General features: G+C 54.0%; 4 protein-coding genes and 1 non-coding gene across 7 annotated transcripts; 3 read left to right on the top strand and 2 right to left on the bottom strand.

Annotated features, from left to right (window-relative positions):
• The first annotated feature begins 3218 nt into the window (after positions 1-3218).
• On the top strand, positions 3219-11624 carry PURB (purine rich element binding protein B). The gene has a single exon (XM_054571398.1). It carries the CDS (start codon positions 3264-3266, stop codon positions 4188-4190), a length of 927 nt encoding a protein of 308 aa, XP_054427373.1. The 5' UTR covers positions 3219-3263; the 3' UTR covers positions 4191-11624.
• An 8930-nt stretch (positions 11625-20554) lies between these two features.
• Positions 20555-30457, top strand: LOC129068930 (histone H2A.V). Of its 2 annotated transcripts, XM_054571400.1 has the most exons (5): positions 20555-20680; positions 24441-24518; positions 26708-26821; positions 29116-29245; positions 30131-30457. In XM_054571400.1, the coding sequence occupies exons 1-5, from the start codon at positions 20678-20680 to the stop codon at positions 30190-30192; spliced, it is 387 nt and encodes a 128-aa protein (XP_054427375.1). In that variant the 5' UTR covers positions 20555-20677; the 3' UTR covers positions 30193-30457. The 2 variants fall into 2 exon arrangements, with proteins under 2 accessions (XP_054427375.1, XP_054427376.1); XM_054571401.1 differs by lacking the exon at positions 24441-24518.
• A 4745-nt stretch (positions 30458-35202) lies between these two features.
• LOC129068948 (U6 spliceosomal RNA) lies at positions 35203-35311 on the top strand. Its single transcript, XR_008528972.1, has one exon. It is a non-coding gene; the product is annotated as a U6 spliceosomal RNA (small nuclear RNA).
• Positions 35312-40906: 5595 nt separating this feature from the next.
• PPIA (peptidylprolyl isomerase A) lies at positions 40907-43898 on the bottom strand. Its single transcript, XM_054571291.1, has 5 exons — positions 43782-43898; positions 42315-42345; positions 42120-42208; positions 41747-41919; positions 40907-41247 (listed from the first exon to the last, which is right to left on the bottom strand). The coding sequence occupies exons 1-5, from the start codon at positions 43848-43850 to the stop codon at positions 41115-41117; spliced, it is 495 nt and encodes a 164-aa protein (XP_054427266.1). The 5' UTR covers positions 43851-43898; the 3' UTR covers positions 40907-41114.
• A 5061-nt stretch (positions 43899-48959) lies between these two features.
• Positions 48960-60477, bottom strand: ZMIZ2 (zinc finger MIZ-type containing 2). Of its 2 annotated transcripts, XM_054571292.1 has the most exons (19): positions 60429-60477; positions 56860-56982; positions 56630-56744; positions 56164-56366; positions 55748-55940; positions 55271-55528; positions 54970-55116; positions 54543-54620; positions 54201-54360; positions 53517-53661; positions 53237-53447; positions 52650-52755; positions 52329-52486; positions 51482-51549; positions 51173-51241; positions 50677-50921; positions 50107-50270; positions 49786-50025; positions 48960-49337 (listed from the first exon to the last, which is right to left on the bottom strand). In XM_054571292.1, the coding sequence occupies exons 2-19, from the start codon at positions 56907-56909 to the stop codon at positions 49230-49232; spliced, it is 2718 nt and encodes a 905-aa protein (XP_054427267.1). In that variant the 5' UTR covers positions 56910-56982; positions 60429-60477; the 3' UTR covers positions 48960-49229. The 2 variants fall into 2 exon arrangements, with proteins under 2 accessions (XP_054427267.1, XP_054427268.1); XM_054571293.1 differs by lacking the exon at positions 54543-54620.
• Positions 60478-61945: the final 1468 nt, after the last annotated feature.

A 61945-nucleotide genomic window follows, 5' to 3' on the forward strand; every position in this document is an offset into this window, starting at 1 on the left:
CTCCCAAACCTGTGCCTCCCTTGCTGCCCCTGCCCTCGACTCCGCATGTCTGGGTCCCACAGCTGCTTGGACATGTCCCCTTGGGCATCCAGCCAGCTCCTCCAATTTAACATGCCAGCACTTAGAGCCCCTCTCATTCATGCTGGATTTGCCAAAAGGCAGTCACGACAGGTGCTTAAAGCCACTGAGAGGTAATAGACTTCCGGGGGAAATTTTTGGTATTCCAAAAATGCATCAAACCAGCTCGCCCTGGACAGGGCGAGGAGCCCCCCGACACCTCCAGCATCAGGCCCTCGGGGTCTGTCCGTGCTCCCATTGCCTCCCACGAGAGCTCACCCCTCCCTGAGCGCGCCGGGCACCTGCCGCTGAGGGCATCCTCTCTAAAATCGCCCTCTGGTTCTCGCTCACCCCCATATTCTCCTTCCCTCTGCACCAGCCGTGCCCCATCCTGCTGGCTTGGGTCTGCACCACCTCCTGAGCCCGTGCTGGCTACTCTCTGCCGTGCATGACCCCCCCAAGGCAGACCAGAGGCACCACACTCCCAGTTACACAGCTCCGGGGGCGTCCCCTTGACTCCAGTCCGAGCTCCTGCCTAGAAGCTGCCTCCCACTCTGTTGTTCCTCACCCCCTCCTCACAGATCCTGGGCTCCAGCCAAACTAGACTTCTAGCCATCTGGGAACAAATGTTCCCACTGCCCAAAATAACCTACATCCATTCCCACCTGTTGAGATCTGTCCTTGGAGGGTTATTCAATAAATAGTACTGGGACAATTGGTCATTCGAAAGAAATGTTTTAGATTCTTTACTTCATACCACAGCAACATATATTCCAGCTAGAGTTAAATACAAAATATAAATATATGCTCTAATCACATATACTTTAAAAACCAAACTAAAAAGTCGGTAAAATATGTGATTATTGAATATTAAGATGGGGTATTAGATCCTAAGCTTAAAGGAATGAAATGTCAAAGGAAACAAAGCAATTGGTGACCTTAAACAAATAGCCAACTATTTCTCCAGCAAAATGGGTTTCTTGGGGAGTAACAAAGCATTGCAATTTGGACATTCAGCCTCCTGGCAGGTGAGGCAGGGTAAGGCCAGAGAATGAAGGAGAGGAACAGTCTGCAACAGAGGCAAGGGGGGCGGGCGGAGGGGCTGCTGTAAACAGAGATCCCTCGGAGGAAACTGGGGTTCAGAGAGCAGCAGCTTTCACGGGCTGAGTTGTAACTGCCTCTCATTGGCTGAGTGGTTGCTGGGCAGATCTTCCTTCCTGCTGGACTAGCAGGGTCAGAAATACCTTCCTGTTGGAGATGGAAAGTCGGTATCTCCCAATTTGGGTAAGTGATGAACGGTAGGGTATGAGAGCTCCCCCCAAAGACCCTCCCCGTTCCAATTTAAATGAGGTTTCTGTTTATTAATCTCCACACAATAAATCTCACTCTAAAATAGACCGTGACAAGTGCTTCTGGGCCTTTTGGCTGAGATGAAGAGTAAACCAGACCGGCCGTAATGAACAGGTGTGGCGGACCCCTCCGTGCTCGGTCCGCGCAGGGGAGGGATCTGTGAGCAGGAGGCCGGAGGAGCCGCTGCAGGGACAGCTCTCAGGAAGGCCGGCCCAGACTTGCGGGCGCACTCCTTCCCCCAGGCATCCCGGATGCCCAGATCTTCTCCAAGACTGCACTGTCCAAGGCCCGAAATTTCACGTCTGCCCCTGGATCCTCCTGCGTTTGGCTGACAGCTATTATTCTTATTGTGTTTGAATGGTGGTTTGTTTCCACGGGAGACGGGTAACACGCCAATGTCATCACAAGACTTGAGGGAGGCGCCCCTCCCACAATCATCACGCTCCTGAACCAGGAAAGCACCTGTTGGGGCCTTTCTGTATGAAACAGGGGTCGGGGTGAACAATACTTAGAGCTTCCTGTGTGTCGGGCCAGGTGTTTTATATGCTTTCCCTCCTCTATTGATTATAAAGCAAAAATCGAGTAGGTATCCCGTCACCAAAAAGAACTTACTTGAGAAAAAGGACTGCACCCCAGTCCGTGCGCCCCGGAGGGCCACGCGGGAGAAGTGGAAATGGAAGGAAGCCCCTTTCGCAGGGGGAAGAGGAAGCCCAGGGGCGGGCGCGCCCCGGGCGGGCCGCCGCCACAGCCCCTCCCCCGGGCCGTCCCGAGGCGGTGCCGGTTACCCTCTTTGCCGTACATTGCCTCACATTTAAGTCTTTTAACAACCCCGGGAGGCAAGTACTCTTGTTCCCATTTAACAAGGAGGGAAAGAGACTTACTCAACTGCCTGAGGTCACGGGCTAGTGTGGGGGTCAGACCCAGGACGCGTGGCTGTCCTCCCACAGCCAGCCAGCCTTTTAATTCTTTAATCCATTCCTGTTTCTGCACGTGTCACACGAACAATGGGTTCTTCTGGGTTAACACGGAAAATGGTTGTGTCTGTGCATCGGGTGTCGATGAAAGCGCCGCCCTTCCCTGAGCTCTGCGTCCTCGGCACGTCCTGCTCCAGCCTTCGCCGCTGTTTTCCTGCGTGGTGATGACGGCATGACGTTTCCACGTAGGTGCCAGGCATTCTGCGAGGTATCCTGCGAGCCGCCGCTGAGTCCACGTTTATGGCGCACTCACCAGACCTCAGGGACTCCGCTAACCATTCCCCCTGGAGCATTTCCCGTCAGTCCCCTCAGGCTGGCTTTGTTCTGCTTGAGTTTACAGGACCCCAACATCCCCCTCCTTAAACGCCTCGCTCTTTAAAGTACCCGTACTAACTGCGTGCAGACACAACTCATCTACAATAAGTGCACTTACTCGAAGCGTACATTTCAATGAGTTTTGGCACAGCTAGGGAACCGGTACCACAAACAGGACGCACCGTCCCCACCAACCCCACGCCACCCCGGCCCAGGCGCCCGCTCCCCAGCCCCCGTCCGTCCCCTTTCCGTGACGCCACTTCTCTGCGCCCCGCCGCCGCCGCGCGGGGCAGTTCCGGCCGCGAGGACGTGGTGGGCGTGGCGTGTGGCGTCACGAGAGCGCGCGCCGGAAGCAGCTCGGGCCGGACGGAAGTGGCGGGGCGGGGCGCGGGGGCGATGGGGGGCGGAGGCCGGCGATGAGCGGCCGGAGAGAGTGAGCGGGACGGCGGCGAGGCTGGGGGGCCCCGGAAAGCGAGCCGCAGGGCCGAGGGTAGGGGCGCGAGCGCGGCGGGCGGCGGGCAGCGGCCAGGGCGCGGCGGCGGCGGCCAGGGCGCGGCGGCCGAGAAGATGGCGGACGGCGACAGCGGCAGCGAGCGCGGCGGCGGCGGGCCCGGCAGCTTCCAGCCCGCGTCCCGCGGCGGCGGCGGCGAACAGGAGACGCAAGAGCTGGCCTCGAAGCGGCTGGACATCCAGAACAAGCGCTTCTACCTGGACGTGAAGCAGAACGCCAAGGGCCGCTTCCTCAAAATCGCCGAGGTGGGCGCGGGCGGCTCCAAGAGCCGCCTCACGCTGTCCATGGCCGTGGCCGCCGAGTTCCGCGACTACCTGGGCGACTTCATCGAGCACTACGCGCAGCTGGGCCCCAGCAGCCCCGAGCAGGTGGCGGCGGCCGCGGCGGCCGAGGAGGGCGGAGGGCCGCGGCGCGCGCTCAAGAGCGAGTTCCTAGTGCGCGAGAACCGCAAGTACTACTTGGACCTCAAGGAGAACCAGCGCGGCCGCTTCCTGCGCATCCGCCAGACGGTCACGCGCGGCGGCCCCGCGCCCGGCGGCCTGCAGAGCGGCCAGACCATCGCGCTCCCCGCGCAGGGCCTCATCGAGTTCCGCGACGCGCTGGCCAAGCTCATCGACGACTACGGCGGCGACGACGACGATCTGGCGGGCGGCCCGGGCGGCGGCGCGGGTGGCCCCGGGGGCGGCCTGTACGGGGAGCTGCCGGAGGGCACCTCCATCACGGTGGACTCGAAGCGCTTTTTCTTCGATGTGGGCTGCAACAAGTACGGGGTGTTCCTGCGCGTGAGCGAGGTGAAGCCGTCCTACCGCAACGCCATCACCGTTCCCTTCAAGGCCTGGGGCAAGTTCGGGGGCGCCTTTTGCCGGTATGCGGATGAGATGAAGGAGATCCAGGAGCGGCAGAGGGATAAGCTTTATGAGCGACGCGGCGGGGGCAGCGGCGGCGGGGATGAGTCTGAGGGCGAGGAGGTGGACGAGGATTGAAACACGCAGCTTCCCTACGGGCCTCCCAGCCACCTCGTCCTCTCGTCGAAGAGCTCCCTTTCCTGTTCATCCCCAGTGAGCTAGTGCAGGGAGAGCGAGGGAGGCCCACAGGGAGAAAACAAAATTTTAAATAATGTAGTTAATTACGAGAAATGACCATAAGAGAACAGTCTCAGACAATTAGAAAAAAGCAGTAAAGTTCCAAGGAGCTGACAGCAACCTGCAAAGAGGGCAACAACGTCTCCTCAACCGAGCAAAATAGTCCTAGCTCTTGTGGTTTCCCAGCTGCGGGTCCTAAACCCATCAGGATAACGCTGGTGGGGATGGGTCCTAGCACGTTGTGGGCCAAAGAGCCCTTGCGAGTTACCCAGACCCCTTCATAACAGCTGAATTCGTGTTGTACTTGGGAACCTGGTCTAAAGATCTCTCCAGACCTCACTGTTGCAGTGTCTATCCCTTCACTTCCATTGAAATCAGCATTTTGGATTTGTTTTCATGGAATTCCTGAGAAGGGAGAGGACTTTGCAGTTACCCAGGTCTTAGGGTACAGGTTTCATGAAAAGGAATGCAACTTTAAGTATTCATGGACAGGGCAGAATATGAATTCAGGAAGTCACCGAGGAATATAGAAACAAATTGGATCTACATTGTTTAAAATGGTTTTGCACGATACCTGGACCAAGGCCAGTATCTTTTCCTTTTTTTTTTTTTTTTTTTTTTTTTGGCAGAATTTTTTACAGGAAGCAAATGGATTCAGATGTCAATCCTTGAACTAGAATTGGCTACTAAAATATTTTAAAAGTTGGCAGGTTTTTTTGAAGATGAAAGCAGTTTTACATTGGGGGTTGCTGAGATAGGCACAAGAAAAAAATCAGGCATAAAGCACAAGAAAAAAACTGTTTGAGTGGATTGGTTGCTGCTCACTAAAGTTCTTCCCCTGATCTCTTAAACATGGAGGTCATTACCAAGGAATGGCTTAGGTATGAATGAGAGCCAGATCCCTGTGGCTCCACCATGTGAGCCAGTGAATTGTGTCTAATTCGGCTGTTTCAGCCACTGATTGGCTGGATTTTAAACCATAAAACTTGAAAAAGGAACAGTGTGGCTACAAGCCTAAGCTTTAATGAAATACATGTCTCAGAAAAGTTGGAAATTAACCAAAACTGAAGTCTTCCTCTACCTTCAGTTTAATCTGTGGATTTGTACTAAAGATCCTCAGGTCCAGAATTCCAGCATCATTTATTATTTTTAAATAAATTTTTAAAAACTTGATCCATCGTATCAGTACCTCACAATCAAAGTTGGCAAATGATGGATGTGTGATTCAAGCAAGCAGCGTGCCCTTTGGAAGCTGAAATCCATCTGAATGGAGTCAAAACGAACATGAATATGCTGACTATACCCTGGAAGCATTTTTATACCATCTTGAAATTTCAACAAAAACTGGCTTTTGCTAGTTTATCCAGCTGTCTTTCAAGAATAAAAGTTGGGGTTTTCAAGGATCGCCTCTTCTATATTTTAAATGGATTTTCAGTAGAAATGGTTTTTACTAATCAAGTTAATCCCACCCTATCAAAAGGTATTTCTGGGAATGTCATAGACCTAGGTAACTTTGAATTGAATGGGAGCTATGTTCTTTCCAAAGTTTTTCAGGTAGGCTTGGTGCGACACCTTCTCAACCAGGAGGCAAGTAACCCCACCTCCACAATCTTAGTGTTTGTTTTTGTTTTTTTTTTTAACTGCATGACTGCCCTTTATTTGAGCTGCCTTTTAATTTATTGCGTACCCTTTTTATTATCTTATTTTGGTATTCAATATATACAATCTTTTTGTATTTATTGAGAAATAAGTAATATACAAAAAGGTCGTTTTCATTCATTGTGGCTGAGAGGGAGGGAAATAATCATGTATATAAAATTAGGCTTTTTAAAAAATTAGACTGTGATTCAGAATATTGTTAATCTTAGATTTTAAAAAAAGTGAAAGAGCCACAAACATTGGTGCCCTTTTCAGACAATTTCTCTACTCATCATCCACAGTAGACTTTTTAAACATTTTTTTAAAGCTTTTCTTTTTTAAAAATTTTTCTCCGTTGCAAAGAATGTTTCCTAAATTGTATGGGAGCAATAGTATTTTCGATGTTTTAATGACATCTGTATACTTGTACTGTATTTTGTACTACAAGGCAGCTGTTTTCAATGATGTCCTGCTGTATTTACCTATGTGTTTTGAGTGTTTTATTTCTTTGCTGCGGAGAACAAATCCCTGAATAGTTTTAGTAAAGGAGCTGAGAAACTAGCATTAGGTTTGCAGAAACTGTTTAAGTTTCGAACTCTGAGGCAGCAATGAAAATTAAGGTTGCAGCTATTAGTTGATTGCTGTAACTTTTTCATTTTCAAACCATGTACAATTCCTGTATAGACCAACTTGTTTTCTTGCTTCAGTGGTGGTTCTGTTGCTCAGCTGCAGTGAGCCAGTTCAATTTTGCAAAGGTGCGGTACCTCTCCTTTTTAAGGAGTTGGTTTATTCTTTTTTCTGTTCTTTTTGTTTGGCTGAATTGCAGTAACTAGCCTTGCCTTTCTATTCTGTAGAAATGACAGGGTCTTCACAATCCTCACCAGTGGCTACTAAGCTATAATTAGCTGAATAGAAAGAATGTGGAAGTGGTCTGAGGCATATAGAGTATATGCCAAGAACACTACCATATATGGAATCAGCTTTGGTTACCAGAGAAATTTTCTTAGTCATTAGACCATATAACAGTAATATATCATATGTAAATCTTTAGATATCAATTTGAGAATCCTCCAAAAAAAGGAGCAAAGAATGCATAAGCTATGTGTTGGAAAAGTAATTTATATTAAAATTTTGACCTGCCTATGTAAGATTAAGTGGTAAATGTCATAGTGGTGGGTTTTAAGTCTTAACCAATCTCAAAGGTTTGTTCTCCTGCAGGAGTGGTTGATGGCCTCTCTTCCCACTGCAGGAAGATTACAGAAGGATGTGGATTGATTGTAGCATTTCACTGATCCTCATTCCAGTCTCTAGGGACAATAGAAATCTGCAGAGCACAGAGACTACACTTTCAATGTGTGGTTTGTTAAACAAGGCAGTATTAATGGGCTACCTTTCAGATATTGCTTATTAAAAGAAAGAATCTTTGTTAAATCTAGGCAGAAAATGTTTTCAACCACTGCTAAGAACAGTGATTTAGGGCTTTTTCTGAACTTTGGCAAATATCCCAGCTAATAACATGTTCAAAATCATCCTATTCCTGAGAAGTAGGAAGTAAAATTTATTTTCTGATAATTGGTAGAACATTTGTTTCTTAAACTGCTGCGGTTACAGAAGTGGAAGTCCACAATACTAGGAACAGAATTGAAAGCAGAAAACTTTGACGAGATCCCACAGTTGCCTTCTGGTTTCTATTGTCCCTACCTATCATTAGTGCGGAACCGTAGTTCTAGTCAGCAGAGGATGTTGTCAGTGCATGTGCTGCACAGAACAAAGTGTAAATCTGGATGGCACCAAAAATCAAAGCAAAAACCAAACCAAACCCAGATACCCTATGTTACTATGGGAGGCTTGTAGGTGGTACAAATGACTACAGCTGTGATACAGACACAGCTGTTTGTCAAGTCACTTTCCATAATATTTACTGCAAAGTGATGGAGAGGCCTTCGGTGCAGGCAGCCGTTAACCTGCTTCCTTTGTTACCTCTCGATCACTTTGCAATAAATTGCAGGTCTTTTAAGAGATTCAAGCTTCAGTTTTCTCAAAACAAAACAATTATCCTGTCTTATCTGAAAATGCAGGGTTGTGGGCAGAAGAGGCTGGTTATAATAACGCCCTCATATTGAGTGGTCTATAAATGGCTGCACACTTCAGGCACTCTAGTTGCTGAGGATGCTTTGTGAAATGTGACCTTGACTGGCTCTACGGGGGGGTAGAGTGATATACACAAGGTGTTAAAAAGTGACAATTCACTTACATCTACCTTGCCTTGGGTGGATGAAATTAAGGAGAAGCTTGAGTGTGTAAGCTATGCACATAAGTATTCTTCACTGTAAATTTTGTTTTCATTTTAACCCAGTTATGGTACTTTGTCCAATGCACAACTGATCTCTCAGTAGATATTCATTTGAAAATAGTGTGGCCTTGATCGGTGAGAAGGGGAAGGAGAGAAGTGACTTTTTGCTTATGTAAAAAAATGACTCGTTTTCCAAGAGTCGTTCTGCAGCACTCAGTACCTAATGTGTTTGTTATTGGTCTCTTTTTTTGATTGGGGAAATTTAATGGTTTTGACCCTGGAGTTATTAATTCAGTTGTCTTCTATTTTTAGGAAGTATCAGAATTGCTCTGATAAGTACAAAGTTGACTGCTTTGATGTCCAATCTCAGGTTTTAGAATATATAGTGGTGTAAATCCCGCTGTTAACTCTTAAAAAACAGTTGTATTTAGTACACCCTAAAAGTCACATACATAAGGTCTGTTCAGAGAGCAGAGCCTCCCATCTTTTTGCTCCTTTTCCATTTTGTACTTCACTTGAGAAAGTGTGATTTTACATTGTATATTGCCATTTTAACCCTGGCATATTTTTCAAGATAAAGCACTTTTTGATCATGAAATACATAGAATCTTTGTGTAATGTGGATCATGGTTTCTCAGGCTCCCCTAGATAATCTGCTTATGAATATTATTCTAACTCTGTGTATGAAGAGTAGAAATCTTTGTTAATGTTAGAAAGTTTGTAGTATTGATCAAGAACGCATTTTGCTAGCTTCCAATGGATGAGACAGTGAACAATGCTGCATTCAGTTTATAAGTTACTTTCCCTTGAGCCTTAAGGTAACTTTTTTTGTCAACAACAGCACTGAAGTTAATAGTACATGAATGAGATTCAGTTTTCAGGGTTAGTTTTAGAGTACTGTAAATCAATTACATGTCTTCCTAAACAGTTACTATTCCCACTGAATAAACTGGGTAGTGGGTGTGTGGGTGGGACTGGGGGAGGGAGGAGATAGTTTGTAAAAAAGAAAAAAAAACCACATTTACCTTAAGAAAAACGTAAGACAAAAAAGAAAAAAGTGCATGTCAATGCCCTGTTTGAAATTCCAAATAGAAGGTAGAAATGGCAAGTCACAACTTCATTTCCCATTTTAATCTAGAAAAGCAGTCATTTTCAAATGTTAGACCCTAGAAGTTTCCAGAGATAGAACTGAATGTTGAGTTTTTCCGATTCAGCTAGCTAACTTTGCTGTTTAAAGTCACTGTTCCAGTCCTCGGTCTTAAAACTTAGTTTTGTTACTGATGAATTTAACAGACTCTTGATTTCAACAAATGTCCAGTTGTCAGTACCAGAAATTAAATTTGGAAAATGAATAAATAATACAATTGCATCATGAAGACTTACTACTCAAGGTAATTTCCAATTAGTATCTGTACCTCTGATCCAAGTAAGACCTTTACGAATGTATTTTATATTTCCTAATGAAACAGGGAATGTGTCACCAATGTAAGCACCTTTAGTCACAGTTTTGTACTTTGCATTTGAGAGTGTAACTCATGCCTCTCAAATTAGACATTGCATTTGGGACAGGCAAAGCCCTGATGGGATAGCAGCAGACGCTAAGTGGGTAGTTTCACTGCTCGGTAGGACTCCGATGAAGAGGGGACGGAGCTTTATTTGAGGCCAAAATGTTACCATTTCCCCATAGTAATTCTAACAAACTTTGATAAAAAGTATTACTGTGCTTATAATTAACATGAGAGTTTGAGTCTAGGAGCAAATTTCATTTTCCCCATGTCCTATGTAAAGTATCCCCCGGCCATGGACAGGAGAGGGCTGGTTTCTATCTTTAGTGTGATGAAATGTGGACGCAGTATTAGAGAAGAAATTCATTGTCCACTAGTATATTGTAAGTCACAAGTTTGTCTTTTTTTTGTCCCACCTTCAAAAATTTTAACAGCTCTTTCAAGAAAACGGATCTAAACCACCTGTTACTCCTGACAGGCAGCTTTTGTCCCCCATCTTACCTGGTGTCACAAGATCAGGCTGATTGAAAAAAAATATATTTGGAAATAGCAGTACAATATTTCCCCTTTTAAAATTGCTTTTTCAGGGACCTATAATTACAGGGAGAGTCCTAACAGTTGAAAAAAATTATTTCACTAAGCAATGTGTAGGAGTTTGGGAGTTTCATTTTCAACTCCAGATACGAGACACGCTTTTCTCCCAGCCCACAAGTCCCCTCTGTCTAAAAGCTCTGGATTCACAGAAGTTGAAGGACTGGGCAAGTGCAGAAACATTTTAAGTCAGAGCAGGGCATACTTATAAAGAGTGGTCAGTTCTGCAAATTATGGTAGCAGGCAAGTATGTTTGAGTTTTTTCAATGATTATCAATACTTGCATCATAATACGTATTTGGACCTCTTTTTCCTAAAGTTCTAGGGAAATTAGTAGGGATTCATGCTTGCTTTTGCACCTTCATGCGGGTGTTTTTCCATAATCATTTTTAAAAGTCCATTTGTCTTCTGAGATGTTTCCAGTCATATCTACCAGGGCTTCCTTCGACTAGATTCTTCACTCCACAGTGAGGCTGATGTCCTGCCGGTAGAGAATCTACAGGCATCATTTGAATGAAGTAAAGCCAAATCTTGACAGCAGGAGACAGAGCTTCCTGATCTAAATAGATGTGCAACTAGACTTTAGGTGGGAAGTTACTTTAAAAGGGGTTTGGGGGTGTCTTCAGTCTGTGTAAATACCCACATGCTGTGCATTGTAAACCAAGTGTATGTTCTTATGTGTGAATTCGTAGGACTGACTTATGCTTCAAGAGAAGCCGCACCTTTAATTTTATAAGGTCCCCTCCACCTGTAACCCTATAAATATTTGTAAATAGAACACTAAAATTTGTAGTGATAGGATCAATTTGGGAATATCTGCTGAGAGACCAAAAAGTTCATTTTTTTAAGTACCTTGGTTAAAGAGTAAAGATTATTCCTCTTATTTTTTAAAAGAAGAATGCACTTTAACAAACAGCTGCATGGGCAATTCAAACAAATCCGTGAAGTGCAGTACCCATTCAGAAACCATACTTCCTGGAAACCGTTCAAAAGCAGAGTCTAGTTGGGCTGTTGATCTCACTGCCTGGAGGTTGAAGCTCAGATTGTGGTCAATTTCTACATGAGCAGGGCTGCTTCAAAAGAGTGATGTGAATACAGCCAGAAGCTTCAGACAGGTCTCTAAAATGGCGGGTCCCGTAATTACCACTAACTAGCAAAACTGACAGAAAAACTCATAGAGAAAAATGTTTAAGAATCCTTACTGCTGGTGTGTACTCCTTACAATAGCAGACTTTTGCAAATGGAGTTTTACAGTCTATATTTAAAAAATTGTATGTTTGTAACAAATAAAGTATGCTGAAAAGTGAATGACAGTCTTATGCTGGTGTGTCTGATTTCCTTTTACCCTGGTGACTGGGAGGGAGATGCCACGTTCTATCTGCTGGGGCTTATAAATGGGTCTGGAATTAGGTGAGTTCCCACTGTAAGCGATCTGTGGAGCAAAAGTTGCAAGTGAATTTCATGCTTCGGTTCCTTTCCCAGACAGGCCTCTTGTCACTTCCTCTACTTTCTTCCTTTTATACTGGCTTTTGGGCCTTGTCATTTCCAGCGGGCGTGAAGAAAGTGTTCGCTCATTGTGTATCATCAGAACTGACTTCTTGCAAAGTAGATTAGGCCTGTCTTATGCCAATGTTGGTGGAGAAATAAAATTGTTACATCCATAGATCCCAGCCATGGTTCCCGATGTTCACCTCAGGAGCCCCTTTATACTCAAAATTTACTGAAGAACCCCCAGAGAGCTTTTTCTCTTTCAGGGTTATAATAATGGATACCTAATACATGAGCAATGGAACCTTTTTTTAAAAAATCCACATCCCAGGATATATTTGTTTTTTTGTTTTAGAGAGTGAGAAACATTGATCAGTTGCCTCCCATATATGCCTGGACCAGGGATCAAACCTATCGTCTAGGCATGTGCTCTGACCGAGAATCGATCCTACAGTCTTCTGGTGTACTCCAAAAGTACTCCGTGCTCCAACCAACTGAGCCACCTGGCCAGGGCAGAAATTAAACCATTTTTAAGAAAAAAAATACATGTTCCAGTCACTATCAGCAATGACCATCACATCACTTAGCCTCTGGACAACACTAAACTTGGCAAGATAATGAACATGAACAAGGCCAGGAACAATGTTACGAAAGTAGTTTTGACTTTTGGACTCCCTGAGATCCTTGGGGGGTCTTGGATCGCCCTCTGAGAACCCCTAAAGTAGACTGGGGTATAAAAAGAATGCCTTTCTGAAGATTGGGGATGGAATTGGAGAAAACTAAGCTAATTAATCCTTTAGTTCTCCCCGTGTTTTCTTCATAGTAGGAGCTCTCTAAAATAATTGCTACCACCGCCACTACATGCACACTTATACAGTATGGCAGTGGGCCACAGCATGGCCGGCCGCAGAAGCACTTGGAGAGCCTTTGAATGCTGATGCCCAGGCATTACCCTGACCAGCTGGACCAGAATCTTTGGGACATAGACACAGAATGTTTTGTTTTAGCTTGTTAGGCTCTCCCCTGTGAGTGGGATGAGAGGCTGGGGGATCTCGTGTCAGGAAGAGAAGGGGATGGAGGGCTGGGAATCTGTTAGAGGAAAACAAAAGAAATGCAGGGCCGCAGAGGACTCCAATACATGGCTTTAACCTGTGACTGCTGTGCTGAAATTACCCACAACCATCACTTAAACCCCCAAATAGCTAATTTTGAAAAATGTTTGCAAATGGAATGGTGGAGCATTGTGTCAGCTGTGCTCTCACCAGGGGCCTTACTCGCACACAGAACCCTTTAGCATGTATCGGTCACTTGGAGGGCTTCTTGAATACCAGTTCCTGCACGTCTGGTTCAGCTGGTCTGGGTGGAGCCTGAGAAGCTGCATTTCTAGCAAGTTTGGAGGTGATGTGTTGCTGCTGGCCAAGGACCCACTTTGAGCCTCACTGCAGAAATCACAGAAGTTTGTGGAAATTATCTCAGTGTCACCAACTGACAGGCCTCTCAGGAAGCCTTCACCCTGGTGCACTGGTTCTGCCATAGCTTTGCTGAATTTTTCAGCTTGGTGTGAGTGCTGGATGCAGCCAGGCTGCAGCCTGAAGGGTTCCTTTGAAGCCAACGCCTCGAGGAATAGGGGTATGACTTCCGAGTTTTGTGAGTTAGGTTCTGTCCTGACTTTGTCGTAAACAGCGACTTTGGGCAAGTATCTTTAACACAAAAATCCCTAAGGCCCTGCAACAGTGTTTGGTTTCCTGGAGACGGGATTGGGATTTAGGGAGACAAGAGCCACCTGGTGGTCAGCACTGAAACTTTTAAATAACCCTTTGTGAGGTCAAACCATTCGCAAATTCATTCACTCGGTTCTTTATTGGGTAGCTATGTGCCAGTTAGTATACTAGGTGTGGACTTATGGTCCAGATGGGACTTATCAGTTTAGTGGGTCAGGAGGTAAAGTAATAGAACTAGGAGGCAGTAAAGTACATTGGATTAGAGCATTCTTAGGGATCAAAAATTCTGGTTCATGTTTACCTCGGTATCTAGACTAGGACGGGTTGCAGCTCAAATTTGCTACAGATCTCCCTTCTCAGTAAAACACCTCTGTGAATCTCAAATCCTAAGAAGCCACTCCCCTAAGCCCCAGGGAGGAAGTGGGTGGACAGAGGAAGGAAGGAGTGGGAGAATTCACTAAGCCCAGTCTGTGTTCTTTCCGTTTTCCCTCTGGCATAACTGACCGTAGAGTTAGGATCTGGGAGGGGTGAGGCCCCATAGCTGAGTTTGTTTCTCAAGCTCTTGCAGCTAGTGAGCACTCGTGCTAAACTTTGAACAGGTTCAGCAGGTGTTCCTTCTCCTTGCCCACACTTCCCTTGAGAGAGGTAACAAGCAGGTTCCTAAAGGAACCTGAGTAAACCAGTCTCCCTAGATAATAAGCAGACCTCAATTCAAGCAATAGAGAATTTATTTGGAACCTCATTCCTGACCCCGGCCTTCACTGCTTACAAGAGAAAGCACCACTGAAAATACAAAAAGAGATACTCCCACACTGGCCAGTGTGGCTCGGTTGGAGTGTAGTCCTGTAACTGAAAGGTTGCGGGTTCGATTCTTGGTCGGGGCCCATACTTACGTTGCAGGTTCAATCCCAGTCTGGGTGCATGTGATCCACAGTCCGGGCACTTACAATTTCCCGTCCAGGAGAGTACGGGATGCAACCAATTGATACTTTTCCTCTCTCCCTTCCTCTCTCTCTAAAAACAATGAAAAAAATATCCTCAGGCGAGGATTTTTTTTAAAAAGATACTTCCCATGCAAGATACAACTTCTCAATTTCCATGACACTTCATGTAGACCTCTCAGTGGGCCCAATTCAGGTTTTGTAACTAGTTAATGTAAAGAGTGAACACATATCTGAACCAGTTCTCTGACCTGCTACATGACAGTGCCACAGAAAGGACAACACTCCTATGCTAAGAGCTTCATATGACACAGGACAGATCCACAAAACTCTGCAGAACCTCTGATGGTTTCTGCAGAAAGGCTGTCCTTCAGACTTAGATGAGGGTCACACTCATCAGTGTTTTCAGGATATGATATCTGAGAACAAAATAGAAATATTGCCCCAAAGTTAAAAAAAAAAAGGCTGATATGATTCATTTGTATCAATGACCAAGAAATAAAATTATAGTCTTCTATCAGAATGAACTTCTCGGGATACCCAACCCAATTATAAGTACCTATAGTAAGTACCCTCTGTATGTTACAATCATGTTTTCTCTTGTCAGAACACAAATGGTTCCAAAATCACACTGCAGGAGTGATCTAGAACCACTCAAGACCCAATATGAAATCAGTGACATGGAACTATGAGGACCTGAAAATAGTCCCTTTTATGCTATTTAATATTTTCACTATCCTAGATATCAAATCAAGAAATAGCCAAGTTAGTCCTGGCTGGTGTGGCTCTGAGGAATGATCACCTGCCTGTGAACTAATAGGTCACTGGTTCAATTCCCAGTCAGGGCACATGCCTGGGTTGTGGACCAGGTCCCCGGTTAGGGGTGTGGAGACAACCAACCAATGTTTGTCTCTCACATCAATGTTTCTTGCCCTTTCTCCCTCCCTTCCCTTCTCTCTAAAAATACATAATAACATCTTTAAAAAAGAAATAGCCTAGTTAATAAATGAGCAGTGACCCATTTATTCAACTGTATCAGGATTCCCAGTGGTCATTTACAGAGCATAGGTTGGGAGGATGCACTGAGGCTTACGGGAACAGCACTGGCCCATACCCAACCATCACACATGGTTCCCCCTCTTCTCACTTTCAGGACTCTACCAAAAAGCCCTCCAAGGACCCTTAGACTGCCCCACCCTCAAAATTGTTATGTCCTTTGCCTATTTAACCAGTACCCCTCATAATTGGTGGGAATCTTTACTGGCAGTTATAATCACCAAACTTTCGTTTATTTTAAAAATTAATGCACACTCATTTTCACAAATGTGAACAGTAGAGAATCACCATAAAGAAACAAAATGAATGTGCTCTTTAGCCAAATCCCCTCCTTAAAGGTAACTACTGTTAAACAACCTAGCATCCAGTCTTTTAAAAAGTTTGATAATTGAAAAAAATCTCAGCACTGTTAAGTGGCTGTTGCATTTGTATATTTATTGAAAAATCTGTATTAGCTAAATAGGTTAAATGACAAGGAATTCCTGTTAAGTACATTAATGGCTATTCCCTGAGGGCATTTTCTAATATACATCTCTTATTAACTATGCCGCAAAGTCAACAACTGCTATGCAGAAATTAAATTGAGAAGGAATTTAATCCATTATTTTAGGTTTCATTCATTCAGGCACAGGCACCTACACCTTCTCTAGTTGTAAAACAAAAACTCTTGGGCCTCTGGAGTTGAGAAAAATGTCCTTATTTTATGAGTTCTGATAAATGGAACATTTGCTGTTTATGCTGCATGCATCCGTTTTACTCTGTATTTCCCTTTCAGTAAACAACTTACATTTAAAATTAAGTCATTAAGTGAAGTGAATCTTTGCTGAGAATTTATTCAACTGGGTACAGAAATCCAGGTGCCCTTAGCTTTTATGGTACAAAACTGTTTAGTTTAGGAGTAAGAAAATTTGCTGCCACTGTTTTTTTGATACACTCTATGACCTACAGTGTGTGCTCTTTGTATATAAAAAGAAGATCTGACCCTACCTACATCTAGCTGCTTCTGACTTTGAAGCTTTAGCTTAGAATTCAGAAACAGCCTTTTATGAATATACAACTCGTATATTGTGTCTCCTGTAATGCAAAGTTCAGAACATAAAGGCAGGGTCCCCACCTTTAGCATAAATAATATACAAAGAGAAAGCATGTTAGGTTCTCAGGAAGAATGACAGAAAACCGTCTTCTGAGGTAAGGAAAGTTTTTGTCAGCAATGTGGAATGTTCTAGTCCAGCAGCTGCCAATTTTCCTGCAGGGAAAACCCAGCTGGCGACATCACTCAGGCAAGTGAGTCATCGGGACAGTGGGAACTCATCTGCCTGCTCCTCATCTGGCCCACACCTTTTCTGGGGGGTACTGCAAACTCTTTCGGTTACAACTAATGAACTCTCCCAGACCTTTGTCAGCTCAAGGTTTCTCTTTTGACTTGGGACAGAAACAAGTGTGCAGGAGATTTGGGGTTTTTTTGTTGTTGTTGCAGTGTTTCTACACTGTAACTACCAGTCTTTGAAGGCTTCTGAGGGAGCACTTCAGCAGGTTGATTCATTTCCTGACAATCCATTTTCTATGTAAATGTATAAAAGAAAGCAAATTCTCTTTAAGAAGAAATTCCAGCACCATTTGTCACACTGTGCTTTCCCTGTTGAATTTCACTGTTGAATTTTTCTTTTTAAAAATAATTTTATTTATTACTGTGAGAAAGATGGAAACATTGACTTGTGTTCTACTTAATTATGGATTCATTGGCTGATTCTTGTATGTGTCCTGACCAGGGATCAAACCCACAACCTTGGGTTATAGGGATGACACTCTAACCAACAGAGCTACCCAGCCAGGGCCCTCACTGAATTTTCTTGACATCCTTGTCAAATACCAAATGACCATAGGATTCTAATTTATTCCATTGGTCTATGTCTAGCACACTGTCTTGATTACTGTAACTTTTAGTAAGTTTTGAAATCCCAAAGTATACATCCTCTAATATTATTATTTTTCAAGATTATTTTGGCTATTTTGATTCTCATATATTTCCATATGAATTTTAGGATGGTCTTGTCAATTTCTACAAAGAAGCAAGCTGGGATTCTCCTCAATCTTTAGTTTTTTTCAACAATGTTCAGTCGTTTTCAGAGTATAAGTCTTGTGTTTCTTTTGTGAAACTTGTTCCCAAGTACTTTATTCTTTAAGACGCTCTTGTAAATGGAAATGCTTTCCTTTAGTATTTTGTACGTGTGAATATACTGCTCACTCAAAAGTTGACTTAGGTCAGATTTCCCAGGAAGCAGACTGTAACAGGGATTTGCCTTTAAGTTTACTGTGGAATGTTAGTCTTGAAGAAAATGAAGGAAGCAGGATTAAGTGGAGGGAGGAACTGAACTGTGATGCAGCCTCACACGGGAAAATCTGGAGCTGGAATGGCCCTCCAGAGTTGTCCCAAATTAAGGCAAAGACCCACCAGTCACTGGAGGTGTGCTGCCCCCTGAAAAGGGGTATAACTGTGGACAATGCAGCTCCTTTGGGCCAAGTACAATTTGTGAGCAGAGTATTGACCAATGACCAGTCCACATTCTCAGGAGCTGAGTGATTAAAGCGGCTGGGTTTTGAAATGACCTTTTGAACGACGCACCTCAGCTCGTACACCAGTGGTTCTGATTTTGGTGCCCCTCCAGCCTCTGACTCAGTTGGTGTGGGTTTGGGGCCAAAATCTGCATTTCTAACCAGTTCTGGGTGATGCTGCTGCTGCTGGGCTAGGGGCCACATGTTGAAAATCAGTCGTTAGACTCTATCATACTGGGATAAATCCATCAGTTGAATAATTTGTTCATGTTTGGTAGTTTCTTTTATAAATGCTAATGCTCAAAATTCCCAGTTAGATTGGTTTGCCTTCTGAGCTCGCACCGCCTTCTTTGAAAGTCTTGCTCACTGCAAACTAGCTCGTATTTACTAACACACTTTACTAAGGAGCACTTTCTGTTTACAGCTGCCAGGAAATTTCCGCCCACTTTCCTTCAGTCCGTGGGCCTCAGTCTACTTCTGCCACCTCTAAACAGCATATACACATCAGTGAAGAGGCTATTTTGCGCACGGCGAAAACCAGATTATTTAAACCTAACTCCATTTTCATCAAAATCTGTTAATGACACGGATGCTGAGGGGCGGAGAGTGGAGATCAAATGAAGTTCCTGTCAGGAGTTATTCATTGGACGTTTACCACCTGCTTCGTCCAGGGCTACGGACCCCCTCGCGCATCCCTGGAACCTGTCAGATGGGCGCGGCTTGTTTAAGTTCTACTCCCAGCCCCCGGCCCCAGGTCACACACCCGGCAGTGCAGTGGTCTGGGTGCAAATTCCCGCACCCAGAAGTGTTACTCGTTCCCGTCGTTCCCCAGGAGACATTTCCGGGCATTTGGTTCTGTGTCCGAGGGAGGCCAGTACCCGCGGCACGAGGAGGGCTGGCGGGGGCACGTCCCCGTGTCGCCGGTGAGGAAGGCGGGAAGGCCGCCGGGGGGTGGTTAAGAGACAGCCCGCGAGAGCTGAGATGGGGGTTCGTTTCCAATGAAAGCGAAGGCAAAAGCCAGGAAACGCGCGGAGGCGAGCAGCGGCCAAGCGTGGCCACGCCGCGCTCAGGATTTGCATTTTGACCGAGAGAAGATGAGGTTCAGGCAAAGAGGCTTAGATCGGCATTTAGAACGAGTGGAGGGCGGAGCGAAGGTTAAGAAGGGGCTTCTGACCGGGGAGGGAAAGGCAAAGGCTAAGGGAACGCAGACTCGAGGGAGTGAATACGTGTGATGAGAGGGGTCCAGTCGCGACGACACAAAAAACCGCAGAAGGCGGCGACACCAGCCATCTTTCGGTCCCTGCACGGACACACGGCGCTGCCGCTTCAGGGGCCTAAGCATGGTTCCTCCCGGAGCCCCGCTACCCCGCCCCGCCCCCGCTGCACCCCCGCTGCTTCCGTCTGCCGACACCTGCCCACGAGCGGGACCGCTCCCAGGGACGGTCCCGGCAGGTCGCTCAGACCCCTTCCTAAGGCCACCGGCGCGCCAGGAGGCGCGGGGCGAGCCCGGGCTACGCCGCGGGCGGCCCGTTAACACCTCAGTCTCCCTCCAGATTTCTCCCCACGCCTCCGATTCTCGGACTTCCCTTCTCACCTCAGCCCTCATCTCCTCCAACGCATTACCTTTCCTCCTGTCACTAGGTCTTTCGCACTAGGGGACAGGTCCGCCCACTTGGTGACACTTCTGAACTGTCAGCCTGGAGACCTCCCAGTGGGCGGCGGGCCCCGCCCTGGACCGCCTGGCGCGGCCACGGAAAGGCACCGTGCAAACACGGATCGGCTCACGGCCGCAGCGGGAGAGACACGGCCCGAGAAGCCGGCTCCCGGTCGGCCTGCGGGAACCGTGAGCCGACACGCCCGCCCTCTGTCTCTCAGCGTCGGAGCGGCCGCTTCCGAGCGCCTCTGCTTTTCGCCCAGTGTCCCCACAGCTAATCTAACGCCGGAAGGAAGGCGCTCAGAAGAGCCGCCGGCCAGGCGTCAGCGCCCTCCGCTATACGGGTCCCGCTACACTAACAAGCCTGGAAACCCGCGGGAAGAAGCGTCGCCCACCGCCCCTCTCTTGCAAACAGTTCTGAGAAGCCAGGGAGCAGACGCCGCGAACGCGCGGGAAAATCCTCTACCGCCTCCAGTCTCATCTCATTGGCGAGTCCTGCTGTCGTTCCTGGAGACCCGCCACACTTGTTCACGGGCGATGTTCTCATTGGGTGATTTCCGCCAGCCCTCCGCTCTCACTGGTCCGTCTCACCGTTCATCAGGCTCAGCCGCGGACACAGGCGGAGAGCGGCTCTTGGCCCCGCCCCCTCCCGCGCACAGGCGCGTCCGTGTTGAGGCTGGAGACCCCGCCCCCACGTGCCGTGTGCAAAAACAAACAGCCGTTAGGGAGGCGGTACTGGGGGGCGGGGACTAACTAGAAGGATACGCACGATTGGGCGGCCGCCGGGGTTCAAACTAGCAAGGCGAGCGGCCATTGGCCGGGGGAGCGCGAGGCGGGCCCCGGTTATTGTCCGGCGACGGCGGTGGCGGCAGCGGTGGCGGTCGGTGCTGCGGTAGCAGCGGCGGCAGCGGCGGCTCGGCGGGAGCGAGGGCGGGAGCGGCCGAGACCATGGTGAGCGCGCCGTGGCGGCGGCGGCGGGGCGGGAGGCGGCCGGCGGGCGGGCGGGCCGCGGCCTGGCGGCCCGACCTGCACAGCCCTCGAGAGAGTCCGAGTGCTAAGTGGTGCTTTTTGTGGCCGGGACGCTGCGCTCGGCGGCGACGCGCGGGTCTCTACCTCGTCGTGGGGCCGTGCGGCGCCGGTGCCGAAGCCTTTCCGCGGGCGTGCGAGGCGCCGTCGGTCCGCCCAGCCCCGCCGGTGCGCTCCGTGATCACGCGCGCACTGCGATGTGCTGCAGCCCGGTGTCGCTTTACCGGCAGCTAAAAATACCGGAGGCGCTGAGTTGTCATCCAAGCGCTTAGGGTTTTAAACTCGAGCGGAAGTTAGCCCGGCCCGTTGGAGCCCTGCGCGGGTGTCCGGGATGGAGTGCGCGCCTGCTCTGCCGCAGGTGTGTTTCCCTCCGAACGCCTGACCCGGGTTCGTCCGGACTCGGCGCTTGGAAGGGAAGACGGACGGGTGCTGGTGGCTTCTCGGGCGGTCATCGCGCATATTCGAATTAGTATGCAGAGGTCGAGCGAGTTAGGGAAAGACAGCAGTTGCTGTCGGTATTTGTGATACCACAAAAGTCTGACTTGGTTCAGTGTCAAAAGTGTATCTGGAGTCTCCAAATAGTCCATTTAATGCATTATGGTTTCTGAAAACTGATTTCGCGTCTGCTCTCAGAAAGCAAACAGGTAAAACAAATTTGATGGAGTGAAAGAGTAAGGATAAAATTGCTTAAGAAAACTGGGAAGGCTGCAGTGTTTTTGCAGTTGGTGGCTTTTAATTAAGTGATAGTTCTTAGTTCGTAATTCCTAGAGATACAGTGATTAGAAGCTTAAACTGCAGTAGTTGAGAGGGTTCTAAAGTGTTTTCTACCAGCGCAGACAGCTGAAAGAGGAACAAGTGAGTATTGTTACTTGTCCTGACCTCAGAAATAAAAGTATGCAGAATTTTTTTTTTTTAATATAGAAGTATGGTCAGAAATCATTAAAATATACAAGGCATCCTGGAGAAATCTAAAGATCCTCTGTTCTCGCTGAAAGTGGTAGGAATTAGTTCTTGGGCTTTCTTGCTTCCAATACCTGCCACAGCTTTTGCTTTTTGACGTGTCGTTTTCGGAGATAAACATTAACTGAGACATGCACTTAGGAGGACTGTATGTCGTCGGTTTTATTTTTTTTTAAAATTTTAGAGAGAAAGGAAGGGGGAGAGAGAAACATCAGTTTGCTGCTCCACTCCTCCGTGTCTTCACTGGCTGATCCGCGTGTCCCTCACCCTGACCCTGACCCGGGACCCGGCCCTCCCGCAACCCTGGCCATCAGCCGACTGAGCCACCCGGCCAGGCCCACACAGTTGGTTTTTAACTTAATTTTTTTTTTTTAAGGAAAACATTACAAAGAGGAAATGCCATTCAGTGCTTACCCTCTACTTCAAAAATACAGACCTCAAACAGCCAATCTTGTAAACTCATTTCTTCTTTTAACAGATGTTTTGTTTTGTTTTGTTTGCAGTGAAGAAATAATAAATTTAAATGGTGAACTCAGCCCAAAAGGGAACATTAGTTTCCTTCTCGTCAGATCCTCAGTATTCCCTCCCCGGGGGCAAAAATCCCTTCTCTGCCTTAATGTGCGACCTCGTGGAAGGCACGTGCACGCACACTGTCGTCTACACGAACGAGCTCACTCCACTCACAGACATCTTAGGTTTTTCACAAAGAAATGTTTTCTGGGTTGCTCTTTATCAGCATACATCTGAACTTCATTTGTTGAAAAGGTTCTGCAACTTTAAGCAAAATGTGTAACAAAACCAATACTACCATAGGCTAGTTGATGTAAGTTATTTGATGTGATAACGAGATAATGGTGAACCTAAAGGTGTTGTTCAAGCCCTGGCTGGTGTGGCTCAGTGGGTTGCGTCTCGTTCTGCAGATTGAGAGGTCGCCGGTTCGGTTCCTGGTCAGGGCACAGGCCTGGGTTGCCGGCTGGTTCCCGGGTTGTGGCGCTTGAGAGGCAACCAATTGATGTTTCCCTCACGTGGAAGCTTCTCTCCCTCTCTCTCTGTCCCTTCTCCTCTCTCTAAAAATAAACAAATAAAACCTTTTTCTTAAAAAGGTGTTGTTCAAGGACCTGCTGTATCTCATTGCATTTTATGTACCATGTCCTATTCGAGAAATGTTTCTTCTCTGTCAGTTGAAAGTAGTATTTGTTTAACCCCTGGAGTGTAAGTTTGAAAGTCTTTATTTTAATTGTAAAATACAAATGATATGAAACTTACCACTTTTAGTGTACATTTAGTGACATGAAGTGCATTTCTTGTTGTACACCCATCCCTGCCAGTCACCTCCAGAGCTTCCGCTACCTTCCGAAGCGGAAGAAGCCCTGTGCCCTTCGAGCCGTAACTCCGTCCCCTCCTCCGGCCCTGGCACCACCGCCTGCTTCCGGTCCCAATGATTTTGACTTAGGAACCTCATGCAGGCGGGATCATACGATACTGTCCGTCTCTGGTTGGCGGATTTCATGCAGCAGAATGTCTTCAGGGTTCATCATGCCATAGCCGGTGTAGGAATTTCCGTCCTTTTTACAGCTGAATGCTCATGCACTGTGCGTGTGGGCCGCATTTTGTTTATCTCCGCATCAGCGGACCCTTGGGCTGTTTCCACCTTTCATCTGTTTGAATAATGCTGCTGTGAAAAGGGGTGCACAGTGTCTGCTCGGGTCCCTGCTTTCAGTTTGTTGGGTATATACCTAGACGTGGAGTTGCTGGATCATAGGATAACTCTGTGTTCACCATTTTTAGGGTATTTTTTTACATGCTTCTTTTTTACTCCTAGAAGAGCTAAGTTCTATTTTTGTGGAAATTACATGTTGACATTTTTAAAAATTATTTCATTTGAAACACTTCCAGCATAATAGTTACATTGACAATAAATATTCCTCAGGAAAGACAAATACCATATGATCTCACCTCTAAGTGGAACCTAACCAACAATACAAAGATGCAAGGAAAATAAGACCAGCAACACTGGAAGGAAAAGAAACCAACAGAGACAAGAGGGAAGGGGGGGGCGGGGAAAAGGAAGGGAAGGGGAAAGTCAAGGAACATAGAGCAAGGACTCATGGGCAAAACCAAAGGGGAAGAGCGGAGGGAGGGAGGGAGGGAGGGAGGGAGGGAGGGAGGAAGGGGGCAAGGGAAAGTGGTGGGGGGTTGGCAGAGGCAAATGCATTTGAAAAAGTAAATTAATTAAAAAAAATATTCCTCAGTCTGGAATTTGAAAAAATATGGTCAAATTTTTAGCAAAGTCTTTTTAAACAAGTATTTAAGCTTTTACCTCATTTTTATATAAATTAATAAGTGGTGATAAAATACATGTATATTGCTATGTATATTTTATATATAGTTATATCATTATATAAAATTGAGAATCACCTAGATTTCTTTAAAAGATTTTATTTATTTATATTTAGAGGGAGGGGACGGAGGGAAAAAGAGAGGGAGAGAAACATCGACTGGTTGCTTCTTGTGCCCCCTACTGGGGACCTGGCCTGCAACCCAGGCCTGTGCCCTGACCAAGAATCAAACCAGGGACCTGTTGGTTCACAGGCTGGCACTCAATCCCCTGAGCCACACCAACCAGTGCTAGATGTTTTTAACTAAAGTAAAACTAGAAAGAAAACACTTAGTTTCCGGACTAGTTTTGAAATAGCATCTTCATCTGGAGCCTTTTTTCATGTAGGCTGGAGGCAAAGCTGGAAAGGACAGTGGGAAGGCCAAGGCTAAGGCAGTGTCTCGCTCGCAGAGAGCTGGGCTACAGGTAACGTATCCACGACGCTGTAATTCATTTTAAATAACGTCATTTACTGTTGTGATTTCATGACCAACAGATGTTTCATTAATTACAAAAATGTACTAATGATCATTAATAATGAGATTGATTGGTCAAAAGTTAAATCATGAAGCAGTTATCTTTTAATTTGTATTCTCTGTTTCCAAACAAAGTATGAAGAGGTCTTAATTTGGTAATTTCTCTCTCTTAAACTCTGTTGTTTCTAGATTATAATTATGTTCCTGATTCTTTTATAAATCGTATCACTGAAATGAGCGTTCTGTGGTTTTTCTGTTGAAGAAGGCATTTGTAGTAGTGTGTCAACTTTCAGGATGACATGGAATTTTTGGTAGAATAACGAATTATCTGTTAGTCCTCTGAATATTTCCCCATCAGATTTAGTTTTAAACTGAGTGATAAACTTGAAACACTAAATATTTTCAAACTGCATCTGTTTGAATAATTGCACCTTTAATATGCAAACTAAAACTTTTCTGGATGAGTAAGAATCAGCCTCTATATATGAGACGCTTGGTAAACAGGAGGCGTGAAGGCCGGACTGCGAGGTTCGGGTTCTGTGTCCTTGGCAGCGGTGAGCCGCGGGAGGCGTTCCTGCGAGAGGCCGACGCCGTCTAGGCGCCGCGGACGCGAGGGGTGCAGCGTGAGAACCTCGGCTGGGACCGACCTGCCGTGGGGGTGGGGGTCCGAGGGGGGCTGCTGTGGTGGTTTAGGAGTAGGGTGGTACATGCTTGGATTCAGGGGGACAGGTAGGAAATGGGAGTCACGTGTGTGCTCCCACAAAGTGCGGGGAGAGGGCGTGTTGAGAGGAAAGTCGGAGGCTTCTGTAACCCTTAGAACTAAGGGACACGGGGGCGGGGGGCGGGGGGGGACAAGATTTAAGAATTTAAGTGAGTCGTTTTGAAGTTCCATCAGTACATCCACGTGACAATGTCCGAAAGCTGTAGATTTGAGTCCAGTTTTCCAACAGAGGTGATTGAAAGAATTTAATTTAAAATCAATTCTCTAAAATTGGTAACTCATGCTCTGAGTGTGTTTCCAAGTAAAACATGGAACCGCACACGAGGAGTGTCGTAACCCCCGGGAGACATGCAGCAAAGACTGGGGAGGAGTCAGAGTTTGGAGTTAGTATCAGAATTCTGTAATCGCAACCCAAGAAGAAATGGTTTTTGAGGTCCTACTGTGTGTCAGACAACATGCTGATCGCTGAGGACGCATCGTTGAGTGAGGCATGGATCCTGCTCTTAGGGAGCTCAGAATTACTTAGGGAAGGAAGGTACCGCCTCATAAAAACCCTTTTCTCCTTAAGGATGCCATCTAGAGGCGGCTAATACATTTGGTCGTTAAAATGTCAACGCTGACCTTCAGGAATGGTGTTAATAAAAAAAAACCACCACCACCACAAAACTGCTAATCAGAAGCCATGTTTGGGAGAAAATGGGTGATGAGGAAGTAGTTCCGGATTTGCTTTTCCATTTTGCGTCTCTGAAGGGACCTAGGCTGTAGCTAGAAGCCGAGGGAGAGGAGCGCGAGGAGAGGAGGGATTGGAGCTGTCGGAATGGGGGGCGCGTACAGGGTGAGGAAGGTCCATAGGAATGTCCTAGAGGCTGGCAGGGGCGTAGACCAGGGGGATTAGGGCATTTTGGAGGAGACCCACCTTCGGAAGCAGAGTCAAGATGAGAGAATGGCGGTGCCCCTCGGGTCAGCCCTTGACACCGAGGAAATACAGGCCGGGGCCGGGGCTGGGAGTTGGAGGTTCCAAGTCACACGGGGCTGTTATGTGAAGGAATTAAGCAGATACGAAAACAATCGCGAGGCCACATGGGATGTACAGTTGGCTGTACAGCAGAGTTTCTCTTCATTTTACAGTGACACGCCGTATTACGAAGAAACTAATTCATGAAACCCTGTGGTGGTTCTTGTCCTTTTAACTTGATTCTCTTCTCAGGAGGGCAACGGCAGGCATTAAGCTTTGGGGCTAAATACTAGGACATACACACAGGCCCTTGGAATAGGTAGTTGCCAGGCAGGTTGGGCTTCTAATAGGAGTAACCGAATTTTTTAACTTCATGCTTTATTCATATTATTTGCCTTTGATTACACTCAGTGGTGTGATGCTAAGACTTCAGTGCCTCCCATTCAGACGGTGTCTCTTTCAGTTTCCCGTGGGCCGCATCCACAGACATTTGAAGACTCGCACCACAAGCCACGGAAGGGTCGGCGCCACTGCAGCCGTGTACAGCGCTGCAATCCTGGAGTACCTCACTGCGGAGGTGTGTGGGGGATGTTAAGACCAGGAAGTCCAAAAGTTCTAAAGTGGAAAAGACTGGCACCATGAAATATGTGTTTGAAACTAAAGACACATCTACTCGCTGGCAGTTTTAGACATGCCTTTAATCAGCCTGTTCCTCAGTACCAGTGTCAAAAAGAACCTCGGTGTGCCTCGTTTCTAAAGTTAAGCAACAGTTGGCAATCTTTTTTTCAAGATTTTAAAAATTTATTTTTAGGGGAGGGGAGGGGGAGAGGAGAAAGAGAGACATCCATGTGGGGTTGCATCTGGCACGCCCCCTACTGGGGACCTGGCTGCAACCCAGGCCTGTGTCCTGACTGGGAATTGAACCGGCAACCCTTTGCTTTGCAGTCTGGCGCGCATTCCACTGAGCCCCACCAGCCAGGGCGGCAATCCATATTTCTAAGTGACTGCCAAAGGAGTGTAAAAATGTAAATACTATACTACTGAGTGAACTCTGAAGTATGTATACAATCAATGGAAGTTACAGTACAATCTCTTAAAGATTTGGGGAAGGGGAACTTTGCGAGTGTGATGATACATTTGTTAAAATCGCAAATATATGAACTTTGATAAAAGAACGAATCATTCTGGCTCTGCGCCTGGTTATATGCATCCTATGCTCTATCATGCTGTTTCACTTTTCAGGAAGGTAAGTTACTTAGGCAAGAGTTTTTAATTGCTGGGTCACAGACCACCCCTCCCCCATCCCAGCCTCTCCTAAGGAAGACACGGGCAGCTGTGAAGCTCCGTGAGCTTCGTGGAGCGTGGTCCCAGCAAGCCATGTGTAGGGGTAGCCAGCCCAGCAGAAACAGAAGGAAGGTGGTCACGTGAGAGACTTAGGCTCAGCCTGAATGTTAATGCTCTCTTGCTGTCATTCCATTAGCCTCGCCAGGTCAACTGTGTCCCTTTGGAGACTGAAGATTGAATTACCGGTCGTTGGAGCTCGGCCGTGAACCGGGGGTTCGCTCTGGCAGTGCGGGTCTGGTGGAGAACCTCTCCCCCCCTCCTGCCTTAGCGGCCTCACACCTGTTTTTCTTTAGCTTCAGACTTTTCCGAAAGCTGCACACTTTGCCCACTTGCGGGGACAGTCTTCTGCCTCAGGATGTTTGAGTCCCGTCTAACTCCCATTTTCTGTATTCTTGGAAACTTCGATTATAATGTGTTAGGGTAAGACTAGACAGTAAACCCATAAGCAGTCACCATGTTTTCAGATGTGTACGTTGGGGGTCTTCATCAGTAGAGGTAGAGAAAATGGCTTAGTCATTAGTGGAGGTTATCACTCTTCGCCCTTGGCTTCCCGCCAGGGTCCCTCGGGAGCTTTCAGAAGACACTGGTGCCAGGCCAGGGCGATGCCAGGAGAGCGAGGTGGGTTCTGGAGGATTTTAAAGCGTGCCCGTCGCTTCAGGTGCACGGGGCTCCCCGCTGCTGTTAAGCGTGGAGGTTCTGTGGAGTTACTTGTGTTCCACCACAGGTTTCATGATGCCATTGTAGTCTACGGAGGCAAAATAAAAAACAATTTAGAAGTGCATTTCTGTGGCCAGCTGGGACTCTGGAATTCCTCCAGTTAAAAATCTCCCTTGTAGAATAAAGGGCTTCTGGTTTATTGCGTACAGACTGTAGGGCCCAGGGATGTTAAAGACTCCTGAATAAAAATTTTTTAAATTTACCTTTTCTACTAGTCCTAAGAAATAAATTCGAGCCATTAAGGGCTATACAAAAATAGGCCACAGGAATATATGAAAATATATGACCTTTCTAGATGTTCACACTTAGAACATTGGTTACAGAATAACACCATCCTTTGGCCTTCTTTCTATAGAAATAGCTTTTTGCTCAAGTTTCTGTGCTCTTGCAGGATATGGACATTAATAGGCCAAACGAAATGAGAGCTCTGTAAGAGCATTAGGAAAATAGGAAAAAATGATTTTTGGAATTTATGGGCATTCCTGTGACCTCTCCTCCATGAACGACAAGGGCGCTTAGGAAAGACAGAATCTCTGTTCTCAAGGATCTGATTGTTTTTGACATATATTTGATGGGACTTGTTCATATGTTTATATTCCTGTTCAATGCCAGATCTGTTGTGGAGGAGTATTAATACCCCAGGATTCATAAAAATACGAAAAAGAAAAACGTGCTGTTGGTTTCTCTGCGTTTTTGTGTGTTTCACGCACAGATGCTGTAGTGATCTTTTTAGCTCTAATTGCAAGTGCACAGCAAATCCTGCCGCATTTCACCCTTGGTTGGATGTGCTGTCCCCCTGGTGCTTTGCAGGTGCTGGAGCTGGCAGGCAACGCGTCCAAGGATCTCAAAGTGAAGCGGATCACTCCGCGCCACTTGCAGCTTGCGATCCGTGGTGATGAAGAGTTGGATTCTCTTATCAAGGCCACCATAGCTGGGGGCGGTGCGTATCCCTGTCTCTCTGGTCTAGATTGGTGCCGGCCTTTCTGCCTAATGAATGGTTCCGATCAGTGACCCAGTGCACTTCCTCGGCTAACTAGAAGGCTTACAAATTTGAATTCTAAAGTGTTAAGTCTTATTACAACTCTAGGCTTCTTTTCATTACCATCTGAATAAATATTCCTTCTCCACAGAACAAGTCCTTTATCTAAATTTCATACCTGATACTTAAAGCCTGGTGTTTAACATACCTCCCGTGGCTCATTATCTATGTTTGAAAAATGACCTTGAGGAATTGCTTAATATGATGCCCTTGAAAATCAGCGCTGAGTGAAGGTGAGAGGCGAGTTGGTGTCCCTTAACCCTTTCTGGGTCACCGTTGGAGAACCTCCTGAAAGCTGTGGTTACTCTTCTCCCAAAACGCACATAAAACCAGCCCTGGCCGGTGTGGCTCGGTCGGTTGGAGAGTGGACCCAGCACTGAAAGGCTGCAGCTGCTTCCCCAGCTCAGGTGCCTACGGTCCCAGGTGCTCCCAGGTCCTGGCGTGCGTACAGGAGGCAACCAATCAGTCTTTTGCTTTCACAGCAGTGTTTTCCTCTCTCCTTTCCTTTCTCTCTAAAATCAATGGAAAAATATCCTCAGGTGAGACTAAAAATTTTTTTTAAAGCACACAAAATCACGTCATGTTACATAAAGTCCTAGAGGGGTTCCCAGACCCTGAGGTGGGGGCCCCCCTGTGCGGACACTTAAACACAAATAGTCGTGAGAGGTACTTAGTTAAATTTCATTCTGTGTATAACTGTTCTTTTTGGCTTGAGGCCTCCAAATGGTCAGATGCAGTCAGCTTAACATTCTTTTTGATACTCCGTTTCTTTCTCTCTTACTCCAGGCGTGATCCCTCACATCCACAAGTCTCTGATTGGGAAGAAGGGACAGCAGAAGACAGCTTAGAGAGCTGGTCTCACCACCCCTCCGACTCCCCATCGCTGTACTGTAACTGGGGCCGAAGAAGTAATGGGGAAACGTGGAATTTTAAACACAGTACATGGAAAAGCATAGACAATTACTGTAGACATGGTAAAGGAAACATTTGTACGTTCTTAGAGTTTGATAAAAGTACCTTTTCACGTGTCAGCAGTGGTGTGTTGATTGGCTGGGTTTCTCCCATGGGTTTTATACAAAAATGGAATTGATAAACCATTTTTTACAAAAATAACTTGTCTCAAAACTTCTGTTTGTGATGTGTGGGAAATATTTTGCTCATACTTTGAAATTTTTAAAATACCAAATCGGTTATGTATTCACAATAATCTTAAAATAGAAGTTGGGACTGCAGTTTGACCATGATTAATAACTGTATTATATCGAATCTCAGATGCCACCCACTTCGAGCGCACAGCATTACCTGACACAACACTAAAGAAAGAAGAACCGCCCCTTAACCGTGATACGCCATCAATAACGAGATGCGTCCCAATTTCACAGCTGTTAGAATGTGAAACTGCACAGAGAATTGTTAATGCAGGTCCTGGCTGGTGTGGCTCCGTGGACTGAGCGCCGGCCTGTGAACCGAAGGGTCGTTGGTTCAACTCCTGGTCAGGGCACAGGCCTGGGTCCCGGGCCAGGTCCCTAGGTGGGGGCGGGTGAGAGCAATCTATCGATGTGTCTCTTGCACATTGATGTTTCCCTCCCTCCCTTCCCCTCTCTCTAAAAATAAATAAAATCTTTTTTTTTTAAAGGAATTGTTGAAACAGGATAGGGGAAGTATTGACTTAGGGAGCATTTTTCTGTGTGGCAGGGCCTGTGCCAAGGGCGTCCCTGACCAGGAATTTTACAGCCCCCCCCTTTAAAGACGGGAGCCTGGGGCCCCCAGAAACGAATCGGTTTGCCAAGAGGCAGCGCTTGGTTGACAGAAGGCGGCGGAGCCGAGGTGCGAACCTAGATCTGCCTGACTTCAGAGCCCACAAGCTTACGTAGAACTGAAGTTAAATTTGGCTTAAAATTCAGACTGTTAGTGGTCTTTAATTGAGACAGTGACAGTAATTTGTACTGAATATTTTTTTCAGTTATTTTTCTGTCAGTTTCTAAGTAACTTACAAAATTTAATCTACCAGTTAGTGGTACTTAATATTTTTCTGCCTGGAAGTCTTCATGAAAACATTTTTTAATGTTTTATAATGCAACACTATCAAAACAAAAACTTTACTATGGAGATTTTCAAAACTGCAGAACAACAGAACAGTATAAGGGACCTGTGTACCCGCCCCCCCAGTCAGCAGCGCCCTGGGGCCGGGTCGCTTTCTCCTGTGTTCCCCCCACGAGCCCGCCCCGCAGGGCCCGCGTGAGCCCGGCTCGGGCGGATGGGCTTCGGCGTCCGCTCGCCTCGGAGTCTCTCAAGAGGGGACACTTCGCAGGCCACCCCCCGGGCCGCGGGCCGCGGGCGGAAGGAAGCAGCATGTCTCGGGGTGTCAGCCCCCGGTCTCGGTGCTGCAGCCCTGCCTGTCCCTCAGCTGCACTCAGCCGGCTTGTTGAACCAGAATCCGGACAAGATCCCTTCATTTTGTGGATACCTCAAGTTCCTTTTTATACGTTTCTCTCTACTCTTTGTTTTCCTTATAATTTAAGTTTTTGAAGAAACTGACTCATCCTATAGAATTACCTCTAATTGTGGATTGGACCGAATGCATCCTCATGCCATTTAACTTTCTCTCCTCTGTTCCCTATATTTCCTCTAAACAGCTTTAGAGGGACTTTTTGGTGCATTTTGGTTTTCCCAAAAGTAACGGCTGGGCGACACCATGTGCTTCCCCGTGGATCCGACCGGGAGCGCCTGCCTCGTCCGTGCGGGCCGGTGGGGGCCGCGCGCCAGCGCCTCCCTGCCCGTCGCGGCCCCGACGCCGCCGCCGCCGCCCAGGGCAGGGCGCCACGGGGTGGCTCGTGGGTGAGGGGCTGCCGTCCCTGCTGCTCTCGGGCTCACGAGGCCGGACAAGAGCTCCCCCCGCGGATGGCGCCGGCCCACCCCGGGTCTTGCTGACAGTTGGAGGTTTTGAGGCGCCTCCCTTCTCTGCACCAGCGAGCGGGTCCTCTTCCCTGGCAAGACCCTACTGCGCAGCGACATCAACGCAGGGACAGCGCGGGTTTCCTCCCGTCTGTCCAGCTGTCGGCAGCACGGTTTCAAGTGCATCGTCGCGCAGCAGCAGGGAGCCATGCCCGGCCACCTTCCGCCACGACCCAACACGTACGGGGCCACACGGAGCTTCAAGGATCCGCCAACGCCCCTTGGACGGTGGGAAACGGCAGCACGGGCCCCCCGCCCGCCAGAATCCCGCCCGGCGGGCCCCCGGGAGCCCGCGCAGAACTGCTCTCGTTGCCCGCACGGGCCGCCGGGAGCTACAGCCAGAAAGTCCAGGAACCTCCGAACACAGGGACAAAGCCGGCGCCCCCGACGCCATCACCCCACGGAGCGCTCACCAGCAACCGCGGGCCCCGCACGACGGTTTCCCCGGGCGGGCCTCACCGGGACCGCGCTCCCAGCCCCGTGTCCTTCGCACCAGCCAGGCGCGCCTGGGCGACCAGGGCCTGAGCGGGCGCGCGGAGGGTCCCCCGAGCCTGGGATCCCGCAGGCCTCTCGGGTCCACCAGCCCCAGGCACAGGCAGCGGGGTCCTGCTGCCGGCCCCACCCTCCGCGCAAAATTCCGGCCAAATGTTTGGTGCTAAAGGAAAGGAGTCTTTATTCAAAAACCTCGCAATTTTGGAACTAACACCTTTCCACAAGAATTAGTCACTTAAGCCTATCAATTAAGGCTGAACTCTTTAAACTCTTTAGGTACAGCTTTAATCACTTAAACCTACCAATTAAGACTCAACTCGTAACACCTGCGTTCTCTCGCCATTTTCCCCCCCCGGTTATGTTTTAATTATCTTATTCCTGTCGGGCTAGTTTGCAAACTAAAGCAACGGAAGACATTAAATTAAAGCCCCACAGTTCTGGAAGAAGGGCAGGCTCCTGCCTCGGAGCCCGTGCCCCCAGGACCCCAAAGAAGAACAGCCCTGCCCTCGCCCCACCCAGGCCAGCCCGCCCCGGGCTGTACCGCGAGCTCCTTCCCACCCACAATACCTTCTGCTGGGAAACGCGGGCAGCTGCGCTCGAGCATCCAGGCGTCCCCGGGGAAGACGGCCGGGGAGCCGGGGAGCCAGGCCGGCCGGCCCGCAGCCTGGGCGCGCTTCTTCCACTTCCAGCCTCTCCGGCCCACAATGCCGTGTGTTCTGGGGCGTTCAACTTCCCAGCCAATCGCGGCCCCGGCTGTTGACCGTTGCCTCGGGCAACCTCCTCCTACGGCCCCTCCCCACTCCTGCCCAGCGCGCGGTTCAGATTTCTCTGCATCATTGTCTCTGAGCATATATTGGACAAGTTTTTTTTTTTTAATTTTTTAGAAAAGATTTTATTTATTTATTTCTAGAGAGAGGAGAAGGGGAAGGAGAAAGAATGGGAGAGAAACATCCACGTGTGGTTGCCTCTGGCGCGCCCCCTGCTGGGGACCTGGCCCTCAACCCAGGCCTAGGCCCTGACTGGGGATCAAGCCCGCGACCCTGCGGGTCGCAGGCCGGCGCTCAGTCCAGTGAGTAACACCAGCCAGGACTGAACAAGTTTCTCTATGGAGGGGACCCACAGTTATCCCCGTGTGAACTTTTAATCGTTTTTGGAAGACAAAGTAGCAATAGAAAAGGCAATAATCAACAGAGAATGGGGTTCTTTTACTAGAGATTTCTAGATCATTGCTGCAAATATCTGTTTTCTTTTGGTAGTGTAGTTGACCACGATGTCCTCAGGATTTTTGTTTTGTTTTCTAATGGAAAAAAAAAAAAGCCGAGCACTGGGGCGGGTGCTCCGGGCCCCGCCCCGACCATCCACATTGCCTCGTCTGTGCGCCGCCCTTTCCTCTAACGCGGGGCCCGGCCTTCGTATTTCACCTGTAATTCTGGAATAGGCACCTGTAAAAGAAAGCTTTTTAAAAGGACGTTTTCTATATTCAAAGACCCCCTCTAACCGATGCATAAAATTGTTAAAATACTTCCGGACGCACGTGGGGCAGCACAGCACCGAGGCGTGCGGTAGCCCCTCAGAGGAGAGGGTGTTTAAGTTTTAGGCCTGGGGGTGCATGTGGGGAAGGCCAGGGTCAGGCGCAGCGTGAAACCATGTCTGGGAGGGAAAGGTGACTCCAGCAGGCGGTTCGCAGCCACCCAGGAGCACGCGGCTCGAAGGGGCGGGAAATGTCACCCCGCCGGCTTCCGGGCCTGTGGCTGAATTCATTGTGATGGTTCTTTTTTTCTTACGGTGTAATCGCCATAGAGGATTATATTAGTTTCAGGTGCACAACATAATGACTTCGTTTTTGTATATCCTGCAAAATAACTTTTAAGATCCACCCTTACCCAAATTTTCTTGAGAACATGAGAGTTTATCTGAGCCAAACCTGCGACACGTGCTGGGGAGCAAGATTGCAAACGCTGCAGAGAATAACGGCGTTGTAGCTTCTTTTACGTATTTGAGATTAAGGATGGATTTTACCAACTTCCAAAATGTGAAATAGAGTCCTTCACTAGTCACATTGCTGCGCGTGAGGCTCCATGGCTTCCCTGTTTCATGACTAGAAGTTTATGCCTTTTGGCCCATTTCACCCCCCACCCATCGCCAGCCTGAAACCACCCACCTTCTCTATGAGCTTGTTTTTGTGTTGTTTTTTTTAAAGATGTTATTTATTTTCAGAGAGAGGGGAACGCAGGGAGAAAGAGAGGGAGAGAAACATCGCTAGGTCGCCTCAGGCCCGCAGCCCAGGCCTGTGCCCTGACCAGGAATCAAACTGGCGACCTTCTGGATCACGGGCTGGCGCTCAGTCCACTGAACGACACCAGCCAGGGCTACGAGCTGGGTTTTTGGGTTTGTTTTTCAAATTATTCAACGTGAGTCCCGCTTCGGCCGCACATGCACTGAAATTGGGACGATACACAGAGATCAGCATGGCCCCTGCGCAAGGGTGACACGCAGACTCGTGACGCGTCCCGCATCTTCCAAAACATAACTAGATACGTGGAAATAAAGAACAAACTGGCAGTGACGCAGCGGGGTGAGGGGGTAATGGGGGAAAGAAGAGGAAGGGTCATCGAGGAACACGTACGAGGGACCCACGGACGGAGCCAAGGGGCGGGATTGGGGGTGGGAGATGCCGGGGCGGGGGGAGTGGTGGGAAGCAAATGGCGACAACTGAACTTGAACAACAATAAAAAAAAATACATAAAAAATAAAAAAGATGACTTTAACTTGAAAAAAAATTATTCAACTTGATTGAACTTGAGAACCATGACATTCTTAATTCAAGAACTTCCCCTGATAATGAAGAGGCTGGTAAAAGTAGATTTACAATTGTGAGTATGCAAAACAGTTTATTCTTGTATGATATATTTTTCCATATGAACAACTGTAAACCTGCTTTTGCCCAACCTGTAGAGCTACTTCACCCATAATAGCAACCATTAATAGAGGGAAGCAAGAGCTCTGGCCGCGTGGCCTCGGCTAGAGAGCCATCGGGACGCGCCGGGGTGCGGTCCAGTCTCAGGCCAGTGCACACGGAAGAATCAACCAATGAACCATCAGTAAGAGGAAAACTAAATCAATGTTTCTCTCTCTAAAATCAATGAAAGAGAGAGATCCCGCCTGGAAACCGTTAGCACTCAGATGGTGCTGCCCCGGCTCCCTGAATGCCCTCGCTGAGGGGGAAGGGCGGGCAGACAGACCTCCCCACTGTGCTGCACTTCCCAGACGCTGGGCACTGCGTGGTCTTTGTTATTGTTGTTGTTGTTGTTGTGTGTGTGTTTTTAAATCTCTTTAGAGAGAGGGGAAGGGAGGGAGAGAAACATTGATCGGCTGTCTCTCACACACCCAGACCTGGGGCCGAGGACAGAACCCACAATCCAGTCATGTGCCCTGACCGGGAATCAAACCTGCAACCTTTCGCTTTGTGGGATAATGCCCAACCGAGCCACAGCAGTCAGGGTCAGGCACTGTGTGCTGCACAAATGGAAGTTCTGTGGCCGCCCTGCGTCAAGATTGCCACAGAAGCCCCGGCTGGCGTGGCTCCGTGGGTTGAGCACGGGACTGCGGAGTGAAGGGTGAGGTGGCAGATTTGATTCCCGGCCGGGGCACACGCCTGGGTTGCGGGCTAGGTCCCCTGTTGGAGGCGTGCAAGAGGCTACTGATTGATGTTTCTCTTGCACATGTTTCTCTCCTCTTTCTCCTTCCTTTCCCTTCTCTCAGATAAATTAATGCATACATACATAAATAGGATCTTTTTAAAAAGATTGCCAAAGAAAAATCGCAGTTTGCCCAAACGCAGGTTCGATATTTGGAGCACCCGGCACAGAACAAGGGCTGCACCTGGACCACATAGGCTTCCTGAGGCCTGAACTCCCCCGACCCAGCGTCGGCGCCCACAGCAAGGCCTTTCAGGCTGGCTGGTTACTGCCTAACGGGACCCCGACCCCTCTTCCAGCCAAACCTCCGAGTGCATTACTGAAGAACAACCCAGACCCACCCTTGTGGGAGGAACAGCAGGACACGGCCTTTGGGACTTGACAGAGAGTTTCCTGAGCCCACCTGCCCTTGGGCATCCCAACTCACAGATCTGGAAAGGAAGGGAATGCCCGTGCGCTGCTCACCGGGAAAGATGGGAGCCCCGCCCAGGGCTGTGGCACAGGGGCCACCACTGCCCTTTTGGTTTAGGCACCAAGGAGATCGCTGTGCGGCCCCCTTCCCCCACCTCTGAACCCCATGCAGCAGAAACGCTCCCGAATGCCCACCCCAGGCCACACTTTTTGGTCAGGCTCCTCTCCTCCGATGAACTCCTTGGTGCCATTCCTCACACGACACTTGCTGCTGGCGAGTAACACCCCTTAATCCAGCTTCTCTTTCCCACTTTATCAAAGAAGCCCCTCACAACTGCTCGACACAGAGCGTCACCTCCTGATCCCTGGCGAGATGTGCAGGAGGCTCCTGAGTTGACTTCTTATGGTTCGTTGCTCGTTCTTATGCAAGAGGTGACAACACAGGAAACACTGTGCTGAGTGCGCAATACCCACGCCCTTTCAGATCTTAGAGCCCAACGAGCTCACGCAGGCCTGCACCCTCGCCCAGGGCGAAACCGCCGACACTTGTGCTGATAGGGCGCGCGCTCTCAGGGTGGCTCACTGCGTTGGAATGTTGTGGAAGCAACGTGGCTTTCTTACCTGTAGCAGAAACAAAATTAGGAATTTTTGGATTCCTATACTTTTTGTTTTATGTATTTTTCCTTGTTTTTTTGTTCTTTTTCTTATCTTGCTATTTTTGGACACTACACTTCATATATATATTATAATTTTATTGATTTTAGAGGGGGGGAGGAAGAGAGAGATTGAGAAAGAGATTGAGTTGTTTCTCCACCTATCGGCGCCTTCACTGCTTGACTGTTCTATTTGTCCTGACCAGGGATCAAACCTGCAACCTTGGCTCAGCAGGACGATGCTCCAATAAACTAGGCTACCTGGCCAGGGCTGTACTTTTAAAAAGGGTGAATTTTATAGTGTATAAATTATAATCTCCATAAAGTTCTTAATAGAAATTACAGTATGTGAAAATAATAAGCATTGTTCTAGATTAAAAAAGACTAAAGACACTTCATAATAAAATGCAACATTTGAACCTAAGTTGGATTCTGGGGGTGTGGGGACAGGGGAGGGGTCTTATAAAAGACCTTCTAATTGCATGTAAATTATACCTTTATTAGTTAGTTTTGCCCTGGCTGGTGTGGCTCAATGGGTTGACTGCCGACCCGCGACCAAAAGGTCCCCATGTTGATTCCAATCAGGGCGCAGGCCTGGGTTGCGGGCCAGGTCCCCGGTTGGGGGCGTGGGAGAGGCAACCGATCAACGTATCTATGTCTTGAATAGTGATGTCTCTCTCCCTCTTTCTCCCTCCTTTCCCCTCTCTCTATAATAAATATCTTTAAGCAATAAAATAAAGCTAATTTTAAAAGCACCTAGGACTCCTGGAGGAACTCTGAAGAAGGGACCACCAGGTACTCTGGATTTTATGGATTTTGCTTGCTTTCCGAGGTGTGTGTGATAAGGGCACTGGTGAGCCCGCCTCCTGGGCAGCGCCCCTGGCTGGCTTCCCTGGAGGTGGCCCGTGTGCTCTTGGGCTGCTGAGGCCGCACTGTGACCCACACACGCTGCTCCTCTTGCCTTCTCCTTGTACCGTCAGCACACAGTGCCAATTTACCCTTTCTTTGCACAGATTCCTGCTTGGTTTTCACTTTTTCAAAACTAAACACGTTTTAGGGACACACATTATGTGCTAGAGATTGAAGAACACGAAAATCAGAATCATGGTTGCCTCAGGTGAGGGAAGAAAATAAGCAACGGCGGGGGGGGGGGACGACTCCCAAGGGGGCTTCTGGGCAACTGGAGATGCTGGACAAGCTGGTGGTCGTTTCCGGTTTTCACACTCCGTCTTCCATACTTGCACTAGGCAGCTTCTAAGGATGGCCGCCGCTGGTCCCTACCTCCTGGTGTACACGTCCTAGAACATGGGCTGAACCTCGCGACTCACTGGCTTCTAACGGTACACAGCGAAAGTGACGGACGCCAGGTCCGTGGCAGGTTGTAAGACAGTGACTGTCATCTTGCTGGACCCCACTGCCTGCGGGATTGCATGCTTTGGTGAAGCAGGCTGCCGGGTAGGGAGCGCTTGTGGCAAGAACAGCCCTGCCGTGCAACACCCGGGCGAGCGCACTACGAAGCAGGTCCTTCCCCGTGGAGCCCTGGGCGCAAGGCCCTGGCCAACACCTCGACTGCAAAGGACCCAACCGAGCCGTCCTCAGATTCCTGATCCACAGACACTGAGGTACTGCTTAGTCGTTAAGCTTTGGGGTCATTTGAGATGCAGCAGTAGATACCTGTAAATATGCTTTTGTATGTATGTTCCATAATGAAACATTAAATTCCTAATTCCAGAAAAACCAACCAATCAGGTTCTATGTTCAGGTTTCAGTTTTCACTCAGTATTTGTGAGCCTCTTCTGGGCACTAGGCACTGGGATTCACTGAACTAGCTGGAGAAAACCCCAGGGGTTCACGCTCAACAAACCGGTAACACACGTGCTAGGCACTTGCGAGAGTGCTCGCTCTACACTGAACCCTCACCACCCCATGAACAGAGCAGGCCCTGTGGAAGTGATTTACGGAATGTCAGCCTGGGGCATTTTCTGGGGGTGTCCGTAAGAGCTTAGCAACTGCCTTGAACCGGGAGAAATGGCGGGGTGAACAGGTCTTGCTTGAACCTCTTCTTTGCCTGGTTTTCAGTTAAGTCATTGAGGATGTTCCTGGTTGGGCCATCCTACTACCCCGTATGAAACGGAACTGTTCAACTCTAGGAACCTGGACTGCACCTCCAAAGTAACGATTCGGTGCACATGGTCACCCGTAGGCCTTGTCTCTTAGAGAAGGGGGCCCCCACCTGCAGGCCACAGACCGGACCGCTGCAGACCCGTTAGGAACCAGGCTGTGCAGCCGGTGAGCTGGAATGGAACCCGTTTGAATCGCCCCCAAACCATCCCCCCCCCATCCCCAGCCTGCAGAGAAGCTGTCCTCCAGGAACTTGGTGTGCCCGGCGCCAGAGTTCGGGGGCAGCTGTACTACAGGAGCAAAGATTGAGCTAATCGATGTCCATGTTCACGTGCGCTCATTACCACCCAGAGCACAAGGAAATGTAGAGAACTGGAGTCCACGCAGGGAGGAAACCATTGTAGTGACTTAGGAACCAACCAGGGAATCCAACCTCAGGCCACCAACTGGTCAAGCTGAAATGGAAAGTGTTGGCACGACCGAGCCCGCACACACGTCGGCCAGCTGGGAAGTGCTGCCGTGACTGAGGGGCGTTCCTGGCCGGCACCTCCAGTGGACTGTCCTTTGGCCCACGCGCAGATCACTCCTAGCGCTCAACGTCTGTACTCGACTCTGGAGGAAACCAAAGTCCTGGGGAAGGGCCTCATCTCAGTGAGATCCCACGGCTCAGGCCGGTCAGGTCTGCCCTTAGGGAGGCACTGGGAGACCTGCGATGACTGGACAGGTTCCCTGGCCTGCGACTTCCGGGACAGGACGCCTCCCGCAGGCCCCACAGCCTCAGGCACCGGGTTTTTCTGCCATCAGACTCGTTTGTCCATTTCATAGTCTGTGCTTTATGATAAACCTTTTGCTCTGCCTCCTCAAAGCAAACAGTTCCAGCTGTTCCACCATCAGAGCCCTAAGACCCATCACCTTGTGACGCCCCACAGGGTCCCCTCAAGGCGCGCCCTCACAGGACATTCGATCTGCGGCGGCGCGAACCTGGACACCGACCTCCCAACGGGCCAGGCGGGAACTTCCTTCGCCGAGCGCTGCTCCCAGCCACTTGTCTTTCCCTATCCTGCCTCCACCTTCAGTGCCCCGCTCACGGCTCACCTGGGGGATCCTCCGTGACATTCAGTCCTTAGGTTGGGGAACCAAACAACAAAGCACTCAAGTTAAAGCAAACGGCAAGGCTGCCTTCTAAGTAACCTGTTGCTGCTTAAAATAAAACCCTAACCCAAACAAGGACAGACAATTGTTTAGTTTTTATTTCATAATCATAAACTTAACTCTGCAATCCAGCTAGACTTGGAAAGGATAAGGAAAACACGGAACCCAATGAACTGTGGCGAGAGCACGAAGATTATAGAACATTCCAAGCAGGTGGGGGGTGAAGGGGTGCTCTCCTGAGCTATAGAAGGAATGGTCTGATGGTTAAGATAAAACAAGTCAAATGTATTAGAGTTGTCCACAGTCAGTGATGGTGATCTTCTTGCTGGTCTTGCCATTCCTGGACCCAAAGCGCTCCATGGCTGTGACAACGTCCATGCCGTCTTTCACTTGGCCGAAGACCACGTGCTTGCCGTCCAGCCTAGAAAGAGAGCAATCGCCATCACCAGACCAGAGATAACAAGCACCTTGCAATGTGCATCAAGACGGCAATAGTGCCCACCCCACACCCCCATGCAGCACACCCAGGGGAACGCCAGAAAGGGCTTTCCCAGCCTTTAATAGTAGCTACTGTGGACTCGTTAAATACCGGAAACGTTATTTTATCCTTCTGCCTAGAGGAGGAGGGAACACAACGGACCCAAAAAGGTGGCTAAGATTCTCTGGCCCTGGCCAGGGAGCTCCGTTGGTCAGAACATTGTCCCAGCATTCCAGGTTGCAGGTTTGATCCCCGTTCAGGACACATTGAACAATCAACCAATGAACGCACAAACACATAGAACAACAAACCATGAAGTTTCCGCTCGCTAAAATCAGTAAGTTAATGTGTGTACATTTATATAAAACGCCAACCGGTCACATGCTAATTTAAATAAAAGGACTAGGTGTTCCTTGGTTGCCCTGCCTGCTTATGCCCTTACCACTCAGTCTTGGCCGTGCAGATGAAAAACTGGGAACCGTTTGTGTTGGGTCCAGCATTTGCCATGGACAAGGTGCCAGGACCTGTGTGCTTCAGGATGAAATTCTCATCATCAAATTTCTCCCCATAGATGGACTTGCCGCCAGTGCCATTGTGGCGTGTGAAGTCACCACCCTGTGAACGCAACAGAAACCTGTCACTTCTGCAACATAATCAGGGCGCACGCCAAGCCCGCAAGGTTCAAACTTCAAAACTCAAGCCTCAGGTGACCAGAAGGTTTAAGTGAAACCAAAATGGAAAAATAACAGCTCATGTGTACACATCTAATCCCAAAGCAAGGTAACAACCCAAGTCAAAATCAGTACATTTCATACCTGGCACATAAATCCCGGAATAATTCTGTGAAAGCAGGAACCTTTATAACCAAATCCTTTCTCCCCAGTGCTCAGAGCACGGAAGTTTTCTATTAAAAAAAGAAACAAAACAAAAACACAGTAGTAGTATATGTATGTACACACCACACACCGAATTAAAACGGGGCTGCCTCATTAAACTTTAAAGGAACTAACCTGCTGTCTTTGGAACTTTGTCTGCAAACAGCTGTAAAAGAAAAGTAACACGTGCTTACATCTTTTATTACCAACGCCCCAAGTCTTTGGGGGCTTCCGAATCATACTCGTTTCTTCCCTACAAAGCAATGCTTCAGCGGTTACTGCGCATCCCAAGTAACAAGTGCTCCGGGCAGCCTTACCGTCCTGCGGGGGTGAGTGAGGCAACGTGAGCGCCGAGGACACGCCAAACATCCAGAGCCCGTAATGACTTAAATAGTGCGAAGCCTCCCAACAGCGAGCGGGAGCCCGGGAGGGTTACGACACTTCCTTCTCACGTATCCGCCGCCTCCCCACCGCGGCGCGAACGGCGGAGCGGCTTCCAGGAACAGCCGCCCTGCTGCCGCCCGGCCAGTCGGCGGCAATGAGGGCGCCGCCACCTCCGGGGTGTTAACGCGGCTTTAACGGGTTAGGGAAGCAGCCGCCTCGGGGTCTCCGGGGGCCCTGCCTGGCGGCGGGGCACGAAACGCACCGAGACCGGCGCCTGCCGCAGCTGCCCGCGGGGCCGGCGTGCTGACAAAAGCACCGCGCTCTCCCACACCCGCAGCCACGTCCCCTCCGACCCTGGCCGCCCAGCAGGGCCTCTGCCGAGCCCCGCGGGGGCGCCTATCGCGTTTCCACCAAGCCCCGCGGCTAACCCGACACTAACGCGTTACGAGGCGCTCGCTCCGGCCAAGTTTCCACGTGGGCCCCTGACAGCTGCCCGCCGCTCCCAGCGGGGCGGACGCGCGGCCTGGGACGGGGCCTCGGTCTGACGCGGCCGACTGCACGCGGGGACCGGCTCCCGGACAAGGCCCCACCCCGAGCGCCGGCGGCTGGTGAAACGCGGCCCAAGAGAAGACCGCGCCCGGGGCCGCATCTGCCGGCCGGGCTCGCCCCCGCCCTGGGCCTCAGGGGCCGCGGCCCTCCCACGGGCGTCGTCACCGCGGGGGGGCGGGCCGCGGCGCCAGCTCGCTTCCGCCAGGCCCGTGTCGGCTCCACCGCACGCCTCGGACCGCCGCGGACGCCGCGTCACGCGGGGCCCAGTCCCGGGAGGCTGCGCTCGCCTAGGCCGGCGCGGGAAAGGCGCCCTCGGGTACGGCGGCCTGGAGGAGCCAGGCGAGGGTCCGAGCGCTGCGGGCGACGCCCGCGCCGGCCGTCCGTTTGGGGCGTTGCCGACCCTCAGGGCCCACGGTGCGCGCGGCGGCCAACGGCTCGCGGTGCGAGCACGTGCGCGCCCGGAAGGGCGCGGCCGCCCCTCCCCCGCCGCCTTTGTCTGCCCGCCGCCCCCGGCCTCCCAAAATGGCCCCTCGTCAGGAAATGGCGCCGCGCTCCTCAGACGGGCGCCCGCCCGGGCCCCTGGGCCGCTGCCCCCACCCCATCGCCCCCCGGTCGGGCCCACCAGGAGCGCCGAGCCGCCGCCGCCGCCGTCGCCGCCGCCCGCCCCACCTCGAAGGAGACGCGGCCCAAGGGCTCGCCGTCGGCAGCGATGTCGAAGAACACGGTGGGGTTGACCATGGCTGGGCGCGGGAAGAACCGAGGCGGCGGCGGCGTCTGCAAGGCGGCACGAGCCCTGGCGCCCGCCCCTCTTATAGCCGGACTGGGCTCCGCCCATAGTCGGTCGCGCGCCGCCGCCCTAGCCAATGGCGACCGCACATAGGCCAGAGTGACGATGCGCCTGACCTATGGGCAGAGGGGGCGCTGGGGCTGGGGTGGGAGTGCAGGTGCGCGTGCGCGCTGGCGTTCTCCAGCAGGTTCCCGCCCGCGGGCTCCGTCGCGGTTCTGCGGCGTGGGGTGGAGTGCGGGGGCCGGGGACACGGCGTCCGGAGGAAGTAGGGGGTGGGCTCTCGGGATAGCCCGGGTGGCCTGCGGGAGCCCGAGGGAGTGCGAGGGTCAAGAGGCCGCCCTCCGCCAGGGCGTCTCCCCACTGCGCTGAGGGGGCAACTGAGGCGAACGCAGGTCTCAAGGTCGCGCGGCGCGCCAAGGTCGCTCGGGGTCCCGGGCCGCGCCACGCCTCTCAGGGTCCCGGTGGCCTCAGGCACTGCCGTCTCCCCGAGCTGCAGATGAGCGCAGCCTCTCCGACTGCGCGGTGACGAAATGCTTCCAAAATGCCCTACTTTCCGAAAATACCCTGCACGCCCTGCCTGCATCTCCTCCAGGAGGAAGACACTGCGGCGGAGCCTGGCGGCCCCACCTTCAGGGACGCTGCGCCTCTCGACCCGCTTTTCAATCTCGGCGCCACCCCCACCTCCCAAAGCCGATCTGTGCCCTGCCGGGTTCCCCACTCTGATGAAAGACAAAGCAACACTTTTAAAGTTAAATCTCGCAGGCAAAGGCAATACTTTATTACTAGGGCCACACGCACTTGATCGCGACCCTAGCATTTTGCTCAGAAAGCCTTGAAATGGCGATAATTTAAACGTCCACCCTCCCCTGCCACGCAGCCGCAGTATTCGCAATGCTATCGGGTACCTCAAACTCGGTTTCTTCACCTGCAAAACCGGGACAGGGCGTGAGAAGCAAGCGAATGAGGACCTCGGGACGGAGGGGCAGCCCGGCGCCTGGCCTATCCCACGGGCCTGCCCGTTCTCGCCACGCTCCACGGTCCCCGTTCGCAGATGCGCGCGCTCAGGGCCCTGCGTGTCTTTGGCCCGTTTAGGGTATAGCAAAGCCAGCACTGGGCACGGCTTTTTTTTTTTTTTTTTTTGTTCTCTCATTCCACCCCACCTGGTGCTTGATGACCTTGAGGAGCTGCTCACCCTCCTCCGACGCGGGAAGGAGCCACGGCCCCCACGCGTCAACTCCGACTTCGCTCCACTCTGGACCCGAGAGCGTCGGGAGTCCGCAGCCCCCGCCCACCGCAGCCCCCGCCCACCGCCCCAGGTGAATGCACGAGTGCGGGAGTGACTGCCCTCGTATTTCTTCCTTTTTGAAAGATTTTATTTATTTTTAGGCAGAGGGGAAGGGAGGGAGGAAGAGAGGAAGGGAGACATCCCTGTGTGGCTGCTGCTTATGCACCGTGCACTGGAGAACCTGGCCCGCACCCCAGGCCTGTGCCCCGACTGGGACTCGAACCGATGACCCTTTGGTTCTCAGGCTCTGCTCAATCCACTGAGCCGCGCCAGTCAGGGCGCTACTGTTTCTTCTTTAAAGATTTTATTTATTTACTTTTAGAGGGAGAGGAAGGAAGGGAGAGAGGGAGAGAAACATTGATTGGTTGCCTCTCACACACCCCCAGCTGGGGCCTGGCCTGCAACCTGGGCCTGTGTGGGGACCGGGGACCCTACTGGCGACCCTTCCGCTCACAGGCCTGCACTCAACCCACTGAGCCACTGCCGTTTCAAGGCCTGCCTTCCATTCCCATTCCCATTCCCATGGCTCCGATGCTCAGACTCCTAAAGCGCGCTCTTCCCCACCCCATCTCTGTCTCTCTCCGGCTGTGGCACTCGCTTGGCCTTCCAAAGCCTGGGTATCAGGCCCCGGTTTTCCAGGCGGAGGGGTCATTCCCAGAACCACCTGATTATGTAACTCCCACCACGCTGTATAGGATGGCAGCTGGGCCCGCAGTATAGGGTGGAAACAGCTCCTTCACAGTCTGGTCCCAGCTGGCTGGCTCCAGTCTCTGGGCGGACGTTCCCTCTTCCACACTGACCTCTCCCTCACCCATCCTGTGCTTCTAGGACTCTCTCTTCGCTCGTTCAGGTCCCCCCTCCCCGCCCCTTCTCCACCAGCAAAGTTCAGCCGCCTTGTTCGGGTGGGGAGTTGCCATCGCTCTCCCAGAGTCGCAGCCTCTGCAACATCCGGGCTCGTCCAAGGGAGTTAGACGGATGCGTAAATGAAGCCCACGGCCCCGCAGGCGGCTGATGAGAGCCCACCGGCGCCTGACTGCGGAGCACGTCCCCTGGAGTTGCAGTGACTCTCACACAGCCCAGGCCCTGTGGCCGGCCCGCTCAGCCGGCGCCCCCCTCCTGACAGCCAGCCAGCCCGGGAGGACGTCCGGGGCTGAGGCAGCTTCACTTCAGTCCTTGCTGCCTCCAGCTACGTCCTCTGGCACCTGCCCACACCCTGGCTCCCTCCCCGATCCACCCTCTGCTGTCCCCACCTGTCTGAGCCCCTCACAGGGGCTTGGCTCAGCTGCCCTTCCTCCCTCCTGTCAGCGTCGCCTCTGCGCGAGGCCCTCCCGTGCCCGCCCTGAAGGACGCTCTGCTGCCCCTCTCGGCTCATTTTTCGGAATGGCCTGCACTGCTTGCCCTGAGCCCTCGTGCAGTCGGACTCCTGCCCTCCCCCAGGCCGCCAGGGACCTGTTTATGGCCTGCCAGGCTTCCCTCCTAGGCCAGCCCGGCCCTGCGGCAGGTCAGATGGGCTGTCTCGGTGGTCACTGCCGTGGGGAGAGCCAAGGGACGAGGCTGGGAGCGCCTCCTGCAGGGAGAAGGCAGGAGTGCGGCTCGGGGTCGCCTGCCAACTGGACGTGTGTCCCCCACCCACCATGTCCTCCTTTAGCTGTTTGCTGGTCCTGGGCCTCTCTGGGCAGAGGCGTTTGGTCACGGACTTAATCTCCTCGCTCACTGGAGTGTTCAGGTACGATTGCTTCTTGGGTCAGTTTGGGTATTTTGCAGGATTCTAGGAATTTGTTCGGCCGGGTCGTCTGATTGCTCGGCACACAGCTGTCCCTAGTGTTCTCCCATCATCCTTCCTTCCGTCAGTCCGGCGCGAACTCCCTTGATTTCCTTTCCAGGGTAGTCGCTCGTGTCTCCTCGGTCCACCTAAAGGTCTGCTCATTCTGTCGCTTCACTAAAAAGCACTCGGGCTTACGCTGCCCACGGCGTCTTTGGTCTCTAGTTCACCGCTGTAGCCCCCGTTACGTCCTCGTTCCGCTACCTCTGCATTTAGTGTGCGCCTTTTCTAGTTCCTTCAGGGGTGAGAGGACTGAGATCTCTCTCCTTTTTAACGGAGACGTTTACAGCTACAGGTCTCCCTCTCGCCCTGCTCTCTCCCACCGCTACGGCTACGTTTTGTGTTTTCACTTGTCACTGTGCTGCTTTGGCCCCTTGGCTTTTAGAGTTGTTCAGGTCCCACGTATTTGTGAAATTTTGTTTCCCTTCCATTATTGCTGTCTAGTTTCATTCCCCTGTGCTTAGAGAAGGTACTTTGCACGATTTAAATCTATTAGGACCTGCTCTGTGGCCTAGTAGGTGGTCCGTCGCGGAGAATGTGCTTTAGTGCTGCTGGGGGGAGTGTTCTCAGACTGAGTGGCTGGAAAGAAAATTTTTTAAATTGATTTTGGCGCTGGGTGGTGTGGCTCAGTGGGCTGAGTGCCAGCCTGTGACCTGAAGGGTCACAGGTTCAATTCCCAGTCAGGGCACAGGCCTGGGTTGCCAGCCAGGTCCCCAGTAGGGGACTGATGAGAAGCAAGAGATCAATATTTTTCTCCCTCCCTTCCCCCTCTCTAAAAAAATAAAGCCTTAAGAAATTGATTTGAGAGAAACGATTCGTCACTCCACTCATCAATGCGCTCGTCAGGGGACTCCTGCGTGACCGACTGGGGCCCAAACTTGGAACCTTGGAGTCTGGGGAACACGCTATACCCGGCTGACCCGCTGGCTCCTGTTCTTTAACTGTAATGTTTGGTGTGTACATAAGAATATGGCACATGATGCGCACTGGGGTCAACACCCGTGGGGTCAACGCTCTGCTCTTCCTCCGGTGCCCGGCCGAGCCTCGGGGAAGCAGACACAGGAACCCAGGAAATGGGCCGCATGCGTGGAGCGCGGACAGGCACCTTCTGTCCCGGGCCTTCACGGCGACGTCAGGGCTGCGGGTCCTGTCCCGCCGCCCCACACCGTGGCGAGCACGCTCATTCCTTTGTGTCCTTCCGCCTGAGGACTGAGCGTGGTCTGCAGCCTTGTGCTTGCGTCCTGGTCCCGCCATACCCCGCGAGAAGCCCCGCAGCGCAGTGGGCTGGGGACGCACTGACGCTGGGAGACCATGTGCGGGCCCGCACCCATTCTGCCCCCTGAACCTCCAAAGGGCCCAGGAGGGCCCGGGACTACTGATGAGGAAGCACTGGGCTGGGCTCCTCGCACCCAACCCGGCCCCGGTGTCCCCTGCAGCGCTGGAGGTCTGTGACCACTCCCACGGCCAGGCAAAGGGGAGACAGGCTGCTCCCTGGCGGACAGGTCCACACCCGGGGTCCCAAAATGTCAATAGGCAGGACCGGCACCTTCCTCCCCCCGCGAGCACGTGAAATCGGCCCTCGCCCCTCCCCCACCCGCGCCCGACATGCGGGGCTGGGGTGCCGGCGGCTCGCGGGGTGGAGGGCCTCCCCCTTGGCTTCCCACCAGCACGCCCACGCGAGGGGACAAGGTGGCAGAGGTGTCTCCCGGCCCGGGCGACACTTCACAAAACGGCAGGACAGGGCTCAGACCGCAGCCAGCTTGGAAAATTCCAGGGAGGAGGAAATGCACAGGGGGCGGGGCGGGGCGGGGCGGGCGGCGGGCGGCGCGCAAGGAGGACCCAGGCCACCGTGGGAGTCCTTTAATGGAGACTCGGGCGGGCGCCCCCCACCCGGCTGGAGGCGCACGTGGCTGCACCAGGGCAGAGAGAGGGGCCCCGGCCCACAGCCCCGCTCGGGAACCACCTGGGTCACCGCTGGGAGCGCCGGGCGCGCCGAGGGGGCGGGGTGTGGGGCCCGGACCCCAGGAACCTCCCGCAGCAGCCAGCGGGCCGGGCTGGGCTGGCGCGCAGGTCCCCTCCCGCCAGGGCAGAGCTGCTTGCAGCTCAGGGACAAGGGGCCCCAGGTGAGCTTGGGGAGTGGGGCCGGCGGGAGGGGAGGGCAGGGCAGGGCAGGGCAGGGCGGGTGGCGTTGGTGGCTGGGCCCGCCTCCGGGCGGCTGACGGCTCAGTTGTTCTCGAAGAGAGAGAGCAAGTCGTCGCTGCTGTTGGCAGGCAGGTCGGGCGGGCCCAGGTAGGACAGCAGCTCGTCTGGGTTGGTCAGTTCTGGGAGCAGCTGAGGACACAGCAAACTGGTCTCAGACCCACCTCTGTCCCCACAGCCCAGGTGGGTGGGGAGGCCGGAATGTGGGGTGCCCCAAGCCCCAGGCTGTGGGGGGGGGGGCTCTCCCTGTAGAAGGCATCCATGCCCAGGAACCTGGCACGTTGTCCCTGGCCAGCGCGGAAGACGCAGGGCGGCCTCCGGGCCGTGAACAGGGCCACGCGGGAGCTGGGGCCCCAGTGCCTGGGGTTTCCTGCTTTGAGCTGCTCTAGGGGTCCTGGGGACCCTCGGGCCCTCGGGCTGTGCCGCTCAGCTGGGAGCCCAGGCCCCTGCAGGCTCTGCACACGCCCCCGCGGTGCCTCTGCTCTGAGTCACTGGGCTGTCAGCCTGTGCCCCCAGGACAACCGAACACCAGCTCCCGGCCAGGCTCCCACGCTCTCCCAGCAGCGGGCACGGTACTCACGTCCAGGGCCGGTTCCGAGGCCTCCCCTGCCCCGGACATGGGGGGGCCCATCACGCCTGTGGCGGCGTGGAAGGCCAGCTCGCCGACGGGACCCGCGCCCACGGGGCCCACGGGCTGCCGGGTTGCTGGGGGAGGGTTAGGGTGGTGCAGCTGGGGCCCCGGGGGGCCTCCAAGGTTGGGCGTGTGCAGTCCGGGCGGCCCAGGGTTGTGGGCCGGGTCCAGGTGGCCTGCAGGTGCCATCTGAGAAAGGAGAGAAGGACCTGGTAAAAGGGCCCGGGTTCCCTTGGGGGATGGGCCCTCGGCCCTCGGCCTGGCACTGACCGGGAGGCTGAGAGTAGACTTCTCTGGCGTCAGGAGGCTGCTGGCAATGTCGGGCTGGTAGGAGATGGGGGGCGGCCCCGGGGTGAACTCAGGGAGGATCGCGGTGCTGGGTGCGGTGGGCGGGAAGGAGTCGGGGAACGTCCCGGGTCCCAGGAAGCTGGAACCTGAGAGAGGAGAGCCAGGTCCTGGGAGGGGCCTTCACAGGGCGGGCGGCAGCGCTCCCTTGCAGGTCCCTTCTATGTGGGGAAGGGACCCGTGACATCCCTCACGGGCCGGGCGGCCAGGGGAACGGGACCTGCCTCACCACACGGGTCAGGCGGGGCCAGGCCATGGCGTGTGCCGGCCGAGGGCCCCTTGTTTGCCGCTGCTGGGAGCGTGGGGAGCAGCTTCCGCTGGAGGCCCTGCTGCCCACACCCACCGGCTCGGCAGAGGCCGCACCTACACTGGCGTGTCTGCAGCCAGCCCCCCGGGGGGGCCCACGTAGCAGCAGCCTCACGGGTGGCTGACCGGTCCGGGAGGGTGGCCATCTGCCAGGGCTGCCTGCGTTCGCAGGCTGGGAGCCGCACTCACCCTGGCTGGGGTAGTCGCCCGGGGCTGGGGCCGAGGGGGGCCGCAGGGGCGTGAAGGGAGCGGCCCCTGGGCCCAGGGCGGCTATCATCTCCATCACGCTGGGCAGGAGCGCGTGTGCGGGGCTCACGGTGCGGCAGCGCTTCAGCACCGGCCCATCCGGCTCCTCCTTGACATGCACGTCGGGCTTCACAGGCACCGGCTTCCAGCTGCACGTGGGGTCAATGGTGATCTCCTCATAGTCGGAGCTGGGCGGGACAGGGGGGACGGTCACCGCCGGTCCCACGGCCTCTCCCGGCCCCGGCGCAGTTTCTGGGCAGACCTTCCCCTCAGGTGCACATTGCATGTGCCCTGTGGGATGCTGGCCAGGTGGGAGGCAGATTCCGTGATGCCTGGGACCGAGCGCACGTCTCTGCAGAGCAGCAGAGGTGCCACCCCGCCCGTCCCAGGGCTGCCCTCTGCTGACCCCAGAGGCTGGGGAGGCTGCAGGAAGACTCACTTCTGGATGTAGGTGAGGATGCCCAGCATGTACTGGTCCACCTCCAGGCCCTCCAGCAGGGCTGTCTTGCTGGAAGGAAGAAGCAGGGCTCAGCTCAGAGGCCTGGCCCAGCCCCCGCGGGCGCAGCCCTGCCACTTCTCAGCCCCTCCCCTGCTCGAGGTCGCCCAGTGCGAGGTGACCCTGTGTGCGGTCTCGGCCCTGAACGGTGCCAGCCGACTCGGGGCTGTGACTCGGGGCTGTGGGCGGGTGTTCCTTGAAGAACTGCCCTTGCCCCTGGCACCCACGCGGGGACCACCCCGGGACACTTACTTGCACACGGGGCACCTCCAGGTCCCCCGCTCACAGTTGAGCTGCAGGTAGGACTCCAGGTCGAAGCACTGTGGGGAGGGAGACCGTGGCTCACCCTGGGCAGTGCCCGGAACCCTTATTTCCTTGCACCTTTGAGAAGTTATGTGCACCAAGCTGTCACTACACCATTGTTCTAATGGATCAAGACTGGGGACAGCCAGGCAGCCCTCACTGGGAATAGCAGGCCACGGGGCCACAGCCGGAGTCGGGCAGCCGTGCTCCCGGCGCGCTAAGGGGAGAACAGGGCCCAGGGCCGTGCGCACGCTCATGCGGTCACAAAGGCGGCGGGCACGCCAGTCCAGTTTCAGCAGGCGGCCTGCGTGGCGCTCCGGGGGTCGCGGCAGGGGCCGGCACCCTGCATCCTCGACACTGTCCACGCCGCAGCCCCGGAACGCAGAAAGGGCACGACGCTTAGAACAAACACAAGCCCAGCCTGAGGGGGACGGGGGAGTCAGGCCACTTGCCCACTGGCTGGGTGGCCTCTCCTGTCACCTGCAGGCCCAAGGGCTGAATCTTGTCTGCTAAATAGTTAGACAGTTGCCCTGGCTGGTGGGCTCAGCGGGTTGAGTGTGAGCCTGCAGACTGGAAGGTCGCCAGTTCTATTCCCAGTCGGGGCCCAGGCCTGGGTTGGGGCCAGGCCCCCAGCAGGGGGTACACAAGAGGCCGCCCATCCGTGTTGCTCAAGCATGTGGATGTTTCTCTCCCTCTCTCCCCCTTCCCCCCTCCAAAAAATAAATAAATTAGGGAAAAAATAAAAAAAAAGATGGGTAGAGGCAGCGGTTGTTCCAGAAATGCGGGGACCACCCACCTGTATATGGCGACAGTCGTGGCCTCGGGCAGGAAGCTGGATCCTGCGGAAGGTGATGGGGCACTTGAGGGACACCTTGATGGCTGTCTGCTCCACTCCGTCCTCTCCGTTCGGCCCGGGGGTGCCAGGGATGGTGCCGCTGCTGAAGTTCCGTTTTACTGGTGGTGACAGGGAAAGGCCCGAAGAATGGGCCGCGACAAGCATGTGGCACCTCCGAGGGCCTGTCTGGCGTGGAGCTGCCCCTGCTGGGACCCCTTGCCGCGGGGGGAGAGCCTCGTCTGACGGGGCGGTGCCGCGGGCGGGGCGGGGCAGGCCACTCACTCTTGGCGACGCAGTGCTCGGCAGGCAGCAGCCGCTTCCTGAGGAGGCCCTGCAGCACTGAGCGGACAGCCGGCCGGTGCACCAGCTGCAGCACGAACAGGTGGGACTGCAAGGCAGGCGCGGGTCAGGGGCACGGCCCGGCCGGGCCGGCAGCTCCTCGGCAGCAGCGTGTCCTTCCGGCCCGGTGTGCGGGCCAGGGCTGCCGCGCCCGGGCGCCCTGGTGACAGGGGCTTGCGCAGCCCCCTGGACTCTGCTCCGTGCCCAACGTCCTAACTCCCGCACCGCGCCATCCCTCGGGGGCCCGGAGAGCCCGCCTGCCCGCGCTCCCCCTCCCTGTGTCTACCCCTGGGCTGCCCACCCGAGCGCAGCTGCCTGGGCCCCAGTGCCGGCTGGAGCCAGGTGACCCCCAACGAGGACTCGGGGCCCATGGGCTTCCTCCCACGTGCGGTGTGAGCGCCTGCCTCGTGCTGGGACCTAACCAGAAGCCGTGAGGGTGGGTTTTACTGGGTCCTCCTCTTAAAGGGTCAGAGGACAGATGGAACAGGAAGCCACCGGTGGGGCGAAGGCCCGCTGTCCGCAGCACTCACGCAGCAGCAGGCCGTGACGGTGACCTGGATGGCGTTGCGGCCCGGCTGGCACACGTGCTTCAGGTGCAGGGGCTTGTGGGAGGTCTTGTTGTCGCCGCGCTCGATGGTGAGGGGGGTGGCATTCACGCTGACCTGCACCGAGGCCGGCCAGTTGGTGTTCATCTGCCGGTCCTCGTGGTGGTAGCACTTGAACTGCAGCTCCAGGTCAGGCCTGTGCAGAGAGGGCAGGCGCTGAGAGCCAGGCGGCAGCGGGCGGGGCCAGGGGCCGGGGGCCGCTCACCTCAGCATCAGCGTCTTGTAGACCGAGTCGCGGAGCTGGAAGGCGTGGTTGCTCACAGCCAGGTTGTGCTGCAGGCGGAAGGGCTCGAGGACCACCCCGTCCCGCACGGGGAAGGTCAGCCGCAGCTCGTCGCCGGGGCCGCTGCCTGGGGGCGGCCCTCGGCGTCAGCAGGCCTCCCGCAGCGGAGCAGCCCGCCAGGCCCCCCGCCCCGCGGCCGGGTGCTGATGAGGGGCTGCAGCCCCTCCCCTCCGCCAGGCTAGGGTCTGGGTGGCGTCTCTCCTGCAACCCTGCGCTCCGCCGTCACCGCTAATGGTAACAGGACCACCCCACGGCTCCGTCCTGCCTCAGGCCTCCCGCCTAGCACACCCTAAAACGCAACCCGAAACACCCCCGACCCAGACAGAAGGTGCTCCTGGTGCCTTCAGCAGGGTGGGGACTGAGGGAGTGTTCGCTGGCCACCTGCCACCCATCATCCCGGTGCTGCAGTTAGGGTGTGGGACGCCAACCACAGGGGTTCCGAACCAGGAGAGGGCTTCAGGGGTCCCTGACACTGCGCACGGCACGTTCCCCAAGAAGCCCTGCCCGTACCACACATCTGCACAGGCGCCCCCACCCCCTGTCCCCTGCAGGAGCAAGGCCTGGGCCCCTGCCCACCCACCTGTCCCAGGGCCAGGCGACACTCACCGGGGGGCGACGGGTGCAAGGAGCTCACGCTGGGCTTGAGGTCAGGCAGGAAGGGAGACTTGACGTCTTGACCGTAGGGGACGCTGCTGCCGGGGGTGACGGGCGGCGTGGGGCTCCCTGGCAGCGGGGAGCTGGGGTAGCCAGGGATGGAGCGGGCGGGCTGCGGGGTTGAGCACACAGTCAAGGCAGAACGGTGGGGCCGCGCCGCGTCCCTGAGCACCCGCCGGGAGGAGCCGGGCGGCCGCGGGGTGCCTGGCTGGGCGCCCACGCTTCCTCGTGCCTGGGGGCCCTCTCTCCACGCACCCCCCAGGGAGCCTCCTGCCCTTCTGCGGCCGCCCGTACCCCACTCAGGCCCGGCTGGCTGAGGCCGCTGCTCCCCACGGTGAAGCCGGCGCCCCGCCCGTCGAACTGCTCCGCGGGCTGAGGAGAGAAGACCACGTGCGCCTGGGGCTCCAGCCTGACCCCCACCGGGCCCCGCACGAGACCCAGGATGAGGACGAGCGCAGGGAGCCCACCACACACATGTGGGCTTTGCCTTTTAGTTCCCTTTTTACACACTTTTGTATTTTCTAAATCATCCACAGGGAGCACATACTGATTTCGTAATTTTAAAAACGGCCACTACAGACACAGGTGGCTGGCGTCAGGCAGGTTTATGAGGACACCACGGGAGGCCCCGTTCTCCGAGGGCCCCGGCAGGGCTGCACGCCCGCCCCGGCCGCCCCGGCCGTCTGTGTGCCGGCTGCAGGCCCGGAGGAGCTGGCCCTACCTTGTAGTGCAGTCCCGGGGGGCCAGAGGCGGACAGGGGCAGCCTGTGACCAGGGTAGGAGGCGGCGGCAGGGGGCTGCCCGGGTGTGTACTGGGCGGCGCTGGGCGAGTACGGGCCTCCCGGCAGGCACTGCTGCCCTGGACACACCTGAAAGAGGGACGGGGCGAACGCCCGGGGGAGGAAGGGTGTCAGGGAGGCCAGCTCCCGAGGAGCGAGCAGTGTCCCCGCCCGCTCTCACGCACGGGCGCCCGGCCTCGCCACGGCCCCACCTGACACGTGGGCGAGGGGCCTGGACACTCACCTCGCCAGGGTGGGCTCTCTTGACGCCCTGTCGGGGAAGCGGCTGGGCCTGGGGAGGCCCCGGGTAGCCGTGCTGGGGCAGGCGCTGCCCTGCATACAGAGGGGCCATGCCCGCTGCCCGGGCAGGGTTCACGCCCATGGGGCCGGCGGGGCCCATCAGCCCTCCCATGCTGGCAGGGCTCATGCTGCCGGGGACGCTGGGCCCCCGGGGACCTCCGTGCTGCAGGAACTGACTGTTGAAAGGCTGTCCGGCCCCCATCTGGGAAGAGAAGCGGGACCATCAGGCCCAGCCGCTGCTGTGGGGGCCCCGGTCCCCTCCCCTCAGCACCTCGCTCCCGCACCCCCACCTCTGTCCCAGGGCCTCTGCTCGCTGCCTGCACGCGGGCACGCCCGCAGCCCCTGAGCCACGCCTGGCCGCCTGGCTGCCCCCGCCTTCCCAGCAGTGCCCAGCTCCCCCGGGGAGGGACCACAGCCTCACCGCTCCGTACTGGCTCAGCTCCTGGCTCTGCTTCTCCTGGAGGGCAGCCACCGTGGCCGTGGCTGTGGCCGTAGCAGTGGCGGCGGCGGCGGCCACAGCAGCAGCAGCCGCTGCTTGAGTGAAGTCCGTAGAGGGTCGTGTGGCATGGGAGGGGAGGCCCAGACCCCCAGGCGCCCCAGGGCCACCTGCATACCTGCACGAGACACAGGTGGCTCGGCTAGAAGCGCTTCCCCGCCTGTGGGCCGGGGGCCGGCACGCAAAGCCCCTACGACCTGCTCTTTGCCAGCCACTCCCTCATGAGCTGGGGGAGCCCGCGAGGAAACAGAGATGCCACGTCCAGCACATCACTGTTGCAGTCCCTAGGTGCCCGCCTCAGAGGGCGCCTGGCACACCTGCCAGGGGAGGGTCCCGCTTACCCTGCGGCGAAGCCAGGGCCTCCGGGGCAGCCCCCGCGGCCATACACGCCCTGCTGCACGTAGCCCTTGCTGGCGCCGCCCTCACTAAACACCTGCTGTCCCAGGCACTGCGGGGAACTCAGGGCCGGGCTGCCGCCGGCCACGCCAGGTATCATGGAGCTGCCAGGGGGGCTCCCCGCCGGGCCCATGGGGCTCCCCAAAACCTGCGAGGAAGCAAGAATTACCAAAGGGAACCATCCAAACAATGTGTCTCCCACAGTAGTTCCAAAGTGTGGAAAGGAGGCACCTGGCGGGCGCGGAGGAGGGCAGGGGCGGGGCAGCCCACGGGCGGGCCCAAGGCTGTGGGGTGCGGACAGCAGGCTGCGTCTGCGGGGGGCGGGGGGGTGCGTGGCGCATGCGGGTCGCCCGCACGGACTGGGGCCCAGCGGCCCTGGCCCCACCGGCCCCGGCTCAGAGGCGGGCTCACCTGGCTGTGCGCCGCGTTGCCGACGCCCCACACGGTTGCGACCACCGACAGCGACCCTGCGGGCCGAGGGGCGCTCTGCTGCCAAGGCGCGGCCTCACAAGCGAAGGGACCATCACTGCGAGGACAGGGGCGGCAGGGAGGCCTGGGTGCGGAGGCCGCCGTGGCTGAGATGCCACTGGGGGAGCACCGCCGGCTGGGAGCGAGGGGCCCGAGGCAAGAGCCCCACTCACCTGTGTGGCGCGGAGGGCAGGGCAGGTTTCATGGGGTTCATGGGGTTCATTGGCTGGGGAGCAGCCTAAAGGGCGGCAGGAGGCAGCTCTCACTGGGGCTGGTGTGCGACTCGGCTGCTCTGGCTGCTGGGACGGGAGGGAAGCACATCAGCGGAGACGCAGCTGGGAAACCCTGGGAGCAGGGTTCAGGGAGCAGGGTTCGGGGCTGGGGGTCAGGGTACAGGGAGCGAGGCAGCTCCCCCAGCCCCCTGCCTTGCTCTCCTCTGTCCCCGCTGACAGGGGCAGGGCAGGTTAGACTCGGGTGCCAGGGCGGCATGGGGGTCAAGTGCCGGGGGCTCAGGCGCCAAGGACAGCGCTCTCAGGTGTGACGCCACAAGCACGACCCATAGAGGGAAAAACGGAAACTCCTGCTGTGAGGGAGGCTGCCCAGAGGACGAGGGGACAAGTCACGGGCCAGAGACATGTCTGCAGGGCACATACCCGGCCCGACTGGAGGCTGGAACATACACTAAAACAAGTACAATGGGAAAAGGCAAAAGACACGAGACATTTCACCAAGAGGACGTGCACACGGCAAATGAGCACAGGACAAGACGCTCAGTATCACTGGCCGCTGGGAAATGTAAGTTAAAACCAGGGTAGGGTGTCCCTGCACACCTCCCAGGGTGACCGGAGTAGGAGCAGCGACACAGGACGGCCCCCACGCTGCTGGTGAGAGCGGGGGCCCTGGCCCCTCCGGCGGGCGGGCGGTTTCTTAAAAACTAAGCCTGCGCTACCGTCTGACCCAGCAACTCACTCCTGAACATTTATCTCAGAGAAACATAAACAGATGTCCATGTGAAAATCTTTACGTGAATGTCTAGAGCAGCGTTACCCCTAATCGCCGAGGAATGGAAACCCAGATGTCCTCCAGGGGTGAAGATTAACCAAGGGCTGAGCTTCCCCAGCCGGAGGCATCAAAAGGGCGAGCTGAGCCAGGCACCAGCCTGCAGGAATCTCGGGAGATTCTGCTGCGTGGAAAAAGCCAGTCCCCAAAGGTTACACACTGTACAATTCCCTTTATATAACCTTCCTGAAATGACAAAATTACAGGAAAGGAGAACAGACGGGCGGTTGCCAGGGGTTAAATGGTGGGGAGGACAGGGCCGCAGGGAAGCAGGGATGGAAGTATCTGTATCTCCACTGTGTCCACGGAGAATCCTGCTGGGACCCTGAAAGATGTTGCCACTGGGGAAGCCGAGGAAAGGATACACCAGCCGTGTTACTTCTCACAGCTGCATATGAATCTAGAATTCTCACAAAATAAAAACTTAGTTAAAAACCCACCACCAGCCAGTGGTGCAGCTCAGTGGATTGAGCACTGGCCTGCGAACCAAAGGGTCACTGGTTTGATTCCCAGTCGGGGCCCAGGCCTGGGTTGAGGGCCAGGTCCCCAGCAGGGGGCATACGAGAGGCAACCGCACACGGATGTTTCTCTCCTCTTTCTTCTCCCTTCCCCTCTCTCTAGAAATAAAATCTTTAAAAAAAAAACAAACCCAAAACACCCACCACCAGCAGCTGCCCCTCTCCACAGAGAGGCCCACTGGCCATCGCTCCCGCCCTTGAGTGGGTCGGGCCGGCCGGGTCCCCTTCGCTGTCGTCCCAGGAGCAGAAGGCAGGGACGGGCTGGAGGAGGCCGAGTCCCAGGGCAGGGCAGGGCAGCTGCATGTGTGCTGCTTGGAACTGCCCACACCAGAACCCCTGGGAGGGCTGGGGGGGGCGGGGCAGGTGCAGGGCATCCTCCCACGCCATGTGGGCCCGGGGAATTCCACCCCCCGGCTTCTCTGCTGTGGACAGACCACAGTCGTTTCCAGTTCCCCCAGAGCTGACTTCGAGGGGGCGGTGACTTCCTGCCTGCCCAGCCCCGGCACTAGGTCTGCTCTCCTCCCTGAGAAAAGACCATGGTCTCCAGATACCTCCGCAGGTCCCCCCGCCTCTCGGCTCCCCACAAGGACAGAGGCTGTGAGTTCGGGCCCTCCTCCTGGCCTGGAGCAGAGCTGGGAAGGGGCCTGGGCGGGTACCCATTCCAGCTGGAAGCCAGGACCCCTTGGCAGAGCCTCCCTGGCCTGAGTTCCGTCGAGAAGGCCCAGCGGCTTTCTGGGGGTCAGATCACATCTTCCTCCACAGAAAAGAGCTACAGACAACACGCTGCCCAGACCCCTCTTCCTCGGAACCTCACAGCGGCTGCACCCCAGCCTCCCGCGTGTCAGCTGAAGGAGGACGTTAATGTTGGTCAACCCTCTACCACCCTCTGCTCCATCTCCCCGCCTGGTCACCCAGGAGCAGAACGACCCGACCCCGGCAGGGTAGCCCCTGTCCTCCGTCACAGAACAGGGACGCACTGCCGCGGACACGGCGGAGATGCAGGTATTTCCAGAGGGACCCCGGAGTCAAACAGGCTGAGACCCTGTGGAGCAGGCGGCCGCCGAGGTGTCCTCCCGTGTGCAGGGCTGGAAGCCTGCCCTCTCTACCCGCCAGGCCACAGCTCTGCTCCAGCTCGCGCAGGACGCCCGCGGAGGAGGACGCCCAGCCGGCCCGCGCGTGGGGCGTTTCTGAGACCCGCTGAAGGGCTGCACTGCTTCGAGCCTCAGTTTATATATAATGGGGACTGAGGAGAGGAACAGGCATGTGACCACCTTTATGTCACCAGCCCTGGCTCGTCCTGGACACAGGTGCTCGTGGACACTCCGTGAGAGGTCTGGCCGCGATCAAGCGGAGGGTGTCCTCCCCAGGCGTCTCCCCAAGTCCCATTCCAGCCTGGGACCATTCCCTGGGTGTGACCCACTGGCTCAGCCTGAGATTGCCTCACTGGTCCTGCGTCTGCTCTCCAGCCTCTTCCAGGAAGGCCCCCTGGCTCTGGCCCGCCAGAGTTGGACGGCGGAGTCAGTGTTCCCCGGACCGCCCGCCCCATCTTCTGGACCGAGTTACGCGTTCTGTGTACGTCCCTGGGAAATCTTCTGAGATAACGAATGAGTTACGGACAGACCGTGAACGTTCTACAACTATCAGGAAGGAGGGCATGGGGCCGCAGGTGTGGCGCAGGACGATGCGGAGCAGGTCGAGGGGGCGGCAGGTCGGGGGCGGGTCAGGGGTGGGAAATAGGCGCGGGTCGTAGGGGGCTGGCGCAGGACTCCCTCCCGCCTGAGCTTCTACGTGTTCCGTGTGGAAAGGGGCGAACCCACGGATCCGCGGCTGGGGCTGAAAGGTCTGCGTCGCCGGGCCACGTCCCGCCCCGGTGGGCGCGCACCGCCCGAGGTGAGCCCACCAGCCACAGCGCTGAGCGGCGGCCGCGGGGACACGTCGGCGAGGCCGGGCAGCCTCCCGCACACCCCTCGGGGGCTGGGCCGGCTTCCGGCCGCCGCAACAAAGGCTCAGGTGAGGGGGTCGCCTGGGCGCACCGGCTGGCCGCCCGGGACCACGACGCACGCGCGGCAGGCCGGCTCCGGCGCCCAGCCGAGGCGCCGCACCTGCCACCCCACACCTGCCGCACCTGCCGCCTCACCGCACGCACCTGCCCGCGGCCCGCTCACCTCCGTGCGGCCCGGCCCGGCCCCTCGCTGCCGCGGCCCCCGGCCCGCGCCGCTCCATGCGCTCAGCCCGCTCTGCGAGCCGCCAGCCACCCAGGGGCCGCCGCCGCCCGCGCCATCGCGCTGCCGCCGCTCCCAGGGCACAATGGAGCTGCCGCGCCGCTCATGCATATGCATGACGCCGCGCGGCCCCGCCCCCAGGCCAGAGCAGTGGAGCCCGGAGCCGACGCTCAGGAGGGCGGCCGCGAGCCAAAGCGGCGGGTGGTGCGGGGACCGTAGGCCAACCGGGGGCAACCTGCGACTCCGCCCCTTCCACACCTTTCCAAACGCAGCGTCAGCACAGCCACCACGATTCCTGCTCTCGTTGTGCCGGGGCTCGGCAGGGCTAGGACGGAGGAGGCGAGGGCGGGGTCAGGGTGGAGGAGCGAGAAAGGGCGGGGCCTGTCAGGGACGGAGGGACGGGAGGAAAGACCAGGTCGGGCGGGGCCAGGGCGGAGGAGGCGGGATCTGTCAGGGCGGCTGGAGCGGGAGGAGGGGCGGGGCGGGGCAGGGTTAAGGAGTGAGAAGGGGCGGGGCCTGTCAGGGCGTTGGGGACCGGAGGAAAGACCATGTGGGGCGGGGCCAGAGCGGAGGAGGCAGGGGCGTGGTCTGGGTAGGGGAGTTAGGCGGAGCAGAGTCTGTCAGGGCGGGGTAGGCGGGAGGCGGGGCCCGGTGGGCGGGGGCGCGGCAGAGGAGGCGGGTTCTGTCTGGGTGACAGGAACAGGAGGCGGGACGGGGGCGGGGTCCGTATGGAGGAGCTTAAGGGGGCGGGGCCTGTCTGGGCTGGGGGAGTGGAATCTGTTCGGGCGGTGGAGGTGGTAGAGGGGCGGGGCCAGGGAGGAGGCGGGGCCAGGGAGGAGGCGGGGCCGGCGGAGGTGAGCGGGCGTCAGTGGGCCTTTTCTGGAGGGGCTAGGGGTCCTGCAGGGAAAACCTCGCAGCCAAACCAGTCAGTCGCCCTGCTCGCTGCTCTTCCCTCTTCCCAGAGCCCCCCGCGTTGGGACGTTTTTGAGTTCTAGCCAGTGGAGCAGCCTTCTTGATGTTTGCGCCTTTCGCATGTTATCCCCCTTTAAGTTATTCTCCACTCTCCCTACCGTCCTCTAGGAAGACCACATTGTCGTGATTACCCACAATATTTTTTATTGTGTTAAAGTACACATAACGTAGCACCTACCGTTTTTACCATCTTAACCATTGCAAGCGCACAGCTCAGTGGCATTGAGCACGTTCACACTGCCATGCGGCCGTCGACGCGCGCGACCGGGGAGCTCCTCCTCTGTCCCCATCACCCACTGCTCCCCACCCCTCCCCCAGCCCTGGCACCACCAGCTACTTTCTCAGGGACCTCGTAGAAGTGGAGTCATTCAGTATTTGTCCTTTGTGACTGGCTTATGTCAAGGTTCACCCATGTTACAGGCACCTGTTAAATCTCCTTTTTAAGGCTGAATAATATTCCGTCGTGTATAAACCACGTTTCATCCGAA

Source organism: Pteronotus mesoamericanus, unplaced genomic scaffold (genome assembly GCF_021234165.1).
Source record: "Pteronotus mesoamericanus isolate MK-2021 breed Mesoamerican mustached bat unplaced genomic scaffold, CSHL_Meso_final contig_220, whole genome shotgun sequence".
Lineage (NCBI taxonomy): Eukaryota > Metazoa > Chordata > Mammalia > Chiroptera > Mormoopidae > Pteronotus > Pteronotus mesoamericanus.

What these genes read in the sequence shown, in the direction of transcription:
- PURB (XM_054571398.1), top strand. Translation starts at nt 3,264, where the DNA reads ATGGCGGACGGCGACAGCGGCAGCGAGCGCGGCGGCGGCGGGCCCGGC.
- LOC129068930 (XM_054571400.1), top strand. An exon ending in TGGAGTACCTCACTGCGGAG is followed by an intron (nt 26,822 to 29,115) that starts GTGTGTGGGGGA and finishes GGTGCTTTGCAG; the next exon opens with GTGCTGGAGCTGGCAGGCAA. An exon ending in GGCCACCATAGCTGGGGGCG is followed by an intron (nt 29,246 to 30,130) that starts GTGCGTATCCCT and finishes CTCTTACTCCAG; the next exon opens with GCGTGATCCCTCACATCCAC.
- PPIA (XM_054571291.1), bottom strand. Translation starts at nt 43,850, where the DNA reads ATGGTCAACCCCACCGTGTTCTTCGACATCGCTGCCGACGGCGAGCCC. An exon ending in CAAAGTTCCAAAGACAGCAG is followed by an intron (nt 42,209 to 42,314) that starts GTTAGTTCCTTT and finishes TTTTTTTAATAG; the next exon opens with AAAACTTCCGTGCTCTGAGC. An exon ending in TGCACGGCCAAGACTGAGTG is followed by an intron (nt 41,248 to 41,746) that starts GTAAGGGCATAA and finishes CTCTCTTTCTAG; the next exon opens with GCTGGACGGCAAGCACGTGG.
- ZMIZ2 (XM_054571292.1), bottom strand. Translation starts at nt 56,909, where the DNA reads ATGAACCCCATGAACCCCATGAAACCTGCCCTGCCCTCCGCGCCACAC. An exon ending in GCCAGCCGGGCCTGAGTGGG is followed by an intron (nt 54,361 to 54,542) that starts GTACGGGCGGCC and finishes TCAACCCCGCAG; the next exon opens with CCCGCCCGCTCCATCCCTGG. An exon ending in TACAAGACGCTGATGCTGAG is followed by an intron (nt 53,448 to 53,516) that starts GTGAGCGGCCCC and finishes CTCTCTGCACAG; the next exon opens with GCCTGACCTGGAGCTGCAGT.